General features: G+C 48.0%; 2 protein-coding genes across 2 annotated transcripts; one reads left to right on the forward strand and one right to left on the reverse strand.

Annotated features, from left to right (window-relative positions):
- Nucleotides 1–23393: 23393 nt before the first annotated feature.
- On the forward strand, nt 23394–24359 carry LOC146755339 (olfactory receptor 14C36-like). The gene has a single exon (XM_085525683.1). It carries the CDS (start codon nt 23394–23396, stop codon nt 24357–24359), a length of 966 nt encoding a protein of 321 aa, XP_085381809.1.
- An 11392-nt stretch (nt 24360–35751) lies between these two features.
- On the reverse strand, nt 35752–42720 carry LOC146755340 (uncharacterized). The gene is made up of 3 exons (XM_085525684.1): nt 42679–42720; nt 38838–38942; nt 35752–37732 (listed from the first exon to the last, which is right to left on the reverse strand). The coding sequence occupies exons 1-3, from the start codon at nt 42718–42720 to the stop codon at nt 36317–36319; spliced, it is 1563 nt and encodes a 520-aa protein (XP_085381810.1). The 3' UTR covers nt 35752–36316.
- Nucleotides 42721–71900: the final 29180 nt, after the last annotated feature.

Raw genomic sequence — 71900 nt, forward strand, 5'->3', positions numbered from 1 at the left:
GAGCCTGCCAGACACAGCAGTCACCTGCCTGGATTGTGACCCAGCGCCTTTGCAGTGCTGCCCATCCCAAGCACAGCCCGAGTGCCCCAGCAGCAGCACCACCATGCAGGAGCAGGTCAGCATCAGTGAGGTGAAGCTGAGCATCTTAGATGGGGACTTAGAGTCAGGCTGCCAGTCCCAGGCACCAGGCAGCAGCACCAGCTCTGAGCCACTCTCATCTTGACAAGAGGAGTCCCATCTTCACCCTTGACCTCTCAAGCCCTCCTGTCTTTTATTGAATAAGGTCAATCTCATGCTCAATCATCGCCTTGACTGCATTCCGAGTCTTCATTCACAGGGATTGGGATGAATGCAACAAACAGCAAGGCAGCTCAGCTTGCAATGTGGGGTTCGTGCAGGCAGAGCTCTGGGTTCCCATTTTGCCTGGCTTTGGGATGTCTGCAGCAAGATCTCTACCATTTTGTATGGGAGCAAATAATCTCTAGCATCCAGGTTGCTGCTCATGATAATCCCAGTCTTCCTGGCTGTCGCTTTGTGATACCTTTCAAAGCCTTTTGATACTCTTTGATGCCTTGGCTGCTCCCTAACACCTCTGTCCTCCTGCCATGTTGACTCACGTCTCCCACTTTTAAGCTGACTTTGCAGATCATCTCCAGCCCTGTCATCATCACGCTGCAGCAGGAGGTGCTCACCTGGCCCAATGTCTGGCAGTCCTGCTTGTTCTGCAGATGAGCAGCTGCCTCCTCATCTCTTCAGCTACAGTAGTTTTTCTCAGGGCAGTTAGATGCAGTCATGCTCCTCTGGATTTGGTGTGTTAAATCCATGCTGCATGGCAGCAGTCAGTGCAATACAAAGGTGTTCTGTGTGCCACAGCATTTCTCCAGGGGCTGCCAAAGGTAGAAGCACAACACAGCACCATCCTTCTGACAGTAATGTCTGTGAGTTTTAGACATGTGAGCACTGCATCATCCCCAGCGTGTCAGTGCTTTTCCACACCAACCTGACTCTCACACTCTGCACTGAATGTAACTATGCTCTTGTGGAGACAAATGCTTTCTGTCACATCCTCCATCCCTGCAACCATTTGCCGGTAGGCAGCTCTTGCAGAAGAATCAAGCAGCAGAACCTTTTGCTCACCCTACAGCATGCAAATGCTATGAAAGCAGAAATAACCTGGCATGCTCTGGGTCTGCAAGGCTGCACAGATGGGAGAGGTAGATTGTGTTTTTGCAGTGGAAGTTTCCAGTATTTTCAGTACATAGTGTAGGCCCTAACTAAATGTATAACCCTCTTGTAAAACAGCTGTATAAGTAGTTTTTCCACCAAGAAAGTTGCTGAACAGAGTTAAGTTCAGACTGGGGGCATTCTGACATGGGGAGAATTGAGACAAGCACAAGATAAATACGCAGGGTGGGTAGAGCCCAGCAAAGGACAGAATGAATGTACTGACTTTTGGAAACATTGCCCTTCTCTCTCCACAGAAAAGTACAAAGCAGACCTAAAAACAAGAGGTTGGTAATTGACCTTATATGGAAATGAATCCTAGCAACAGTCTTGAGGAGTCTGTGAGCCTGTGATGCTCAACCAATGAGAGCCATGAGAGCATCACCTGCATTGGGTTTAGGGCATAGAACAGAATTGATTTCACTGACTGGTGTGCAGTTTCTCCCTTGCCAACAGGGGATGTGCGCGCAGTATTGCAATAATGAATAAGCACTGCTGCTATCGCTGCCATCTTTGCCTAACTAGAAATCTTTGACTTTGAGAGTTTCTCACACAAGGGGAGAGGGTAAGAAAGTAAAGAGGCACAGAAAACTAAGGAAACTGCTCTTCTTTATCTTATCTATAAAAATTCATGCGATGCTGTTTTGCATTTTTTTTTAATTTTATTTTTAATTTTTTGCCAATATCAGTTAGATTGTTTTAAAATATCCACACACCAAAATCTGACTACCAAGCAAATTTAATGAAAATGAAATGAAGGTGAGTTAGCGGAAAGCACAAGGCCATATTATATTAGGCTCTAGCAAATTTACAGGCAGTCACTGCACGAAGAGGTAGATCTGAGTTGCACATTATATGATTTCCACAAAGATTAAGGAAATCTGAAGCTTTCAATATATTTTTTTTATTCTTTTTTCATTTCATTTTTAAACACCTGACCCAGACCCCAACCCTCACAGGAGCTGTAAAGATAACAGCATTAACCCGCAATGTAACTCTAATCCTAACCCTTACCCTGATTCTAAAATCGTCTCTAACTCCAAATGTAACAACAAAAATGATGCTAGAAGTTGTTTTAACGATAACCTCTGAAATCTGAGTTACTGGTTCTACCACCTGTAGTGTAGAATAGGTAGCCAATAAATGCTTTTCAACTGTGATGTATCTTTATTCTGCTCCATGCCAAACCTGTGACCAAAACCTCATAGGGGTTCACAAAGAACTCTGGCTCTGCCAGAGCCCCCATCCAGACCCTTCTTGAGTTACATTCACATCTAGTTTGGCTGAAAAGGTTGGACTGAAAATACTCAGTGCTTGGGCCTGTTTAACAGATATTTTTTCCTGATTATGCTGTCCATTGATCTTTTTAAACTGAACTCCTGCTCTAATCTGGTCTTTAAACATTTGTTGTCTCAAGACCCTAATGGGTCCAGACTGGATTACCTTAGGGGCTGGACACCTAAGTCATGGCAGCAGATGGTTCTCTGACCTTTCCACCACCATTCAGAGCCTGCATCTGGCCGTAGGCACTCTTGTCTCCCCATCAATTGGGCAGCCTGTTGTATTACAGCACCTGAGGGCCACTGGGGGGTTCAGTATGGATAACATAGACCCATCCTGATGTAAAGGTGATGGCTGTAGGATGAGATCCCTCGTTCCTGATGAAAAATTTATTGACTGGGCTCTCAAAATCATCTTCATAGATTGCCTCTTTCATGCCTAATTCTCTAATATAATTTTGTTAGTCCTCCATAGAGGACCACAGGCTCATATTTAATGGTATGTCATTCTTATTTGGCCATGTTATATGACACACAGCCATAAATCATTCACTGATCAAATGGCTATCCTCATTATGTTGGACAGAGCATACAGTCTTTGCCTGAGGGTAGGGTGAGTAGTAATGGATGTCAGTTTTGAAATTTCCAGTCCATTCACCACAGTGCTTTCTGCCTCCATGTCCCATAACCAGAGCAGCTATGCTGGCATGCTCTCTTGGTTTCTGTCTAAACCACTGTACTATATCCATCAGTTCAGCTGCTGTATAATGGGCAGCAGGGTTTGGGGGGTTGGACACTGGTCAGGGCACTCCCACCAACATATCCTGCATTTTTTTTTTCATTTTTGGGTTACAATCAGTCAGATCTCAAATAGATCTAGTCCAAATGGAACCTCAAAATCTGACCTTTTAGTGCCTTCATTTACAGAGTCCATTTTATACAGATTCCCTGTACAGGGTCCCCATGGTCTTCCAGAGAGATGTTACTGATCTTCCATAGGAGAATGATTGAATTAGGTTTTTTCCCCATCAAAACTGCCACCTGTCTTTCCAGTTTTTCAACACTGTCATTCAATAGCTGATTTGCATCAGCCTGAGCCTCTTCAGTTATGTTCAGACAGTTCAAGGCCATCAGCAGTGGCCATGCCACCATGAATGCAGCTAACTGTCATTCTCAAGTTGTAAGTATGTCTTTGCTAAGACCATGGAAATACTCAGTCAGGTGGGCCAGGGACTCATGGACCCTCCCTCCGTCCCACACAGGGCCCCATTTTTCAGTGACAGAAGCAATGCTGCATTTTGAGGATCCTAGGAATCCCAGGACATGCCCTGACAAAAGGTCATTCAAAGGGGTAGTCTTTCCCCATCCAAACCACCCCATTGATATTCACAGAATCACAGAATTGTAGGGGTTGGAAGGGACCTCCAGAGACCATTGAGTCCAACCCCCCTGCCAAAGCAGGTTCCCTACACCACGTCGCACAGCTCAGCATCCAGGCAGGTCTTGAATATCTCCAGAGAAGGAGATTCCACAACCACCCTGGGCAGCCTGTTCCAGTGCTCTGTCACTCTCACCATAAAGAAGTTATTGCACACATTAGTGCAGAACTTCTTATGGTCCAGTTTCTGTCTGTTTCCCCTTGTCCCGTCTCCACACACTGCTGAAAAGAGTCTGGCCTCACCTCTTTGCCCCCCACACCTCAAATATTTATAGACCTGGATCAGGTCCCCTCTCAGCCTTCTTTTTTCAAGGCTAAACAGACCCAGTTCCCTCAGTCTCTCCTCATAGGGGAGATGCTCCAGGCCCTTCACCATCTTTGTGACCCTCCGCTGGACTCTTTCTAAGAGATCCCTGTCTTTTTTGCACTGGGCAGCCCAGAACTGGACACAATATTCCAGATGAGGCCTCACCAGGGCAGAGTAGAGGGGGAGGATCACCTCCTTCAACCTGCTGGACACGCTCTTTTTAATGCACCCCAGGATGCCATTGGCTTTTTTGGCTTACAAGGGCACACTGCTGGCTCATGGTCAATCTGTCGTCCACCAAGACGCCCAGGTCCCTCTCAGCAGAGCTCCTCTCCAGCAGCTCTTCCCCCAGCCTGTACTGGTGCATGTAATTATTTCTACCCAGGTGCAAGACTCTACACTTGCTTTTGTTAAACCTCATCTGGTTTCTTACTGCCCAGCTCTCCAGCCTGTCCAGGTCTCACTGAATGGCATCACAGCCTTCAGGTGTGTCAGCCAATCCTCCCAACTTCGTGTCATCAGCAAACTTGCTGCGGGTGGTCATTGATGAAGATGTTGAAGAAGACCGGACCCAGCACAGACCCCTGGGGGACACCGCTAGTTACAGCCCTGCAGCCAGACACTGCACCGCCAACGACAACCCTCTGCACTCTGCCAGTCAGCCAATTCTCGACCCACTTCACTGTCCACTCATCTATCCCATACTTCCTCAACTTTGCTATAAGTATGTCATGGGAGACTGTATCAGTTATAGAGGTTATAGAGTTCAATTCCTGTAGTCAATTTGGCGGCCCAGGTGGGACCAGCTCTGTTCGCTGCAGGACCAGCTGAGAGGGAGACACTTTTGGCGCACCCTGAGATTTCTCTGAAGGACTCCCTTCCTCACGTGATCACTGCAGGGACAGACAAGGACCACCCATAGGTGGACCAGGTATGTGTATGGTAAGTGGAGCCCATATGTCTTGAGGAGACATCCTACACAGTTTACAGCCATACATGCTGCTCCCAGGGAGGTGAGCTCATGGCTTTGGTTGCCAGCTGGGGTAGGAAGACTCCTTGGGTGAGTTCCTATGAAAGGGAACTGTATGTCATATGAATGGAAACAAGAGCAAGTACTCTCTCCCAGGTGGTTGGCAATAGGAGGGACCTATGTTGGTGTCTCCTATGGGTATGGGATATAGTGGATTGCCTGTCAAATGGTAGCCTGGGTTCTCCAAGGTGTAATCACGGGGCTTATAGGTTGTATGTTCAATATTATCATCTGCTTTAAGTGTTTGGTAGCGTGTGTCAAGCCGACTCTGGGAAAAACATTAACGTTTGCAACTGGTCGACCAGAGTATGAGTGTTATTAAGATTCCAGCTGGAAAACGTTGTCAGCATTGTGTAGTATGAATTAACCATGGTTTTTGATCTAAATGTCAGAGTGAGTGTGGTGTGAGTGAGACACAGAACAGCTGCAGGGTGAGTGCCGAGTCCCGACCTGTGTTTCCTTCCTCCTGTGAGGGAAATGGCCGGACACGGACAAAGTGAAAGACTGTGTTGTCTGTCCACTCATAAGTACTTCCTGCTTGTATGTAAGAAGACGGGAGTTTGTACTCTGTAGATTAATAAGATGGTCCTGAGGAGAGGTGTACATTCCACCACCAATGAGTGTCAACCCATTTATGTAATACTATGTACTGCTTGTGAGGAAGTGTGTGAGGGAGGTGGTTCAATCAGTGCTGGTTCTGTGGCACAGTGTTTATAACTGAAGAATACAGACTGTATTAAGGGAGTTTATGTGAACTGAAGAACCGTACTGTTTGACAAACTGTTTTGATGGTATAAGAAAGTGTAATTGTTAATTATATATGAAAGTGTACTTGAGGGAATGTGGAAGTGTATCTGAGCATACAAATAGAGGAAGCATTTACAGAGGAAAAAGGGTTAAAGTGAGTTTACCTGCACTGACATGAGAGCCACGCCCCGCCGGACCGCTGCCCTGTGAGTTGAGCAGAGAATAGTGGAGACACAGTCCCTGTGTATCAGGTAGTGTTATTCTGCTTACCAAATGAATGAGTTCACTACAGAAGAGGCAAATCTTCCCCTCTGCTCCATCTGTGGCATACTCTGGAGTTCAAGACATTGCAAAGCTATGGCACATCTACTTTCTTTCAATGATGACACCTTAGCGTGCTCTGGGCTCTCATTTCAATTGCATCTAAAGAAGTCTAGGGTCATACCAGCTGACAGGAAGCTGGCAAATGTTGTCTCGTTGTAAGGAAGAGCAAGAAAGATGACATGGGCAATTATGGACCTGTCAGTCCAGAGCCTGGTAAAATTATGGAGAAAATGATGGTGGGAGTTATGGAAAAACAGCTGAAGGACAATTCTGTCATTGGTCACAGCCAACACAAGTTTGTGAGGCGAAGGTCCTGTTTAATTTAAGCTCATTCTGTGACACAGTTATCCGTTTAGTTGACCAAGGGAAGCCAGTTGATGTAATACTTGAGGATTTCAGTGGAGATTTTGATACTGTTTCTCACAACAACCTTCTGGACAGAATGTTCTGCATATGGCTAGACAGAAACACAATGTGGTGGGTGAGCAGTTGGCCAGTAGGTCAGTCCCAAAGGATTATAGTCCGTGGGTTCCATCAGGCTGGTAGATGGTCACTGTCGGGGTCCCCAGGGTTCCATTTGCGGGCACTTTCCTTTCATGTTTATGCAGATGACTTGCATGCAGGACTAGAAGATGTTCTGAGCAAGTTTGCTAGTGAGACCAGATGAGGAGGTGCTGTTGCCTCCACTGAGGGTGGAGAGGACTTGCAGAGAGATGTGGACAAGTCAGAGAATTGGGTACCAGTTGGTACTAAGCACCAAGTGCATAAAGTATAACAAGAACAAGTGCCTGATTGTGCACCTGGGTATGGGCAACCCTGGACATAAACACTGTCTGTATATTGGACACATGAGAGACGTCTGACTGAAAAGGATTGGGGGTCCTGCTCAACATAAAATTTTAAGTGATTCAGCAGTGTGCCCAGCCAGCCAAGAAGGCCAACAGTCCCCTAAAGTGCATCAAGCAATTTATTGCCAGCTGGGTGAGGGAAAGGATCATCCCTCTCTGCTCTGCACTGCTACAGCCTCACTAGCAGCACTAGGTGCACTTCTGGGCACCGCAGAACATAAAGGACATCAAAGTATGGGAGAGTGTGCACAGGAGGGCACTGGAACTGAGAGATCTGAAGTTCAGAGTTTCACTGGGATTGACTGCTTGTTCAGACTGGGCCCTTCTCACACCCCACATCCTGTGATGAGACACAGGGCACATGTGGGATATGAACTTTAACAGCATCCTTGCACCACATGCAAATGCTTTTCCCAGTGCTTCAGTGTTCCACCACCCATTGCTTTAAACATAGTTTTCAACACCCCATTGTATCTTTTAATTTTACCAGAAGCTGGTGCATGGTAGGGGATATGATAAATCCACTCAATGCCATGAACTTTGGCCCAAGTATTTATTAAGGGAATTTTTGAAATGTGTCCCATTATGAGACTCAGTTCTTTCTGAGGTGTCATGTCTCTATAGGACTTGTTTCTAACAACCCAATATTGTGTTTCTGGCAGTAGCATGGGGTACTGCGTATGTTTCAAGCCACCCAGTGGTTGCTTCCACCATGGTAAGCACAAAACGCTTATCATTATGAGATCCTGGCAAGGTGACATCATTCACCTGTCACTCCTCCCCATATTTATACTTTTGCCTTGGCCTTCCCCCCAGAGAGGCTTCATATTCTTGGCTTGTTTAATTATGGCACATGATTCACAGTCATGAATAACCAGTGCAATAGCATCCATAGTTAAGTCCACCCCTCAGTCTCTAGCCCAATTATATGTTGTGTCCATTCCTTGATCGCCTGAGGTCTCATGGAACCATCAAGCTTGAAATAATTCACTCTTGTTCTGCCAGTCCAAGTCTATTTGAGCCACCTCAATTCTGGCAGCTCGATCTACCTGATGGTTGTTTTGTTGTTCTGCAATAGCCCGACTCTTGGGCAAGTGTGCATCCACATGACACACCTTTACAATTATATCTTTTTTTTGAGCAGTTATGTTTTTCTACAGTTCAGCAGCCCAAATAGGTTTACACCTCCGTTGCCAGTTATTTTGTTCCCACTGCTGTAACAACCCCCATAAGGCATTTGCCACCATCCATGAGTCAGTATAAAGATAAAGCATTGGCCACCTCTCCCGTTCAGCCACATCTAAGGCCAGCTGGACAGCTTTTACCTCTGCAAACTGACTTGATTCTCCTTTACCTTCAGTGGCCTCTGCGACCTGTTGTGTGGGGCTCCAAACAGCAGCTTTCCATCTCCAATGCTTCCCTACAATATGAAATGATCCATCAGTGAAAAGAGCATATTTCTTTTCATTTTCTGGTAGTTCGATGTATGGTGGGGCCGCTTTAGCACATGACACCTCTTCTCCTGGTGATGTTCCAAACTTTTTATCTTCAGGCCAGTTCATGATCACTTCTAAAATTCCTGGACGATTGAGGTTCCCCATCCGCACTTGTTGTCTAATCAGTGCAATCCACTTGCTCCAGGTGGCATCGGTAGCATGATGGGTGGAGGGAACCTCCCCTTTCAACATCCGGTTCATCATTGACAGTCGAGGTGCCAGAAAGAGCTGCATTTCAGTACCAGCTACTTCAGAAGCAGCCCGAGCCCCCTTATATGTGGCTAAGATCTCCTTCTCAGTTGGAGTGTAGCACTCTTCAGACCCCTTGTACGCTCAGCTCCAAAATCCCAGGGGTCAGCCTTGGGTCCCTCCTGAGGCTCTTTGCCACAAACTCCAAGTGGGACCTTTCTCCCCAGCAGCAGTATAGAGGATGTTCTTTACATCCTGTCCAGTCCGTACTGGCCCCAGGTCCACGGCACAGGCTATCTCCTGTTTAATCTGTTCAAAAGCCTGCTGCTGCTCTGGGCCCTATGCAAAATCATTCTTCTTCTGCATCACCTGATAAAGGGGGCTTACAATGAGGCTGTAGTTTGGAATGTGCATCCTCCAAAAGCCCACTGCACCCAGGAACGATTGTGTCTCTTTCTTGCTAGTTGGTGGAGACATGGCAGTGATTTTGTCGATTATTGTTGGGATGTGATGACATCCATCCTGCCACTTTATACCTAAGAACTGAATTTCCTGGGCAGGCCCTTTTACTTTGCTTCACTTAATAGCAAAACTGGCTCATAGAAGAATTTGAATTATTTGCTCTCCAGCACAGCAGCACTCAGTGGGGGTGTGACCTCATTCAGGCCACGGTAGTCTACTGTCAGCCTCCATTCTCCACTGGCTTTACGCACTGGCCGTATGGGACTGTTAAAAGGTGAGTGAGTTTTACTGATCACTCCCTGATTCTCCAACTGGCGAATCAAATCATGAATGGGGAGCAAGGAATCCCTGTTGGTGCGATACTGCCGTCTGTGCACTGTCTTTGTAGCAATCGGTACCTGCTGCTCTTTTATTTTTACTCGTAGCAGCCTCACAACAGACGGGTCCTCTGACAGGCCAGGTAAAACTGACAGCTGCTTAATGTTGTCCATATCTACAGCAGCGATTCCAAAGGCCCAGTGATACCCCTTAGTATCCTTGAAATGCCCTCTTCTGAGGTAATCAATACCAAGTATGAACGGAAACCCTGGGCCACTCACATAGGATGTTTTTTCCAGTCTTTACCAGTGAGGCTTATTTCAGCCTCCAGCACAGTCAATTCTTGAGAGATATCCAGAAATATGGATTGATTCTGTCCCTTCATGACTGGAGGGCATTAGGGTGCACTGTGCACCGGTATCCACCAGTGCCTTATATTTCTGTGGTTCTGATGTGCCAGGCCATCAAATCCACACAGTCCAATAAACTCTATTATCCCTTCCACTCCCTTGACTGAGGGCAGGACCCCTCTATTGGTTACCTGTGATAACTGGAGCAGCCGTACTGGTGGTTGGACTGTTTTGTAGTTCCCTCACCCGTGCTCATAGTACAGGAGTAGGCTGGTCATGCCACTTCCTCATGTCTTCTCTGTGGTCACGTAGGTAACGCCACAAGGAAACACGCAGTGCAATTTACTGTTGTTCCTTGCTCGATCTGGAAAGCGCTTGTATCTAATAGCTGAGATTTTTAATGATACACATGAAGGCTTTATGATCGTTAATTTCTTTACGATCTCTCGCCTTCAACTGAAGCAGCAGCTAGGCCAATTACCAAGTGACACCAAGGAGATGAAGTGGCAAAATGGCGATTTATTGAAACAGACACATCCTTATATAACCTACGCCTTTTTGTCTACACCCAGTGTATTACACTAAGATTCTTCCAGAATATGGGGAAGGGCCTGTCACATCACAACAAGCTACCGTCCCAGCTGTCCCAACAGCGAAGCAACCAGGTAACAAGAGATTCATTCTGGTGCCGTGTGAACTCCTTTCTTACGCCTTCGATTTCAGTCATCTTCAGGGGTCGACAAACAGTAATAGAGATTTCCTCCTCATCATTCTCTTCTTCATGCCACTTTTCCTTTTGCCTTTCTCGGTACTGATCCAGACCTGTCACCTGGATCTTCTGTTGCCTCCTCCTCCACTTCTTTTTTCCGTTCTAGACGTGAGGACATCCATTTCCATTTCTTGCCGTCCACAGAGGCAACTGATATTGTTACTGGTGCCTCCTGTGACTGATCAAAATTGACTTGGGGATTTCCCTTTTTGGCTTGAACCTCAGCTCGGAAGCTCTCTCTTTTCAGAACAGTGTTCTATAGAGCACGGTAAGCACAAGCCAAGCCCCAAATAAGTTGTACCCCCTTAGATCTATCTAGGCTGCACCATCCCTGACTCAAATACTGGCTTAGTTTCTCGGGATCCCACAGGTGTTCAAGAGTTAAATCCCATGACATTGCGGGCCCCCATGTGTTGGCGAACCTGAAGGCAAAAGTCAGCGTTCTAGGACAAACAACCACACACCAATATATTTCCATATAGCTGTGTCCATCTATTGCCTGAAAAGCCGTACTTTTATAGCAAACAAACAAGGGTGTTCAAAAATCACACGTACTAATTGGAAGAAAGCTTCTGCAATAAGAACCTTAAAACCCCGCTTCAAAGCCACGAGCCTTTCATTCTTTTGCTAGAGGTGTCCTTGGTTCTCATGCTGTTTATCCTGCTCCGCAGCTGCTGCTCTGTAAAGTGCTTATCTTGATCCATGGCTGCTGCTCTGTAAAATTCTTCTTGTATTACAACAGAATGGCAGTTCCCTGGGGTCTCCAACACACCTCCAGCCAGCTGGCAAATGCTGCTGAGGACCTTCAGGAAAGAAATGCCCTGGGTAATGACAATGTCCACTGGACAACTGTGAGCCCCACAATGGGTCTGGTACCTGTGTGCCATCTTCTGAACACCAGTAGCACGGTGTAGATGCAAGGCCCAGCCAGGCAAAATCAAAACATGCTTCTGGAAGGGGATGCTTTCTGAAGAGTCTTTACACTAATGAGAGGACGACAAACATTCACTCAGCTAACTCCAAATCTCTGTGCCTTTGCAGTCCTAGGGTCTTGTTTGGTTCACAGAGACATGGTGGGTAGATTCTCAGCTCTGTACTGTAGCAAATGGGGTACAGATTCTGCATGACGGATGGGCAAGGAAGAAGAAGAAAGGCTGCTGCCATCCATGAGAGGGCACTGAGCTCTGCCTGGGGATGGCAGAGGAGCCAGCTGAGAACTGATGGAAAGGGCTCAGAAAGGAGAGCAGCAGATTCTGTTTGCTTCCTGATCAGGAAGAAAAGAAGAGGGGACAGGCAGGAATCTGAGTTACAGCTGGGATGGAATTGTTTTCTTCAGACTGTCTGCTGTGGTGCAGTGTTTTGGTTCTTGGAGAAAACCATTGATAACACTCTGATGTTTACAGCTGCTGCTAAGCAGTGTTGTACAGAGCCAAGGCCATGGTCAGTGGAGGGCACATGGAACTGGGAGGGAACAGAGTGAGGACAGCTGACTGATAGTGGCCAAAGGGACGTTCTCTATCAGCTGACAGCAAGCAGAAATTGTATTGAAAGGGGTGGGAGTTCATCTCAGTCTCTTCACTGCCCAGGGCCCAGCTGAGCATCAGTCTGGTGGTGCTGAGCAAGTGCTTATGCATCAGTTGTTACATACGATTCCATATCAACGGATATATAGTGATAACTATTACTCCTCTCCTTTATCTCTCTTAGTAAACTGCTTTGTTACAACCCAGAAGTTGTACTTTTTTTCCCAGTTCTCATCCCCATCCCACTGGGAATTGGGCAGTGCACAAAGCACTGTGTGCTGCTGAGCCACATGTTGGGTTCAACAACCACTGTCATTTCGGTGCCTGATGTGAGGCTCCAAGGGTTGAGATAACAGCACATCTGTCCAGAGCGAGATAACTCAGGGCTCTGTGGGAGCTGGAGAAGTGCAGGCCATGGTGCTGATATGTGTGGATGTGCTCCCTATGTGTGGAGCGTGTTGAGTCTTCTCATGAAGCTTCACTGCACAGCTCCTTACTTGGTGCTTGGATGCTGGATTAGGGTATTTATTTTGCTATGCTGTTTGACCTCAGTTTGTACCATGTTAAAATTGGCAGCTGACAAAGTGAAGTTTTGTGCACGTTCAGCTCTGTGGTCATCTTTGGGTTTTGGAAGTAACATTGTCCATATGATTAGGAATTACACAATTTACATTGTCGCCTCTGTGAGTCCGGGGGTGTACTGGATATTGTGTTGAGGGACATGGTTTAGTGGGAGCTATAGATAATAGGTGAACGGTTGGAATGGATGATCTTTTAGGCTTTTTCCAACCTTGTTGATTCTATGAATCTATAATTGAGGTTAAACAATTATTCAGGAATATCACTGAGAGATCTGCCCCAAGGTGAGAAGGCTCTGCATGGCAGGGGGTGTGGGACAGTCTGGGCAGCTGCCTGGAGCGGTGGGCACCCCCAGGGCTTTGGAACTTCATCTCCGAGCAACTGCAGGATCCTGAGAAACTGGTAGAATATTGGGGGCAGGTCTGCTGTGGCACTGGTAATCCCGACTGCAGTGTGCCAGATCCAGAGAGCTGGAAATGCTGACAGTGCTGCAGCCTCTGCAACTCCTGGCACAGACCATTCAGCAGCTCCAAGGTTTTGCTACACGTCCTGCAGTTGCTCCAAGCTCTGGGACAGATCCCGCTGTCACTCCATCCCTCATAATGAGCTCTGCAGTTACTCGTGCTACGGGTCCTGTAGCTGTTCCAAGTATGGTAATAAGAAAATGCTACAAATTCCTCCCAAGGGAGGAAGTACAGCCCTGCGGTGGCTCCAACCCCTCCAATGAGCCCAGTGGCTGCTCCAACTTAGTCACAGGTCCTGTGGTGGTTCCAGCTCTGGCAATGAACTCTGAGGTCACTTCAACTACTGCAACAGCCCAACAGCCACTTCAGCTCCTACAGTGAACCCTGTGGCTGTTAAAAACCCTGCAACTAGTCCTGGACTTGCAAACAGATGCGCATAGGGATTAGTTCATATATGTTTGCAACTGCATATGTTGTATATGTGTGAAAATACACTAAATATATTATATATGTATAAATACATTTGTCATAATTATTATCCTTTTCTTTTTCTCTTTGTCTCAACCCATAAACCTTAAACCACAGCACTGCCCCGAGACGCTTACGGATCTCCTTGGGACTATTCATTCTGATCTGGTCACACACTGAAGAGCATCAGAAGATCTCAAGGTTTTCTCAGGGAGCAGCTCCTGAGGTATATTCCTTACACCAGCTTTGGAAGAGGCCTCCCTCCAGTTCTCTGGTCCTGCACTAAAGGGGCCCTCTTGTTATGGCAGTGCCAGCAAGGAGACCAGCTCTGACAGACCTGTTCATATTGCTGGCTACTGACTGCAGCCCCAGAGTGCTGCTGTAGAGACAACAGGATGGTCATGAGACACACAAGACCTTCAGGACTGCACAAATGAGAGGAGTTGAGAGCACTGTGGTGGTGTAAAGAGATCAGAAATGAAAAGAGCACGTTGAGCTGCTGTCCGTGGCTGTATCTACCTAAATCCAGACAAAGTAGGAAAAAAGAAAATCTAAGTAAAAGTTTATTTTGAAACATTTTTAGGTATCTTTTAAAGTATTTGGGGAATCTGGATACATGTTTACATGAGCTCCTAAAGTGACAAAATGGAAATTAGTTTGGAAAGAGTTGTAATACAATTTTATTTTTAAGTTCAATAATATATATATAGTTTTTTTGCACGTTGCTATATCTCACATAATCAAACAATCAAAGATGCATAAAACATAAAGAACCATCATTGGGAATCCTATGATGAAGCTGTACATTTTATGGAAGCAGGAATAGTGCGTATTGCAAGATCTTCCTGAGAGCGTGCTTGATCTCCCTGTTCCTCATGCTGTAGATAACAGGGTTCAGTGTTGGAGGAATCACTGTGTACAGAAGTGCCATTGTCAGATCCAGGAGTGGGGAGGAAATGGAGGGGGGCTTCAGGTTGGCAAAAATGCCAGTGCTGACAAATAGGGAGACCATGGCCAGGTGAGGGAGACATGTGGAGAAGCCTTTGTGACGTCCCTGCTCAGAAGGCATCCTCAGCACAGCCACAAAGATCTGCACATAGGACACAACTATGAAAACAAAGCAACCAAAGCCTAAACTCACACCAAAACAGATAAACACAACTTCCCTGAGGTAGGATGCTGAGCAGGAGAGCTTGAGGATCTGTGGGATTTCACAGAATAACTGGTTGACAACATTGCCTTTGCAGAGAGGCAGTGAAAACGTACTGGCAGTGTGCAGCAGGGAATTGAGAACCCCAGAGCCACAGGCAGCTGCTACCATGGTGGCAAAAGCTCTGCTGTCCATCAAGGTCCCGTAGTGGAGGGGCTTGCAGATGGCAACGTAGCGGTCATAGGACATGATGGTGAGAAGGGAATACTCTGCTGAGATGAAGACAAAGAAAAAGAGCTGTGCAGCACATCCCGTGTAGGAGATGGCCCTGGTGTCCGAGAGGGCGTTGGCCATGGCTTTGGGGAGAGTGGTGGAGATGCAGCCCAGGTCAAGGAGGGCCAGGCTGAGGAGGAAGAAGTACATGGGGGTGTGCAGGCGGCGGTCGCAGGCTACAGCTGTGCTGATGAGGCCGTTGCCCAGGAGGGCAGCCAGGTAGATGCCCAGGAAGAGCCAGAAGTGCAGGAGCTGCAGCTGCCGCGTGTCTGCCAACGGCAGCAGGAGGAACTCGCTGATGGAGCTGCTGTTGGGCATCTGCTGCTTCTGGGCTTGAAGTCCTGTTCAGAGTGCAGAAGATAATGACAAGTCCAGACCATTCTCAGAGACACTCCTCCTGCTATACTATGAAATGTTTTTATTCTCTTACAACAGTGTACATTTAGCACCATTACTTGCATTTAATTTCATGTAGATCAGCATTCCTTAAGCAGAAGCAGCATATGGAGCTCTAACCTTCCTCTTATTTTCTTATCCCTTCTCCCTGGATATTTTCATCTGTTTCCTGTCTCATATCTTTACCCCAAGTGCTTTTAGTGTCCGCCTACCCCAGCATCTGTGACTTTCAGTTTCAGTTAGAAAATGCTGCCTGTTTGTAGGATAAGTGAATTATTCATGTCTACTGAAAATGTTGTTAATTACAACTGGTTCCATCTTCTGAGAAAGGGGGGACTGAATGCACATCACGTCTGTCTGTTCAGGCCACAAGCAATTTATTGAAGAAAAATTCACAGATCTCTGATAACTCCTTTTAGATTTCTGTTTCCAATCCTTTTTTCCTCAGAACAGGAAATGGAAAACTCCTGCCGTGGCACTCCTCTTGCAAAGTACCTTAAAAAACAATCAGTTGTGCAGTGGAGCTCTGATCCCCCCGCCCCAGGCACCAGCTGTGGCAGCACAAGCCCTGATGGGGGCTCCTTCCCCCCACCCGTCTCCCCGCAGCGCCCTGGGCAGCTCCCCGGGCAGGCTGAGTGCTGAGCCTGGCAGGCGGCAGAGTCCCATACCCGGCACACAGCCCCTGGGGCACAGCAGGGACCCTGCTCTGCAGGACAGCCCTGGGCACCCGCCTGCAGCCCCGGCTGCACAGCCTGCAGCCGCGCTGGGACACGCAGCCCTCAGAGCTTTGCTCTGATGCTGCAGCACGGTAGCCCTCAGCTGGAGCAGAAGGCTTTTAACACAGTAAAGAAACATGCAGTGCCTGCAGCCAGATCTGCTACAGGATGTCCCCGATTTGGTGATCCCTCCAGGAAAATCAGCTGCATTGCCTACTGCAAGACACTTACCATTCTGTTGATCTGTTATCAGTGCTCCTGCAGTCCATTCACAGCTGGTTCACACTGTACAAACACTGTAAGCTCTCTCTCCCTTTCTTCTATCCTCATGTGAATTGCTGCTCAAGCCCCAGCCCTGCTGTGCTGTGCACAAGAGCTGCTCCTGGGCACAGCATTCTCTCTACAACACTTCCCACTTTTATAAGCTCCCTGTGTCCCAGAAGCCCAGCCCAACTCAGTAACAGATTATGTCATTTTTTATCCTTCCCACTCATCTCCCCTGAGGTGTCCCGGGGTCCTCACGGCCAACAGCACCTGAAAGACAACAGCATCATGACAGTACATTAAAATCTGTTGAATTAAACACCAGATTTCAAGTGGTCAGTGACTAATTCCAGACATGTTCTGAGTCATCCCAGAGAGTGTTTGCTCAAAGAGGGCACTCATACAAGGACGGGATATCATAGAATAATAGAATCACCAAAGTTAGAAAAGACCTAAATGATCATCCAGTCCGGCTGGTCACCTATCAGCCCCCACTAAACCATGTCCCTCAACACAACATCCAATCATTCCTTGAACGCCTCTAGGGTCACTGAATCCACCACCCCCCTGGGCAGTCCATTCCAGGTCCCAAATTTCAGGACGTGGCATTTGGTCTTGGTGAAGCTCATCCCATTCGCTTCAGCCCAGCTCTCCAGCCTGTCCAGATCCCTCAGTGGGGCCTTGCTAACTTCAGGCACATCCACACTCCCAGCCAATTTGGTGTAGTTTGCAAACCTACATAGGATGCACTCAATGCCCTTATGCAGGTCATCAGTAAAGATACTGAAGAGGACAGGCCCCAGCACAGACCCCTTGGGAACACCAGGTAGGCACACAGGTGGGCATCCAGGCAGGTCTTGAATATATCCAGAGAAGGAGACTCCCCAACCTCATGGGCAGTATGTTCCAGGTCTCCATCACCCTCACTGTAAAGATGTTCTTGCACACATTTGTGCAGAACTTCCTATGCTCCAGTTTCTGTTCCATTTCCCCTTGTCTTGTCTCCACACACTGCTGAAAAAAGCCTGGTCTCTCCACTTTGACCCCACACCTCAGATATGAGCACTGACATGAGAGCAAGCCCCTGCACCTTTCCCCTGCAAGCAGAGCATAGCAGAGCAGAGACACAGTCCCCATGTATCACGCAGTGTTACTCTGCTTACCAACAGAAGAGGCCAGTCTTTCTCTATGCTCCATCTGTGGCATACTCCAGAGTTCAAGGCACTGCAAAGATATGTCACATATACGTTCTTGCAATGATGACACCTTAGTATGCTCTGGGCTCTCATTTCAATTGCATCTAAATAAGTCCAGGGTCTTACAAGTTGACGGGAAGCTGGCAAATGTTGTCTCACTGTAAGGAAGAGCAAGAAAAATGACACGGGAAATTATGGACCTGTGAGTCTCACTCCAGTGCCTGGTAAAAATATGGAGAAAATGAAGGTGGGAGTTATGGACAAACAGCTGAAGGACGATTCTGTCATTGGTAGAAGTCAACACAAGTTCCCGAGAGGAAGGTCATGTTTAACTTCAGGTCCTTTTATGACATGGTTATCCATTTAGATGACCAAGGGAAGTTGTTATCCTTGAGGATTTCAGTAGAACTTTTGATCCTATTTCTCACAGCACCCTTCTGGACAGAATGTCCTGCATATGGCTAGACAGGAACACAAAATGGTGGGTGAGCAGTTGGCCAATAGGTCAAGCCCAAAGGACTATTGTCATTGGGCTCCATCAGGCTGGTAGATGGTCACTATCAGGGGTCCCCAGGGCTCCAATTTAGGGCCGCTTCTCTTTCATGTTTTTGTGGATGACTTGCATGCAGGATGAGAAGATGTTCTAAGCAAGTCTGCTGATAAGACCAGATGAGGAGGTGCTGTTGCCTCCACTTAGGGTGGAGAGGACTTGCAGAGAGATGTGGACAAGTCTGGGCAACTGGGCACCAAGTAGTACTAAGCACCACATACATAAAGTATAACATGAACAAGTGCCTGATTGTGCACCTGGGTAGGGGCAACCCTGGGCATAAACACTGACTGGATATGGGACAATGGAGAGAAATCTGACTGAAAAGGATTGGGGGTCCTGGTCAGCATCAAATTGAATGTGAGTCAGCAGTGTGCCCAGACAGCCAGGAAAGCCAGCTGTCCCCTGGAGCACATCAGGCAATTTATTGACATCTGGGTGAGGGAAAGGATTGTCCCTGTCTGCTCTGTGCTGCTGCAGCCTCACTTGGAGCACTGGGTGCACTTCTGGGTACCACAGAGCAGAAAGGACATCAAACTATGGGAGGGCGTGCAAAGGAGGGCACTGGAACTGAGAGATCTGAAGTTCAGAGTTTCATTGGGATTGACTGCTTGTTCAGACTGGCCCTTCTCACATCCCACATCATGAGATAAGACAAAGGGCATACGTGGGATATGAACTTCACAGCATCTTTGCACCCCATGTAGAGCCTGGGATCTTCTGTCCCCATGTCTTTCATTTAACATTATACACACTTCCAACTCACTGCCCCAGGAAGGGTCATGAGCCAACATGAGGAGCAGGATCTCCCTGCCAAGATTCTAGGGGTCAGGAATCGTAAGGCAAAGGAAGGTTTTCTTAGCATCAGAGCTACCATGCCAGTGCCTTGAGTGCCTGTAGTCATGGCTTCCAAATATCTGCTCTAACAAGTCCCTTGGAAGCTTGCTTGTTAATGGCCCTCAGTGGGCCCATTCATACTCCAAGAAACTTCACTGTTACTTCTGACTATGTCTTGCTGAGTACTCTGTGCAAACTTCTCTCTACACTGGAGGTTGACAGGCTCAGCAGCGAATGTGCCCTGGGGCCCATTATAACCTAAAGAATCTCCTGTGCCTTCTGCCTTCCTGTTCTCTTCTTCAGGTTTTCAGAACTTGTTCAGCAAAATGGAGAGATATCTAGAGAGAGCTTAAAGAGGAAGAATCTAGCAGACATTTATTTTCTATTTATTTATAGTTGGGTTAAAACAAGACATTAAAACAGCACTGTGCAACTGATCGTGATCCAGGATGTCCCAATGACTTCTATTCTGTTACTTTGTTGACAAAGCTCCTCAGCATCCCCACCCCATTTCTACTCACATTGGACCTATGGGACTTGCATCACTTTTTCTCACATCACTCTTCTCCTCTGCCGACACCTGCTCAGCGTTAATCCTCCTTTGCACCAACTCCCAGTGGCTTTCCTCAGAGAACCAGCTGCACATGGAAAAGGAAAAATTTCCCCCCCCCTTTTTTTTTGACCAGCAATCTGAAGGAAAGGTGATGCAATTTAATGAACAGTAAAACTCAGTGATCAACTGCATGGCATGTCCAAGGTGTGTCTATTGAGTTTTATATTTTACAGGGAATATTTGTTCAAGAAAATATTTAGACGCAGATAGGATTGGATAGATAGAATCACAGTGAAGGATTTGACAACAGAGTCCATCAGCATTTTGAGGAATGGAGCAAATTCCAATAATGTCCCTGTAAGTAAGAAATCAGACAGATAATTGGGAGGTATCTGACTGAACAAAGAGCAGAGGATGGGGAAATCTGGAGGGCATTGGCAGGAGCGTGTGTCCAAATGAACTGTTGAAAACATGCCCTTAACTAAGGCCATTTATTTAGGAGAGCTGGAGACACCTGGAAAGTGAGGGACATCAACAAGGCAGCAGGGAAGAGCAGCGGCGGATGCCAGGCTTTAGTCACAGGGCAATGGCACCGCTGTCTGTGTCTCTGTACCTGAAGGCATCTGAATTATAGGGAAAAAAAAAAAAAAAAGACACAAAATCCCTACAAATTCTCATATTTACAACTAAAAATAGAACAAGATTCATGACGATTTCTCATCTTGAGAAGGGTTAACACATTTTCACTGATTTCTATCTTTGTCTTCCATTCTTTGTTTCAGTTTTATTGACATCTATGATCATCTTTTAAACTTACAGCCTCAAAATAAATAAATAAATAAACAAATGAATAACAAGAGATCCATTTGTCTTTTGCACGTGGTCTGATGCCACTTTGACCTTCATAATTCCCACCAGACCTTCCATGCTGGAGAGTATGAGATCCAGCAGAGCACCTCTCCTCTTTGGTTCCTCCATGGCTTGGTCAAGAAGCTGCCATCTGTGCTCTCCAAGGATCTGCTGGATGGCACATGCCCTGCTGTGCTGTCCCTGCAGCACATACTGGAGTGAAAAAGGCTCCCAAACGGGACAATGGCCTGACAACATGAGACTCCCATCTGTCTGCAGAGGGCACCTTCCACTTGCTCTCCCTGATCAGGAAGACAGGAACAGGCACTGTTGGTCTCCTCCATTGGCCATTTCCATTAGCTCTGGCCTGGCTGCTCAGCCACCCCCAGGCAGAGCTCAGTGCACTCTCTTTTCCTTGTCTCCTCACCAATCCATCACTAAGAATGTATACCCCAGTGCTACCCCTGTATGCCCCTTGTGCTACAGTGCAGTTGTAGAAGCCATTCAACTGTACCACTGTGGTCCAAACAAGAGCTCAGGCATGTAACTCTACAAAGATTTCTAGCTCCTCAAGTTTTGTTGTTCTCATTAGTGCAATAATACAGAAGTAAACATACTCATTGGAAAGCATCACTGGACAGAGCCTGACTGGATAGCTCATCTATGGTATTAGAAGAATATGAAGAAGGTGGCACACAGACATTAGATCCATTGTGGGTCTTGGAGTTGACACAGCAGCACAGACACACCATGGGCATGGCTTTCCTGAAGGCCCTGTGCTGCATTTACAGCTGCATGTGAGTGTGTGGGAGAGCCCAGAGACACTAGAAGCCATTCACTTGAGAGCCCACCGAAAACTGAGGTTATGTCTGTTGAAGAATAAAGATGTATGTTATCTTTGTGTTGCCTTGAGCTCCAGAATATGCCGCAGATGGAGAACAGAGAAAGATCTGGTTCTTCTTTTGTGAGCTCATCCATTTAGTCAGCTGTGTAACTCTGCATTCTCAGTGGAGTTGGAGACAAAGGCACCATGAAGTGCTATAAACACTGGGGTCTGTTGTCATTTAGGATGGTCGATAGGGGTCTGTTTCCTCTCTGCCCCGCAGCTGATGTTCAGGAAAGAGGTATCTGTCCCAGGAATTTCCCACACAGTTTATAAGCACTGGAACACATCCAGGAGCAGCCCAGGCACCTTGGGCATCACCCAGTGTCTGTGTGTGAGCAACTGCCTCCCTGCTGAAGGACCGAGGACTCAGAGCAGGAGCTCACATGCAGGCAACTCCTTGTGTACATCGGAGCTGAACCTGAGTAATCCCAATGATACTGTGTGTCCATGGGGAGCTGAATCCCATTTCAGCCCCAGGGTTTCCCATTAGGGATGAGACTCCTGCACTGCCTCAGTTAAATCATGGCCCTGCACAGGGGAAGTCCACCTCTCTCTGTCCTTGCCTGTATGCCTATTTTGTTTCATCACAGGATCTCAGGTATCAGGTCTGGAATCAGTCACTGACCACTGTACATTTGGTGTTTAATTCATCAGATTTCAATGTACAATCATGATGCTGTTGTTTTCCAGGATCTGATGGCAAAGAGGACACAGGGACATCTCAGGGGAGACGAGTGGGAAGGATAAAGTATGACATCCTCTGCTGCTGAGCTGGGCCGGGCTCCTGGGACACATGGAGCTCATACAAGTGGGCAGTGCTGCAGACAGACAGTTGTGCCCAGGAGCAGCTCTTGTGCACAGCACAGCCTGCAGGTGACAGAAGGAGAGGAGAGAAAGGGGAGAGAGCTTACAGGATGTGTATGGTGTGAGCAGGCTGTGAGCACACAGCAGGAACATTGCTCACAGACCATGAAAAGGTAAGTCTCACTGCTGACCATGAAGCTGCTTTTCATAGAGGGTTAACCAAACCAGGGACATCCCATAGAAGATCTGGCTGCAGGCACTGCATGTTTCTTTACTGTGGAAAAAGCCTTCTGCTCCACCCGAGGGCTTCCATGCTGCAGTGTCAGAGCACAGCCCTGAGTGTCTGCACTCAGCCTGCCCGGGGAGCTGCCCAGGGCGCTGCGGGGAGACGTGTGGTGTGGGGGGAAGGAGCCCCCCGGCAGGGCTTGTGCTGCCACAGCTGCTGCCTGGGGCAGGGAATCACAGCTCCACTGCACAATAGCATGTTTGTGAAGGCCCTTTGCAAGAGGAGAGCCAAGGAAGGGATTTTCCATATCTTGATCTGAGGGAAGGCAGAAAGGACTGGAGGTGGAAATCTAATAGAGGCTGTAAAATTTAAAACACAGCTATGTTACTCCCAAATATTTCTTTAATCAATTGCTTGTTTTGTGAACAGCCACACAGGTTGTGCTTTCAGCCTCTCGTTTCTAAAAGGAAAGAATCAGTTCATGTTTTTCTTGTTTTCTGCAGACTTCAATAGTGCACTTATCCTGCAAACAGGCATATTTGACTAAAACATATTGAAGTGCAAAGAGGCTGGGGTTGGGGGCACTAAGAACAGTTGGAGTGAAGATATGAGACATGTAAACAGTTACCAAGAGGAAAATATTCAGGAGTCTGGAATATGATTATGAAATGAGAAAAAGTAAGAGCTCCTTAATCTTCTATTTCTTCAGGGATGGTGAAGCACATGAATATAAATTCAAGTTATGGAGTTAAATGAAAATTACCCAAAGGTAAATGAAAACATTTCAGAGTACAGCGGGAGGAGTGTGTCTGAGAATGGTCTGGACTTGTCATTATCTTCTGCACTCTGAGCAGGACTCAAAGCCCAACAACAGCAGATGCCCAACAGCAGCTCCATCAGTGAGTTCCTCCTGCTGCCGTTGGCAGACACGCGGCAGCTGCAGCTCCTGCACTTCTGGCTCTTCCTGGGCATCTACCTGGCTGCCCTCCTGGGCAACGGCCTCATCAGCACAGCCATAGCCTGCGACCGCTGCCTGCACACCCCCATGTACTTCTTCCTCCTCAGCCTGGCCCTCCTCGACCTGGGCTGCATCTCCACCACTCTCCCCAAAGCCTTGGCCAACGCCCTCTGGAACACCAGGGCCATCTCCAACGCAGGATGTGCTGCACAGCTCTTTTTCTTCTCCTTCTTCATCTCAGCAGAGTATTCCCTTCTCACCATCATGTCCTATGACCGCTACATTGCCATCTGCAAGCCCCTGCACTATGGGACCTTGATGGACAGCAGAGCTTTTGCTACCATGGTAGCAGCTGCCTGGGGCACTGGGGTTCTCTTTTCCCTGCTGCACACTGCCAGTACGTTTTCACTGCCTCTCTGCCAAGGGAATTTTGTCATCCAGTTTTTCTGTGAAATCCCCCAGATCCTCAAGCTCTCCTGCTCAGAATCAATTCTCAGGGAAGTTGTGTTTCTCTTTTTTGGTGCCAGTTTAGTCTTTGGGTGCTTTGTTTTCATAGTGGTGTCATATGTGCAGATCTTCGTGGCTGTGCTGAGGATGCCCTCTGAGCAGGGAAGGCACAAAGCCTTCTCCACGTGCCTCCCTCACCTGGCTGTGGTCTCCCTACTTACCATCACTGGGTTTTATGCCTACCTGAAGCCACCCTCTGTCTCCTCTCAATCCATGGACCTGATGGTGGCAGTTCTGTACTCAGCTGTGCCACCAGCAGTAAACCCCCTCATCTACAGCATGAGGAACAGGGAGGTCAAGGATGCTGTGAGGAAAGTGATTACCAGATGTTTTTCAAATGCAGTGAATTGCCTGTTATTTGGAATTTATGACTTGTAATGCAGCTTTTTACAGAATCACTCTCTCTCTCATTGTTTGTTTGTTTCATGCCACTTAGTATGTGTAATTTATTCTGCTTATTATGATGTTTTTAAATACTGTAACGTTTTTCACTAAAACTTCATTATTAAAACCAATTCTTATTCAGCGTTTACCTTTGTATTGTAGCCCAGATACACTGTGCATAATGAACCAGGCTCTCTGTGAACCTTAAAAGAATAAAGGATGTGCAGTTACTCTGTCTGTCCTCCTTCTTGTGAGACATTTCTGGAGCTGTTGGGGTCGGATGTTCTCAGAAGCCCACAATCCAGCAGGAAGCACACGGCTGTTCATCAAATTGTGTGTTGACTTCAGCCTGCAACAGTTTCCAGCTGGTCCCTTGCCCAGTGTTCCCCATAACGCTGACAATGGAGTTTCAAAATATTCTTTTCTTATCTGATCTGACATCCTGTTTACCCAAGCCCCTCTGCAATAGTTGAGCCTTAGATTGTCCCCTTGTTCAAACTCTATCCCCCTTTTCTTAGACTTTGCAAATACTTTTGCTAGATTGCTACATTCCGGGAAAGGGAAGATTTCAAATAACTTCCGCTCTCCACTTTCTGTCTTAGCTTGTGCTTTTTCTATTCTTCACAGCTATTCCCACTGGTTTTACACTGCCGTAATGCACACCTCATTTCAACGTACATTAAAACAAGTAAGATGACTGCAGTAATACAAAGCAACAAAGAGCTGCTTCAGCCATGCAAACTGTGGTAGCCAAGCAGTAAGTTTTTCAATTTGGTAAATCCAAATAAAGTATCATCTATTGATACTTGATGAAATAGTTTAGTATGTTCCCATATTGCCTTTAGACCAGATTCTCTCTTTTGTTGTTTTAAGAGATGTAGTTAATCCAGTCCACATTGTTGTTAATTGTCACCCACCAGAACAGTGATTCAAACCCTGCAGCAATTGGATTTCTTGCCTTAAATTTATCACAGAAACCTCTGAGCATTCCCATCAAATCTATATCTATATACAGCATTATCAAATGAGAACCCTAAGCTCCTTTTGTTCCTTCTGGGGGTGTGTGACATCCCCTTCGTGAATGCCAGGGTGAATGGTAGAGCTCGTTGAGCAAGCACACAGGTACCTCCCCAGTACGATGGGAGAGTGGACTGTAAGATCTTCCCACAGGCCGCAACAGCACCAGAGATCTGCTCTACAGATTCCCAATCTCAAATAGTTTCCTGCTGAATCTTCCATGACATTCAAGGTCTCACTGCATAGGGAGAAATTCCCTGTAGTCCTGGTAGCTCTTTCACCCTGTCTTGAGAGGCAAACTGTATGGTTACCCGTGGCCATGGGGAATGCAGGAGGGGTTTTGGCATCCACCTCAGGCATTGGAGAGAGCAGTAAAGATAGCGATTTACAGGCTCTGTTTCCCTAAGCGGCTTTCTCCTGATACAGGAGACAAATGGTGGCAGATGAGCAGAAGGTGGATTGCCAAATGGTTTAAGACCCCATCACTTGTGCACGGAACCCACTCTATATTGTACTGGTCAGGACAACAGGGGGAGATGTCTGGGGGAGATGAGCTGTGCAAAAGGAGGTGAGCTTGAACATAGAGCTGCATCTCCCATGGGAATGGTTCCATGGCAGGCTGGGAGCAGGGTGTGGTGGGCGGCACATTGCTGAGTGGCTGCTGACAGAGTACTGCACTGAGGTGGGGGCACCTGATGTCTCCTTTCTTGACAGGAAGAACTAAAAACTCATTGGGGAATGCATTCTGTCCATCTGGCGTAATAGGAAAGTGCAGCATTGTCACATCCACAGGCAGCAGGACACCAGCATCCACAGTTTCTTTCTGACTGACAGCTGAGAATTTGACAGCCTCTACGACCTCATCACCCACCACCGGGAGACGCTGCTGTCATACAACAAACTTGAGATGAGGCTGACAGAGCTGGTGCCTCAGTCCAACCCTTGCAGCAACACAGTCTGGGTGCCATGGGATGGCACAAGAGGGACCATGCCAATTCCACTGATAATTTTGTAAGCAGTGTATACGGATATGGTACCAATGGATATAAGTTCTCCACTGTTCTGTTGATAGTCCTTGAATCTTGTAGTATCTAGTAGTTCCTGTACAGTTTTCTAACCAGGAGGATGGCTGCGTTGTATTTTTGATTAAACACTCCATCAAAAACCTGAGTTTCTGAAAATGATCAGTTATTGGCTGGATTGCTTTCCTGTCTTTGAACAGGCTTGTCCCATCTGGATCACCAAGCTGACTTCTGGAATCAAACTCTATAACCCAGGGTTAGGTTATAAAGCAGAGATGTGTTTATTCAGAGCAGGGTGCAAAGGGGAATCACTCTTCCTGTCTTGCACACTAGCATGCAGAATTGTTACATAATTCAAAGTCAATCTCATACATATTCAACAAATCTATATGAACTCATCTACATATTCATAGGAAGGAGCTACAAGTTTCGGCTACATGTCCTGCAGATGCTCCAAGCTCTGAACAGTTCCCACTGTCACTCCACCCCTCATAATGAGCTCTGCAGTCACTCCTGCTACAGGTTTTGTAGCTGTTCCAAGTATTGTGATAAGGAAATGAAACAAATTTTTCCCAGGGAAGGTGCACTGTGCCAGGAAGTACAGCCCTGCGGTCGCTCCAACCCCTCCAATGAGTCCAGTGGCTGCTCCAACTTCAGCCACAGGTCCCGTGTTGACTCCAGCTCTGGCAATGAGCTCTGCAGTTGCTCCAACCCCTGTAACAGCCCGACAGCTGCTTCAGTTCCTACAGTAAACCCTGTGGCTTTTAAAACCCCTGCAACAATTCCTGGACTTGCAAGCAGATATGCAACATATTAGTATCTGTGCATATATGTTAGCAACTGCATATGTTGTATATTGTTGCAGAACAATGGGAGAAAAGCAAACGACCACACCTGTCATTGACATATGATCAGCTAATCCCGTTTATTCCTTGGCTGCATGTACCTTTATAATATGGATAATTAGCTCATACATATTGCAAAAGTGGAGCTCATCATTGGTTCCCAATTACATACCATCCCCAAGTATCTTAACAGCTTGTTGTTATCAACTGAAACCTACTCCCTTGCTGAGTTCCCAGAACCATGGCTAGTTTCTCACCATCCCAGGGCATCCTGTTGTTCTTGCTGTCCTTGCAGGTGTTATGGCTGCTTGCTTAGCTGCACCGTGTTTACGACCCTTCTCAGCTAACTAGCTGTAAAAAACACTCTCTACATTTCCCCCGTTTTCTTTTAGGCTGAAAAAGGGTTTGTTTTAACGACCGATTAATCATATTTAACAAGCAGTTCAGTTCATTTGTTCAATCAGTGTCATGGTTTAATAATTTTGTAATTTTGCTATCAGTATTCCACATCATAACATCATATAAAGCATGAATAACTTTACTGAATCTGCAACTTACAGAAGAAGACTACATCTCCCAGAGAGCAACACGATAGGTCACGGGACCTGGACTCTATATTAACTGTCGCAGACTAGACTGACGTCTTTCGAGTTCTGGCGTTCAGGGGAGTGTGTGGGAGCCTTCAGCCGTTCGCCTAGATTCACAGTAGGCCTCTCGGTTACGGGACTCATTCTCTCTCCTATTTTGCTTGATTCGTTAGCTCAATTTTCAATTTTCAATTATATTGTATTATATTGTGTTATCCGGTATTTCGATATAGCATTTAGTAAATAAGTGTGCCTCCTTAGATCGTTGCCGCTGTTTTCTTTTCCTAATTAACTTTTTCCTTTCGGCCTGGGGTCCCTCCGGGGCCCACGGCCCCTGTCACAGACGCAGGTGGATTTTTTCGTTCAAACCGTGACAGATTTTGGTGGAGAATGCGGGCATATTGAGTTGCTGTTTTTCTGTGTTTTCTTCTGTTGCTCTTTTAGCTTTTAACAGAGCTACAAGTTTTTTTCCCTGTTAAGGAGTTATCTTAGGTTTGCGATTCTGCACCTGCGAGCTTGACCTTGAAAAGTCCAGGCGGACTGCCAATACTCCGGTATATTTTATAAACATTGTTGAGCTTTGTTTTCTTTTACTTTTTTCTCTCTATTGAAGAAAAAAAAGGAAAAAAAAAAATGTTTTCTCTACTAAATTTGTTTTACCAGGAACTGTGTGGCATTGGTTCCTTTTTTGAGATGTTCCGAACATATTGGGTCATGTTTAAGCTAGCCACTTTTTCTTATGGAGCTATACAATTGTATAATGGATTGAAAGCATGGTTAGCAATGCTCACTTCGTATCTGTATACAGCTCCAGAGGGAGCAACTAATGCAACTAATTATACAGAAATGGTGATTTTTAAGCGTGCTCCTCTTTCTTTCTATGAATCCTTTATGCAGTTTTTGAATGATCAGTGGGCCACACTCTTAATCTCCCTGATCTTATTGTTGATTATTGTAATAATCTCACTCAGTATCTGGATTTATAACATCCGGAGGAAGTCTTACCTAGAACCAGAGAATACTGAGTGGCAGGGAGTGTGGAGAGGCTTTGAAGAGATTCTCAAACGACAGACATCTTCAGTGTTATGGAGCTTCACTCCTGAACACTTGAAGAATCCTGAGAGTTTGATTGCATATTTGAGGCAGGAATGTCGTGGCTCAGGCAGATCTCAGGAGGCACAAATGATTTTGGGCCTAGCTAATGCTTATCGGGCCTTATTCAATACCATTCCTGAGAGGGAAGTTTTTGAAGCTGAGAGAGAGAGTCTCAGGGCCGAGAAGGAGAGTCTTAGAGCTGAGGCAGAAAAACTTTGGACTGAGAAGGTAGAGAGAGAAAAAGCTTTTGAAGCTGAGAGAAAGATCTCCTGTACCAATGAGACTCAATCTGGTACGAGAAAGAGAATCTTAGAGCTGACGCAGAAAAACTTTGGGATGAGAAGGTAGAGAGAGAAAAAGCTATTGAAGCTGAGAGAAAAGATCTCCTATATCAAAGAGGCACCTTGTGGTATGAGGGAGAGGCTCTCCGAAATGAGAAAAGCTCCCTGCAATCCCAACTCAACACTCTCCAGTCCGAGCACAGCGCCCTCTGGTCCGAGCACGACACTCTCCAGTCCGAGCACAGCGCCCTCCGGTCCGAGTACAACACTCTCCAGACTGAGCGCGATGCCCTCCGGACTGAGCACAATGCCCTCCAGACTGAGCACAACACTCTCCAGTCCAAGTATGACGCCCTCCAGTCTGAGAGCGGCACCCTCCAGGCCAAGCACGATGCCTTCCAACCCAACTGCGACACCCTCCAGGCCGAGCACAACACTCTTCAGTCCGAGCATAATGCCGTCCAGTCCAAGCACAACACTCTCCAGACTGACCACAATGCCCTCCGGACCGAGCTCAACACTCTCCAGACTGAGCACACTGCCCTCCAGGCCGAGCATAACGTCCTCCGGTTCGGGTACAACACTCTCCAGTCCAACTACAACAGCCTCCAGACTGAGCTTGGTGCCGTCCAGTTTGAGCGGAACGCTCTCCGAGACCAGCTATGTGCCCTCCGGGGTGAGCTGAATGTATGTAACCAACTACCAGGGGCACATGTAGTCCAATTTGACCAGCCATTGGGGGCACATGTAGTCCAATTTGACCAGCCATTGGGGGCACATGTAGTCCAATTTGGCCAGCCACTGGGGGCACATGTAGTCCAATTGGACCAACTATCAGGGACACCAGATACAATGTTGGTTGCCCCTGTAAGAGGGCGGAAGACAAAATGAGTTTCAACTCAGTTAGAGAAAATGCAGGAGTTGGAAGAGCGGAGGGAGTTAGGAGAGCAGGACTCAGGAGAGCAGGGGACTCAGGAGAGCAGGGGGACTCAGAAGACCAGAGGAAGTTGGAGGAGCAGAGGATGTTAGAGGGGTACAAGAAGATGTTAGAGGAGCAGAAGAAGTTAGAGGAGCAGAGGAAGTTTGGAGAGAGGAAAAAGAAGGAGGGTTACCTGGAGGAAATAACACAAGCGTCAGGGTCAGGGTCAGAGTCAGAAGAGGAGCCAAAAGCCAGATTTTCTTTACGAGAATTTCTTGAGTCCAAACTTAGAGATGGGGCAGCCTCATCAACACAGTTGCCACCATCAACACCTGGGACTCTTGATAGAGCAAAAGGTGAGCAAAGTATTACGACCATTATTGATCGATCTTCTAAACTGAGTGAAATTCGAGATCTAAGGAAGGATTTTACACGTCAGCCAAAAAAAAATATGGTCACTTGGTTAATTTGCTGCTGGGACAATGGTGCCAATAGTGCGTGGCTCGATGGCAGTGAAGCTCGCCAACTCGGTAGCATTTCCAGGGACTCACGTGTGGACAGAGGTATTGGCACATGCCAAAATCGGTCCTACACCCTCTGGAAGCGGATGTTGATAGCGGTAAGAGATAGATTCCCCTTTAAACGGGACTTGGAGCCTGAGAAAAGGAAATGGACTGATATAGAGAAAGGTATCCAATTTTTGAGAGAAAATGCTCTGGTGGAAATGATATACAGCCCCCAGTTCAATCGTAACGATCCAAACCAATTACATGATCCTGAAGCAGTCCGCGTTCCACGACAAATGTGGCGTGACTTTACAAAAGCAGCTCCAGAAAAGCATGCCAGTGCACTTGCATTAGTATATGGCAAAGGGGACAGGAAACCCTTTGTGAATGAACTAATTGGCAGACTTCAGGAACTTGAATTATTTATAAGCGCTACAGAAGTTAATCTGTATACTTCAGCCATTGTCAAAATAGTGGAAAGATTAAACAAAATGGAGCTGCTTTTGTCGTGGAACGCGGACTGCTTCAGGATCATGTAATTGGTTTGGAGCTGTGGTATATGGAGCCTGCTTTGGCAGAGGGGTTGGACTCGGTGATCTCTAGAGGTCCCTTCTAGCCCCTACAATTCTGTGATTCTGTGATTCCAGGAGGGATGTGAAGCCGACCACTTCATGGCCCTGCAATTGCCAGCCCGAGCCAGGCACTGTATTGAGCAGCTACTGAAAGAGGCAGAAACACTTATCAAATATTTGTTTCACTTTTATTTACAACAAAGAGAAGCTAAATGCATCCAAAATACATTTCAATATGAAATCAAAAAGGCGGGATACTGGTAATGATTAAAGACACAGCTTCCTTAGTTCCCCTCTGGAGTCCATGAAAGGGAAAGCATGGCCAGGCCTGAAAAACGCACCACGCAGTGTGTGTCCTTTGGTGCACCTGTGAGGACGCAATCCAGGCGATTCTGCTGTCCTTTGTGCCTTCCTGCTCAAGCCCTTATCGCTTCTTTTTGCTTTCCTTCTTGGCTTTCTTGCTCAGCTGAGCAGCACTTGCCTTGGGTTTCTTCATTGTCTCCCAAGTCTGATACTCAAAACCCTCCGAGTCCTGCAAGAATCAATTGGGAAACAGTCAGGGAGCTTTCAAACAACTGAAAGGGAAGAGAAACAAGAGAGGATGGGTGGGTGTCAATAAGGGAAAAGCTTAACAGGCAAGAATAAACCTATCCATGAGCTCCAGCACACACGCGTGACCACTGCCTTGATACTAACAGGAACGTTATTCTAGCCATTAAAGTTACTCATGTTCACGTACCTGGTTGTAGACGTGTTCGTGGCCTTGCTGCTGCTGTGCTCTACAACGCCAGCCACAGAAATAAAGAGTGCAGAAAGCTGATCTGTTGAAGACAGAGGAGTGAGCTGTGCTTAACCAACACTGCTTCAGTGCACGCTTACAGTAAGGCACACCTACCTTACAGCGGCCATGCAGGAAGCTCCAGACACAGGTCCAGACTGTTTCCATGAAGCATTTCCCAATTGCATTTCACAGCCACTCACGCTCTGCTCCTCGACAATCTGCAACAGAAAAGTCAAAAGATGCAAATCCCATCCCTTGGAGATGTCAGCAGACCATTGCACTCATGGAGCAGCACTCATGGCATTGGGTGAGAAAGCAGACGTGTGCTTACCGAGTGAGCGCTGTTTGCTGCCAGCAGCTGGTAGGACCCCACCTAACTCTAAGTACGAACAGAAACCTATACCTAACTCTAAAACAGGAGCAATCATCTACTCCGAACACTAACACGAACAATAACCTACTCCTAACTAGAAAACACTAACAATAACCTAATCCTAACACTACAACTAAACTTAACATGAAAAACACCAATAAAAACAGGGTTTAGATGGAACCGGGGGCCTGCAGAGGTCTCAGAGGAGGAGATGATGTTAAATGAAGCCGCCCGGCTAATGCTGGGGGTGGGGGCCGCTCAGACAGTACGGAGCCCAGCGCCTGGACCAGCGATGCTGCAGCTGAGGTGGTACTGCTGCAGGGCCTGGCACGGTGGTGTGGTGCCAGGCCAGCTGTGCATCGGGCGGATCCACCTCCATGGGCTCATCCTCAGGTGGATCCACCTCCATGGGTTCATCTGGAGGTGGATCCACCTCCATGGATTCATCTGGAGGTGGATCCACCTCCATGGGCTCCACGGAGGTGGTCACGCGCCTGGTCCAGGCGCTATGGCAATGGGCTCGCTTGCCTGTCTGCCGCCTGATGGTCCTGGCGGGCCCCCTCCTCCTCCTCCTCGACCCTGCAGTGCCCGGAACCATCTTCCCAGCTAAATGTTGGGTTTCCTCCAGCCTCGCTCTCTTAGGTCCCCACATGGCTGTTAATGGCCGGAGCAATAAGAGGCGAGTGCATTGCGTGGGGCAGCAGTGACCAAGGTAACAGCTGTGGCCAGGGTTCTAACATGGCCCAACAGGGTTCTAACTGCTGGCACTGCTGGCACTGGCATTCCACATGGCATGAGGAGGGGGCTGGAGGACAGGGCACGGCACGGGAGCCAGAAGGCACTGCCCGTGCCCAGCGGGCAGCCCTTCTCTCCGGCAGCAAGAGGCTACAGACGAGCTGGCCCTGAGCAAAGGGCCCTCGGCCTCCTTCATCCTCCCCCTTCTTCCACAAGGGAATCTCTTGGCGCTGCCATACACAGCATGCAGCACCACGTTGATCTGATGGGGCTCCTGCGCTCAGCGCCAACAACAGCAGGCTCCAAAGGGCACCTGACTACGCCTGCCTGCTGGGACACACCAGCTCTGCTCTCCGTGTTCCAATCCAGAGCCTCTCCTTGTAACACCTCCGACTCCATTTGCATCCACTCTCTCTGATTACGTTCCACATCCGCACACCGTGATGGAACACACACGGGGCCACGCTGCCTCACCGACCCTCAGTGGGGACCCACAGCCGTACAGCACCATCAGCACAGCAGAACCGGGCCGTGCTCCTGATGCTGCCGCTTGTCCAACCTCCCTCTCGCTGCCCCCATTCTGCTCAGGCAGCCGGTCCCAGCAACAAACACCAGCACAGAACTGCAGCCCCGACTCGTCCCGCTCACTGACAGCCAGAGCAAGGACATGTTACACACCTTCCTTCAGCTCCACGCACTCGCTGGCACCGCACGCATCGCCTCTGCGTGCCGCAGCACCGCCAGCTCCTCCCCCGACATCCCTCCATGCCCCGCACCGCGGCCCGACCCCGTTGGCAGCGCACAGCCCGCTCCTCCCGGCCCCGATCACCTTCCCATGCCGCCATGGACCGGAACTGCTCCCGCCGGCACCAAGCGCTTCCTGCCCCTCCATCCCCCGCTCCTCCTTTCCCTTCACTTTCCATCTGCACTCAGGACGCAGATCTCAATGGAGGTGGCTGCAGAACATCATCAGTGCAGGCAATCAATGGCTTGTGCTGCGCTTCACTGCCTTGTGCTCCTCACTGACTGCTCTGCTGTGCCCTTTCCTAACCCCGCAGGATCATTTGCTTCTGTCTTTAGTGAAAGGGCTCTCCCTCAGGAATCCCAGACCCTGGAGGTTAATGAGAGAGTCCGGGGAATGGGAGATTTCTCCTTAGTCGGGGAGGAGGTGGTCCGTGAGTGCCTAGGAAACATTAAGGTCGATAAATCCATGGGACCTGATGGGGTGCATCTGTGGGTGCTGAGAGAGCTGGCAGAGATCTTTGCTGAGCTGCTCTCTGTAATCTATCAGAGATCTTGGAGAACTGGGGAGGTGCCTGAAGACTGGAGGATGGCCAATGTCACTTCAGTCTTTAAAAAGGGCAAGAAGGAAGACCCGGGTAATTATAGGCCGGTCAGCCTCACCTCTGTCCCAGGGAAGGTGATGGAACAGCTTGTTCTAGATGCCATCTCCAGACAACTGGGTGATATGGAGGCTATCAGGAGTACTCAGCATGGGTTCACCAAGGGGAGGTCGTGCTCGACCAACCTGGTCGCCTTTTATGAAGATGTCACTAGCTGGGTGGACAGGGGGAGAGCGGTAGATGTAGTCTACCTTGATTTCAGTAAGGCTTTTGATACTGTCCCCCATGACATCCTTATAAAGCTGAGGAAGTATGGGATAGATGAGTGGACGGTGAAGTGGGTTGAGAATTGGCTGACTGGCAGAGTGCAGAGGGTTGTCATTGCCGGTGCGGTGTCTGGCTGGAGGCATGTAACTAGCAGCGTCCCCCTGGGGTCTGTACTGGGTCTGGTCTTGTTAAACATCATCAGCGACCTTGATGAGGGGATAGTGACCACCCTCAGCAAGTTTGCTGATGACACGAAGTTGGGAGGATTGGCTGACACGCCTGAAAGCTGTGCTGCCATTCAGCGAGACCTGGACAGGCTGGAGAGCTGGGCAGTAAGAAACCAGATGAGGTTTAGCAAAAGCAAGTGTAGAGTCTTGCACCTGGGTAGAAATAATTGCATGCACCAGTACAGGCTGGGGGAAGAGCTGCTGGAGAGGAGCTATGCATAGAGGGACATGGGCGTCCTGGTGGACGACAGATTGGCCATGAGCCAGCAGTGTGCCCTTGTAGCCAAGAAGGCCAATGGCATCCTGGGGTGTATTAAAAAGAGCATGTCCAGCAGGTCGAAGGAGGTGATCCTCCCCCTCTACTCTGCCCTGGTGAGGCCTCATCTGGAATATTGTGTCCAGTTCTGGGCTCCCCAGTACAAAAAAGACAGGGATCTCTTGGAAAGAGCCCAGTGGAGGGCCACTAAGATGGTGAAGGGCCTGGAGCATCTCCCCTATTAAGAAAGGAAATGCCTTGTCCAGAAGCAAGCAGTGGGCTGGAGAGGGCACCAAAACGAAACCCTGCTTGCACCTTTCCCTCTCCTCATTCCACATGCTGACATTTATTTTAAGAGCAAAAACAAGACTACGGTGAATAAAGCTCCAGAACAACTCAGCTACTTTATTCACCCCCTTCTCTTTCCACTACAGAAGATTCTCAGAAAACCGCCAAGAGCCACGTTACTGCTCTCCCGACTCTTCTCTGGGATGCATGAGTGTGCTCAGAAATGACTGAGAGCAACACATGCACACAGACACACAGCAGATCCCTACACAACCACTTCTCCACTAGGAAACCGCATCAAAAAGCAGCTGGTGGGAAGAGTAGAAGTGGAAAGCGGGCATGGTGAGAGAAGTGCTTTGGGCAGCAAGGAAAGGCCATCTGAAGCTCCTGGGTTAAGTCCCTTCTGCAGAGGGTGTCGGTGATGCCGTCTCCTTTGCAAACTGTTCCTGCATGGGGAGAAGCATTGGTCTCCCTCATCCCTGGGCTCTCCAGCATCCTGAGAGTCTCTCCTGCTGGGGGTTTTCCCATGAGAAATGAGGCACCAGCCCTGAGAGAAACTCTTCCTGCAGGAGATGCACTCCTAGTAGCTACCTGTCCTGTGGACTGCAATGTTTAATGAGGACTGAGCTTTGCATGAAGTTCTTCTGGGAGTGTGAGGAGCTCTCTGCTCGGCACAAAGCCCTTCTCACACTCAAGGCTTCCTGCCATTTCAGCTCACTGGTGCAGACATTCTGGTAACACAGCAGATGGGATTCTCTGAGGGAGAGAAAAGACAAGTTCCCAGGCATCTCCCTGCATGCAGGCCTGGCCAAAATGTTCTAAAATGTCCAACAGAAGCTATGGTCTCTCTCCTGTGTGCATATGCTGGTGCAGCTTCAATTCAGAACTCCCTTTGAAGCTCTTACCACACTCAGGACACTCACAGGGTCTCTTTTTCCTGTGGATGCTCTGATGCAGCGTCAGCTCAGAACGCCTTTTAAAGCTCTTCCCACACTCAGGACACTTATAGGGTCGCTCTCCTGTGTGCATGCACTGGTGCATCTTCAATTCAGAACGCCTTTTGAAGCTCTTCCCACACTCAGGACACTTATAGGGTTTCTCTCCTGTGTGGACACGCTGGTGCATCTTCAGTTCAGAGCTGCTTCTGAAGCTCTTTCCACACTCAGAGCACTTGCAGGGTTTCTCTCCTGTGTGGATGCGCTGGTGGAGCTTCAAATCAGAACTGCTTATGAAGCTCTTCCCACACTCAGAGCACTTATATGGTCTCTCTCCTGTGTGGACACGCTGGTGCACCTTCAGTTTAGAGCTGCTTCTGAAGCTCTTCCCACACTCAGGACACTTATAGGGTTTCTCTCCTGTGTGGATGCGCTGGTGGAGCTTCAATTCAGAACTCCCTTTGAAGCTCTTACCGCACTCAGGACACTCATAGGGTCTCTCTCCTGTGTGGACACGCTGGTGCACCTTCAGTTCAGAGCTGCTTTTGAAGCTCTTCCCACACTCAGGACACTTATAGGGTTTCTCTCCTGTATGGATGCGCTGGTGGAGCTTCAAATTAGAACTGCTTATGAAGCTCTTTCCACACTCAGAGCACTTATATGGTCTCTCTCCTGTGTGGACACGCTGGTGCACCTTCAGTTCATAGCTGCTTTTGAAGTTCTTCCCACACTCATTGCACTTGCAGGGTCTCTCTCCTGTGTGAATGTGATGGTGGACGGTGAGGCTGGAACTCTTTTTGAAGCTCTTCCCACAATCAGTGCACTTAAATGGTCTCTCTCCTGTGTGGATGCGATGGTGGATGGTGAGGTTGGAACTGTTTTTGAAGCTCTTCCCACACTCAAGGCACTTATATGGTCGCTCTCCTGTGTGGACACGTTGGTGTATTTTGAGTTTAGAACTATCCTTAAAGCTCTTCCCACACTCAGGGCACTTACATGGTTGCTCTCCTGTGTGGACACGTTGGTGTATTTTGAGTTTAGAAATACCTTTCAAGCTCTTCCCACACTCAAGGCACTTGTACAGTCTCTCTCTTCTGTGGATACACTGGTGGGAAGTGAGGCTCCCATAGTCCGTAAAAGTCTTTCCACAGTCAGAGCACTCAAAGGCTCTCTCTCCTGTGTACATGCACTGCTGGCCAGTGGGGTGGAGTCTCCATTTCATGCTCTCTGCAGAATCACAGAACTCGTAATGCCTCTTTGCTGAGTGCGTGCACTGGTGGCTAGTGATGCTGGAATCCAGTTTAAAGCTTTTCTCACACTCAGTGCGTGGATTCTGCTTTTTCATCTGGCACACATCCTTGCTCCTGGTTTCCTCAGGCTGCTTTGGACCTATGCTGAAGTCCACTGGGTTCCTCAGTGTCATTCCCAGATGCTTTCCCAGGGGCTTCTTGATGTGCTCACCCTGACCTTGCTGCAGGACTTCCTGGACATCCCTTCTGATTTCTTCCTCAGAGATGTGATTCCACTGCATTTCCGCTAGACAATTTCTCTGCGGAACCTCCTTTGTATTTCTGATCCCATCAGCTGCTGGATGACAGAGGAAATGCAGCAATAGCACACGGTGCCCAAAATAAAACACAGGCAGAGAAGGCTCTTACAGCCCCAACATTCCCCTTCCCTCCACCACCTCACCTGGGCTGAGGTCTCCTGGCATGGCCTCAGGGCTATGCACATCTGGGATCCAGGGGTCTTCCCCTCTTTCAAGCAGGGAGATCACCACGGGCTTGGGGGCTGGAAGTGGAGCTTCAGGGAGAGAAACAGGGAACAAGAGAGCATTTCCCTCATGCTGGCACAGTGCCTGTTCAACAGTTCCACTCTGTGCCCCTCCCCAAGGAGAAACCGCCATTTAGGTCTAAATGACACTGTGCCTACAGCTTCCCTTGGAGCAAAGAATGTTTTGACATCTCTGAACATTGTGAAGGGATATTTTTTCTTTCAAATTAACTTTACAACAGCTTATTTGTTTTCTTACAGTCTACCAGTGGTCAAGGCATCAAAATGTTGATGGCAATTGCATGGAAAATCCTCAATTCCATAGCAGTAACCAGGGATTCATCTGTGAGCTGGAGCTGGTGGCACCAAGCAACACACAACACAAGGGCTGGTTTTCTCCCTCCTGGCTGATGCCTGCTTGCCAGCACTGACTCTGTGGCTTTGATCAGAGTGCCGTGCATACTAATCCCTTCTGAAACTCATGCTTTTCAGTATCTCCTTTCTTGCTGGCACTGTGGTGTAAGTCAATATGTAGCTGCATGGTGTTTATTCAAGGCCCGGCTTGCAGAGGCTCATTCTGCACAGCCAAAGGTGCCCTAATGAGGAGGAAAGGCAGACAAGTTCTCACCCAGCGAGGCCACACACTAGTATGTCTCCAACATCACGTCCCGGTAGAGCTCTCGTTGCACAGGGTCCAGCAGCGCCCACTCCTCCCTGCTGAAATACACGGCCACCTCCTCAAAGCTCACGGGCTCCTGCAAGCAAAGAGGCTCCTTGCTGGGAACAGCCGAGGCCCAGGCAAGCAGCTCGCACAGGACAGAACCTCACACCCCAGCTGCTTTTCTGTCCCCAGCACACACACGCTGGCTGAGGGCACCTCCCTCTACCCCTGCTTTCACATCCCTGGCCCCTTGGCCTCTCCTGCCTGCTTCCCCAACCCCTACCTCAACTGGATGTGCTGCGGCCATTTGCTGCTCTCCTGCAGGCTGGGATGATCACGGCTGGAAGGCAGAAGTTGAACTGGAGCCTGCAGAGAGAAGAGAAATGGCAGGGGAGCTGTGAGGGAATGCAGCAGTCCCAGTCCCAGCTCAGCCCTTCTGCAGGGCACTGCCTGGCCTTGCAGAGGAAGACAATGAGCTGCAGCACAGGAAACAATCTGGCTCAAAGAGATGAACCGTCACAAAGCTGTCTTAGACTGGGAGGCTGAAACAACTGGTAGCTGACACTTAGTTCAACAGCTGAGACTGAGAGGGGACTTAAGACAAAGCACGGCAAGGAGGCAGTCATCTTACCCCAAAAGAGGGAGCAGCCCAAGTGCCCCTCCAGCTCTGCTGCACAGCAGCAGGCTGCACCACAGGACCTGCCCTCGAGCAGGGCTGTTTCTGCAGCTCACACCTGCACAGAGATCCCTTGCAGTTTGACATCAAGACTCCTTCTCAATACAGATCTTCTGTAAGACACCCGTGGTTACTTTGGAGCTTTCATGTATTCTCTAAGGTTCTGTCTTAGAGGGACTGTGCACATATGATTCCTTCCACACAAAGCCTTGACCAAGCTTGGGACTAGGAGAGGATCCAGCCACATCCTAGCTCCTTACCTCTGTGGTCTGAAGACATGAGAAAAAAAGGGGAACTACTCTGAGCCTCGTGACTCAATGGGAGGGCCTCCTGTAGGTGTGTGCGTAACCCTACCCTCCATGCAGAAAATAACCAAGTGTATCCAGCCACCTCCGATCCTGTTGTGTCACTGTTAAATCACTACAGCATATCCCTATTATATCAACCAATATAGTCCTGCTTCTCCCTTAGGAGTGTATGCTGTGTTTGGATCCACTTGTGACCAATGGGCAAAGTCTGCAGGATGGCAAGAAGGGAAACAAACCGATGACAAGAGACATGAAGCACATCCCAAATTCTTCTGTGAATGTTCTCGTGGCAACTGCTGTAGTTGAGCGGCAAGCAGAGGTCACTGGGGCAGTAATAGGATGCAAAATGGGAAAGGTGTTATCAGCATCGTGTCGGGTTTGGAAGTGACATATGAAGCAAAGGAGAACTGCACCAGTCCTCCCAGATCAAAAGCGACTGATATAGCACAATATTTCTGCTGCACTACGCGGTGCAAGTTGTGCAGGTAATGCTTATTCACACAATAAACGAAGACCTCCCCGAGTCGCCTACAATCCTTTAGGCCACACATCCTCCACCTGTAGGGTTTGGCTCCAAACAGATGCAAAACTGCACCCATAGCACTAATTAAAGGCACTGCCTCTACACAGTTAAGGCCAACAGAGGCAGCAGAATGACGGCTTATTGCCTGCCCTAGCTGCAGTTAAGGAAACTGAAGAGTGATACAGGAGGAATGGGAAAGGGGAGTTTTATTGGAGGTCTGTGTGGTGAAGGAAGTTGAGGACATACAACAAGGACAGCCTGTGCCAACTGGGGGATCTTTTGATTGACTGCAAGCACGCCTAAAGGGGACGGCTACCCAGGAAAGAGATGCAGAAATACTGTTAGAAAATGGTGTGGCCATCCAACCATCCAGCAGGAGGTGCAGAAAAGCACCTGGTTCATGGAAGAACACCGTGAATGCAGCCCCCAACACACAATCACAGCAAGCCTCAGCACAGATGGCAGCTGCCAGCAGAGCAGCCTGCTGGAGCACCACCTCCACAGATCCATGAGGGAACACCTGGTGGCAAATGGATTAAATCCTCTGGCAGATGTCCGTACATCCTCTCAGGAGTGGAAGTAGCCCTGGGCTTGCTGAAATCAACCAAGCCCTCAGAAAAGGGTTGGGAAAAGTACTCTGTAAAGGTGACTGATGTAGTTCTCAAAACCACCTACTGCTGATGTTACCTAAAAGTGGTGATGGCTCACATTCCTCGGGTAAGGAAGTGCAAAATGGCGAGGAGTCAACTGGATGGTTCACACTTCTCAAATAAATAGGATGGCTTACTTAAACACAACAATAAATCAACAAAACATCCAACCACATGGAGATTATTTTTCCATCTCCTGAGAAGAGAGAGTATCTGACAGCACTGCAGCCAAACCAGCCTGTGACGGTCACAGCCACCACCAGCCGATGCAGTCAGCCCACAGGCTGCCAGCTTCTCATCGTCTGTTCCAGAGCCCAGTGCCGGAGCTGCTGCAGATGCTGAACGTGCTCAGGGCCCGCAGCTGTGTGCTCAAGGCATCTGCAGCTGCCGGGACAGACTCAACAAAAGCCTTGCCAGGGGTTTGCACAACCCCAGCTGAGCCATCAGGCAAGCGCTCAGCAAACAAAAGGTAACGCCATTTCAAGGGTCGCCAGAGGCACGTGTTGCCCGCAGGGTCCCCAAAGAGAAGCTGGGGGCTGCCGGGGAGGAGGAGCAGGGCGAGTGCAAATTTCCACTTGGAGGCTTCACATTAAGACACTCCAAAGGAGGCATCGGGGGGTTTAAAGCTTCCATCAATCCACGCGTGCAGAGCTGCAGAGCGAGGCCGTCTCATGTCTCCCGTGGCCCAGAGGAAGAACTGCAGCCCCAGCTGCGCTGTGTTACAGAGATCCAACCGGGCAGCAGAGCACGCTGACCTCCTCTGCTCCCTTCCTCACTGTCCCAGCTCCCAGCCCGTTCCCGTGCCCCTCGGAGCCCAGCCCGGGCTGCATGAACTGCTGCCCTGGTTGCAGCCCGTCTGGGCCAGCAAACCTGCTGCGCTGAGCGGGAGCTGGAGCCGGGACCAGGGTCCCGCCTGGGGTACGGCAGTGCGGGTTCCGCCCCGTCCGGGGCCGCTCCCCGCTCCTCTCCCGGTGCTGCTGGCAGGGGGCAGGAAGCGTGCGCTCCTCTGCACGAGCCACGAAGGGCACCTACCTTGGGTGCGGATCAGGCTGCTCCCAGCTCTGGTGCAGGTAGCCGGGCTCCTCGGAGTCGCGTAGAGCAGAGGACGCCGAGTGCCCTCAGCCCGGAGCTGGCCGCAGGACGGCCTTGGTGCACCTCCTGCCACCGCGGTGCTGCCCGGATGGCTTCCAGACAAGCTCTCGCCTCTTCCGCAACAGGCTCAGGAAGGCAGGAATTCCCACAGCGAGCACGCCCCGAGCCAGCTGCCAGGCGCTCGGCAGTTTCACAGCTCGTTCTCATGGCACATCTGCACCCGGGGGAGGGGGGAAGGGGGGAAGGGGGGAAGGGGGGAAGGGATGGGTGTTTGTGTTGTGCTAATGAAGCATCGCTTTCTGCCGGCTCTCTTTGCTTCCTTCGCCGGGGACATTCGCACACCCCTGTGCTCAGGCATCTCTACCTTGCTGTCCTGGCGTTCCTTTCACTCCTCTCCCCCACGAGTATGTCCCAGCAAGAGGCAATCTCCGGTACAGCACCAGAGGACATTCTGTGTTGAACAGAACTCTTGCAATGGAACCGAGCTGTGGGTAGGAGCTTTACCCAGAAGCTGCTGTAAGAATACGACTTTCCCCAGATCCTTGTCTAAGGGTCCTAATAAGTCTTCTGTGCAGCAATACCTTGTGGTTCTGTGTGGGTTTGTGGTCCGTATGGCTGGCCATACCTACCCTTGAGTTGCACCGGGCAATGTACTTGGGGGTGACCTCACTGGAAGGAAAGCAGTGTGCAAACTGCAATGGGAAATTGCATTTAGGAAAGCAGGATATTGAGGTTCGTTTTCTGGTGGATATGGGTGCTTCTTACTACCCATAGATGGTTTTGTAACAGTAGTAGATGCTACTGCCCAACGAGAAATGTTTCCTTTTTTGGATTAATTAAACATAAGCTAAGAAAACAAGCAGGAATACAGAAATTCTTGTACCTGATGGGTTACTCTGGCAAGAAATTGAATAAAACTGGAGCTAAGAGTGCAACGATATTGACTGATTAAAAACTGTAACTCTGGCTTTAACACAAACTGGGCAAAACAATGTTGTACCCCCAGGAGTTACAGCAATCTCAAATATGACACACTTGGTGGTGTGGGCATCAGGGCCAAAAATGAAGCCCTAAATAGAAGTTAAAAGCAAGAGTTTGCCTAGTCAGGGTAAAGCGGTGCCCTTTGAGGGTATGGGACTGTAGGAGGATAAAAGAAATAATAGGTAACTTTTTGGAGTTTGGATTCCTATTTTGATAGCAAGTGCTGTAGTTTGGTACAAGACTTGAGGGCAAGTACTAGAATAGTTGAATGGATACACTCAGTGGTGGCAAATCCATGCACTTTATTAACCAAGTTAAGGAACAAAAAGATGGAGTTTACCTTCTGGATTTGAGGGATGTCTCTTCTGCCTGGTTTGGCCAAAGGAAGCCCAAGGTTATTTGCCTTTGAATAGGAAAGCCCTGATATAGGGAGAAGAGTCTCAGTTAACCTGGACAGTGTTACCCAGGGTTGTGAGAACAGCTTAATGATTGTCAACTCATGAGCCTGAGATCTGGGATCCTCTATTCTAGGGTGGAACTTTACTGCAGCACGTGGCTGCCACAGCAACAAAAGGACTGTGTGCAATAGACTGAGAGTTTGCTGAGTTTCTTGGTTTACAGAAAGCACAAATAACTCAACAGCAAGTGACATATTTGGGAAATAAGATTACAGCTGGACTTTGAACCTTTAGGACTGCCAGGAAAGAAGTAGTCTGCCAAACCCCTGAGCTGCAAATTGCCAAGGAAGTGAGTAAGGGATGGCCAGGGTGCGTGAGGGCGGTGGCTGCACTGGTGCTTGTGGGAATACAAGAAAAGCTGTTCAGAGCAGAAGCTATGGAGCAAGATCAACAGCATGAGAACAAAGGACACCTCTGCTAGGAGAATGTCATGGTTTTGTAATTTTGTAATTTTGCTATCAGTATTCCACATCATAACATCATGTAAAGTATGGATACTTCTATTGAATGTGCAGTCCACTGAAGAAGAACTACATATCCCAGAGAACAACAGGGTTAATGATAAGTCACGGGACCAGGACGCTGTATAATCTCGTTCCCAGGCTGGAGTGCCCTCCTTCTTCTCTCGGACTTCTCAGAGAGTGGGAAGCGTTCCAGCCGTGTCACCTAGAGTTCACAGTAGGCCTCTCGGTTTTTGGGGACTCTCTCTGTTTCATTCGATTTGTTAGCCTCAATTATATTATATTGTGTTATCTTGTATTTCGATATCATATTTAGTAAAATAAGTTTTTCCTCCTTAGATTGCCGCTGTTTTTATCCCATTCCCCTTTTCCCCCTCCTTTCCGGGACCCGGGGGGGGGGCCCACAGGGTGGCTTCCCCTGTCACGGGCATAGGTAAATCTAAGTAACCCGTGACAGGCGGCTATGGGGCACTTATGGGGATGCTATGGGGCACTTATGGGGTAGCTATGGGACACTTATGGGGCACTTATGGGGCTGCTATGGGGCACTTATGGGGCAGCTATGGAGCACTTATGGGGCAACTATGGGGGAGCTATGGGGCACTTATGGGGAAGCTATGGGGCACTTATGAGGCAACTATGGGGCAATTATGGGGCAGCTATGAAGCATTTATAGGGCAGCTATGGGGCACTTATGGGGCTGCTATGGGGCAGTAATGGGGCACTTATGAGGCTGCTATGGGGCACTTATGAGGCTGCTATGGGGCAGTAATGGGGCACCTATAGGGCACATATGGGGCACTTATAGGGCTGGTATGGGGCAGCTATGTGGCACTTATGAGGCTGCTATAGGGCAGCCATGGGGCACTTATGGGGCAGCTATGGGGCATCTATGGGGCACTTAATGGGCTGCTATGGGGCACTTATTGGGCAGCTATGGGGCACTTATGTGGCTGCTATGTGGCAGCTTAGGGACAGCTATGGGGCAGTTAATGGGCTGCTATGGGGCACTTATTGGGCTGCTAAGGGGGAATTATGGGGCACTTATGGGGCATTTATGGGGCACTTATGGGGCATTTATGGGGCTGCTATGTGGCAGCTATGGGGCAGTTATTGGGCTGCTATGGGGTACTTATGGGGCTGCTATGGGGCACTTATGAGGCACATATGGGGCACTTTTGAGGCACATATGGGGCAGATATGGGTCTGCTATGGGGCAGCTATGGGGCCGGTATAGGGCACTTATAGGGCACTTATGGGGCTGCTATGGGGCACTTATGGGGCAGTTATGGAGCTTTTATGGGGCACTTATGGGGAAGCTGTGGGGCTCTTTTGGTTCCGTTATGGGGCAGCTATGGGGCATCTATGGGGCAGCTATGAGGCACTTATAGGGCACTTATGGGCACATATGGGGAACTTATGGAGCAGCTATGGGGCACTTATGGGGCTGCTATTAAGCAGCAATGGGGCAGTTATGGGTCACATATTGGGCAAGTATGGGGCAGCTATGGGGCACTTATGAAGCAGCTATGGGGCACTTATGGGGCACTTATTGGGCTGCTGTGGGGCAGCTATGGGGCACTTATGGGCCAGCTATGGGGCAGGTATGAAGCACTTATGGGGCAATTATCACTGAATCACAGAATTATCAAGGTTGGAAAAGACCTAGAAGATCATCTAGTCCAACCATTACCAATACTTCCTGGCTAAATCATATTCCTCAGCACCACATCGAAGCATTTCTTGAACACTCCCATGGTCGGTGACTCCACCACCTCCCTGGGCAGTGCATTCCAATGCCTGACTACCCTTTCCGAAAAGTAATACTTCCTAATGTCCAGCCTAAATCTCCCCTGACACAGCTTAAAACCATTCCCTCTAGTTCTATCACTGATTACACGAGAGAAGAGGCCAACCCCCAGCTCACTACAACCTCCCTTCAGGAAGTTATAGAGAGCTATAAGGTCTCCCCTGAGCCTCCTCTTCTCCAGGCTGAACAATCCTAGCTCCCTCAGCTGCTCCTCATAAGGCCTGTGCTCCAGATCCCTCACCAGCTTCGTAGCCCTCCTCTGAACACGTTCCAGGGCCGCAAAGTCTTTCTTGCACTCTCGGCTGAATCTCATCCGGACCCATGGACTTGTGGCAGTCCAGTTGGAGTAGTAATTCCCTGACCACTTCTTCAAGAATCACAGGGGGTTCAGTCTGCTCCCCAGCCGAGACTACCGGGTCAGAGCGTGGGGAGCCCTGGGGATGACCGAGACGACTTTTAAAGACAGACGTAAAGAAGGCATTCAGAACATCTGCCTTTTCCTTATCGTCTGTAATCACATTCCCAGCCTCGTCCAGTAAAGAATGGAGATTCCCCTTTGTCCTCCTCTTACAGCTGATGTACTTGTAAAAGGGTTTCTTGTTTGTTTCTACCCCAGCGGCCAGCTTAGATTCAAGCTGGGCTTTTGCCTCTCTGACTTTCCCTCTACACAACTTACCAGCCTCTTTGTAGTCATTCTGAGCTGCTCTTCCCTCCTTCCACAGGCGGTAGATTCTCTTCTTCTTCTGCAACCTTAAGAACAGTTCCCTATTCATCCACGCCAGTCTTCTTCCCCACCGGCTCATTTTGCGGCTCAGGGGGACTGCCTGCTCCTGCGCCCTTAAGACTTCCTTCTTGAATAGCAACCAGCTCTCTTGGACCCCTTTGTTTGCTAAGACTGAATGCCAGGGGACTGACCCTACTAGTCTCTTGAACAATTCAAAGTCCGCACTCCGGAAGTCCAAGGTAGCAGTTTTTACTATTCCCCCTCCAAGTTTCACCATGAATTGAGAAATTTATCATTTCATGGTCACTCTGTCCAAGGCAGCCCCCAGCCTCCAGATCTCCCACCAGACATTCCCTGTTTGCAAACAGCAGGTCTAGCGGGGCATTTCCTCTTGTGGGTTCTCTGACCAGCTGCATCAGGAAGGCATCCTCTATGCACTCCAGAAACCTCCTAGAGTGCTTCTTCTGTGCCGTGCTATACTCCCAGCATATGACAGGGAAGATGAAGTCCCCAATAAGGACAAGGGCTGACAACCGTGCAGCTCGTGCCAGCTGCTTGTAGAATACCTCATCTGTCTCTTCATCCTGGTTTGGCGGTCTATAACAGACGCCCACCAGGATGTCTGCCTTGTCAGCCCTTCCTCTGATCTTTACCCATAGGGATTCAATGTTATCATCCCCAGTAACAATCTCGGTAGCATAAAAGAATTCCCTAACGTAGAGAGCCACACCACCACCCCTCCTTCCTTGCCTATCCTTCCTGAAGAGTTTGTAGCCATCCATTGCAGTGCTCCAGTCATGGGAGCAATCCCACCATGTTTCTGTTATGAAGTTCAGAGTTTCATTGGAACTGATTGCTTGTTCAGACTGGGCCCTTCTCTCAACCCACATCCTGCGATGATACACAGGGCCCATATGGGACATGAACTTCACACCGTCCTTGCACCCCATGCACAGCCTGGGATCTTCTGTCCCCATGTCTTTCATTAAACATCATACAGACCTCCATCCCACTGCCCCAGGAAGGGCCCTGAGCCAACATGAGAGACAGGATCTCCCTGCCAAAGGTCTGGGAATCAGGGCTTGTCCTGTTTGCTTCTTAAGACAAAGAAGGATTTTCTTAGCATCAGAGCCACCGTGCCAGTGCCTTTGCCTGACTGGAGTCATGGCTTCCAATTATCTGCTCTAATTAGTGCCTTGGGAAGCTTACTTGGTAATGGCCCTCAGTGGGCCCATTAGTACTCCAAGAATCTTCACTGTTACTTTTGACTTTGTCTTGCTGAGTTCTTTGTGCAAACTTCTCTCTGCACTGGAGGTTGATGGACTCAGCACCAAATGTGCCCTGTGGCCCATTATTAACTAAAGAGCCTCTTGTGCCTTGTGCCTTCCTGTTATCTTCTTCAGGTTTTCAGAACTTGTTCAGCAAAATGGAGACAGCTTAAAGAGCAAGAATCCAAAATGCAGTTATTGTCTATTTGTTTATAGTTTGTTTTATACAGGAAGTAAAAGAAGCACTTTGCAACTGATGTCAATCCAGGATGTCCCCAGTGAGTTCTATTCTGTTTCTGTGTGGAGAAAGTTCCTCCTCAATCTCCCCACCTCGCTTCTACTCTCATTGGCCCCATGGGACTTGCATCACTTTTCCTCACATCACTCTTCTCTTCTGCCATCACCCGCTCAGTGTTAAACCTCCTTTGTACCAACTCCCACTGGCTTTCCACAGAGAACCAGCTGCATATGGAAGAAGAAAGAATTATCTTTATTTATGGCCAACAAAGAGAAGGAAAGGTGATGTAATTGAATGAACAGTAAAACACAGTGATCAACTGTATGCCGTGTCCAAGCTGCTTCTATTGAGGTTTATCTTTCATAGGGAATATTTGCACAAGAAATGAGTTAGACACAGATAGGATGGGATAGACGTATCCCGGTATCACGGTAAAGGAGCTGACAACAGACTTTTGAGGAATGGAGCAAATTCCAGTAATCTCCCTGGGATAGATCAGCCAGGGAGTTGGAAGGTTTCAACACTGAACAGGACTCGTGAGTATTTCTCACTTTGAAACGGGTTAACACATTCTTCTTGATTTCTATCTTTGTCTTCAACTCTTCTTTTCACTTTTACTAACATTAATGAACAACTTACAGAATTCATGCTTTCTTTGAAGCATGAAAAATTAAAAGAGAGAAAGTGAAAGAAAAATAGAAATAGAAAAAGAAAAAGGAAAATGAAAAGGAAAAAAAAAAGGATATGGAAAGGGAAAGGGAAAAGGTAAAGGAAAGAAAAAGAAGAAAACGACATAGAAAAAGAAAAAGTAAGAGAAAAAGAAAAGATAAGAAGGGATAGGTAGAATCACGGTGAAGGAGTTGACAACACAGGCCATCAGACTTTGGCGAGATGGAGCAAATTTGAGTCATCCCCCTAAAAGTCAGAAATCAGACAGATAATTGGGAGTTATCTGTCTGAACAAAGAGCAAGGGGTGGGGAAATCTGGCAGGCTGTGGCAGGAGCATGTGTCTAAATGGCCTGCTGTAAACATGCCCTTAACGACGGCCATTTATTTAGGAGAGCTGGAGGCACCTGTAGCATGAGGGACATCAAAAAGACAGCAGGGAAGAGCAGCAGCGGGAGCCGGGCTATAGTCTCAGGGCATTGGCACTGGCACCGCTGTCTGTGTCCCTGAACCTGAAGGCATTTGTGTCCAGCAAACACAGTTCTGGAAAACATCGTAGTTTCAGAAAAAGAAAAAAAAAAAAAAAAAAAAAAGACATCAAATCACCTCAAAGATTCATATTTACAACATATAATGGAACAAGGCTCATGAGGTTTTCTCATGTTGAGAATGGTTAACAAATTTTCATTGATTTCAATCTTTGTCTTTAATTCTTTGTCTCAATTTTATTGACATTAATGAATATGTCTTAAGCTTACGGACTCAAAATAAATAAATAAATAAATAAATAAATAAATAAATAAAATGAGATCCATTTGCTTCTTGTACATGGCCTGATGCCCCTTCGACCTTCAGAGATCCCACCAGACTTTTGTTGACGGAGAGTATGAGATCCAGCAGAGAGAACCTCTCCACTTTGGTTCCTCCATGGCTTGGTCAAGAATCTCCCATCTGTGCTCTGCACAAATCTTCTGGATGGCACATGCCCTGCTGTGCTGTCCCTGCAGCAGATACTGGAGTGAAAAAGGCTCCCAAAAGGGCCAATGGCCTGACAACATGAGACTCCCATATGTCTGCAGAGGGCACCTTCCACTTGCTCTCCATGAAAAGAAGACAGGAACAGACACTGATGGTCTCCTCTGTTGGCCATTTCCCTTAGCTCTGACCTGTCTGCTCTTCCATCCTCAGGCAGATCTCAGTGCACTCTCACAGAGGGCAGTCGCCCTTCCTTGACTCCTCACCCAACCTTTGTTAAGACTCTGTATTTCCCCTTGTGCTAAAGTGAAGTAGTGGAAGCCATGTAACTGTGTCCCTGTGGTCCACACAGGAGCTCAGGCCTGCAGATCATCTATGGTATCAGTGTGCAGAAGGTGAAACACAGACATTAGACGGATCGTGGGTCTTGGATTCGACGTAGCAACACGGACACTCCTAGGGCATGGCTTTGCTGAAGACCCTGTGCTGCTCTTGCAGATGCGTGTGAATACACCAGACAGCCGGTGCTATCCCCTCTCTGGCCCTCAGCTGATGCCCAGGAAGGAGGTGTCTATCTCAGGGACTTCCCACACGGTTTACAAGCACTTGCAAACATCAGGAGCAGCCCAGGCACCTTGGGCATCACCCAGTGTCTGTGTGTGAGCAGCTGCCTCCCAGCTGAAGGACCGAGGACTCAGAGCAGGAGCTCACATGCAGGCAACTCCTTGTGCTCTTCTGAACTGAATCAGAGGAATCCCAGCTCCTGTGGTTCTGTGGGGAGCTGAATCTCATTTCAGCTCCAGGATTTCTGTCATAGGATGAGATTCCTGCACTGCCTCAGCTGGATCACTGTCCTGCACAGGGAAAGTCCAAACCTCCCTGTCCTTGCCTGGGTGCCCTTTGTGCTTCATCAAACGAACTCTAGTAGCACTCGCTATATGTCTCCATCAGTCACTGACCACTGGACATGTGGTGGTTAATTGAGCGGATTTCAAAACACAGTCATGATGCTGTTGTCTTTCAGGAGATGTTGACCTTGAGGACCCAGGGAAATGTGAGGGGAGATGAGTGGGAAGAATAAAAATGAGATGATCTGCTGTTGAGCTGGGCCATGCTCCTGGGTCACAGGGAGCTCATAAAAGTGGATGGTGCTGTAGAGAGACAGCTATGCCCAGGAGCGTCTCTTGTGCACAGAGAGACACCCATTTGCTGTGTGGATAAAGAGAGGCCAGAGTGGGTGGGAACTAGTTCCCGCCCACACAACACAGAAGGTGTGAAAAGCTGTTCTGAGCACCTAGTTTGGAGTAGTCAGTGTTTGAGGGCTGCCTGGGCTACCCACTCAATAAGGCAGCAGTGGGAGTGGAGGCTGCATCCTGTGTGAGCACGGGTCAGTACTCTTGTCTTTTCTCAGGTAACTTGCTCTTCTGTTGACAGGACCTGATGCTAACACTTCAAACATGGTCCTTACCAGGAAACGGTCTTCCCGTGAAAAGACTGTGGCAACCCAAACAGAGGGTCTGCTCCAAGATGCGGCAGTTCAGGTCTCTGGCTGCCAGGAGTGCCTCAACCTGCTGCTGCCAGGAGAGGATGGGAAGGATGCAACTTGTGTGCGGTGTGAGCAGCTAGATGAGCTGCTCAGCCTTGTGGTGGAGCTTAGGGAGGAGGTAGTTAGACTGCGGACAATCAGAGAATCTGAACAGGAGAGGCTGAGGTCCATTAAGGACTGTGAAATTGAAATTGATGGGTGGTGCCAGGCTCCTGGGACACAGGGAGCTCATAAAAGTGGATGGTGCTGTAGAGAGACAGCTGTGCCCAGGAGCGTCTCTTGTGCACAGCACAGCCTGCAGGTGACAGAAGGAGAGGAGAGAAATTGGAGTGAGCTTACAAGATATGTACTGTGTGAGTGGGCTGCGAGCTCTCTGCAGGAGCATTGCTCACAGACCACGACACGGTAAGTCTCATTCAGTAGGTAATGTAGCTGCTTTTAATTGAGGGTTAACTAAATCTGGGACATCCCGTAGCAGATTGGCTGCAGGTAATGCATGTTCGTTACAGTGGAAAAAAGACTTATGCTTCACCTGAGGGCTTCTGTGCTGCAGCATAAGAGCTGGGGGGGAGAGCTGCGTGTCCCAGCACGGCTGCAGGCTGTGCAGCCGGGGCTGGAGGCGGGTGCCCAGGGTTGTCCTGCAGAGCAGGGTCCCTGCTGTGCCCCAGGGGCTGTGTGCCGGGTATGGGACTCTGCCGCCTGCCAGGCTCAGCACTCAGCCTGCCCGGGGAGCTGCCCAGGGCGCTGCGGGGAGACGTGTGGGGGGAAGGAGCCCCCTGGCAGGGCTTGTGCTGCCACAGCTGCTGCCTGGGGCAGGGGGATCACAGCTACACTGCACAACAGTATGATTCTGAGGTTGCTTTGCCGGAGGAGAGCCAAAGCAGAGGGTTTCCATTTCCTGTTCTGGGGGAACGTAGAAAGGATTGGAGGCAGAAATGTAAAAGGGGCTGTCACAGCTCTGAGAATTTTTCTTCACTCAATTGATTGTTTTCAGAACAGTCACACATGATGTGCTCTCAGTCTCCCATTTCCTGAAGGATGGAACCAACAGAAAATATCCTCATTTTCAGTAGACATGAATAATTCACTTAAAATGCAAACAGGCAGTCTTTTAGAATTCACACTGAATGGCACAGAGGTTGTTTTTGGGGCTCTAAGGGCACCTGGGGAAAAGATATGAGACATGAAACAGATTAAAATATCCAGGGAGAAGGGATAAGAAAATGTCACGGTTTGAACTAAAAATCCACCTGCGTCCGTGACAGGGGGCCGTGGGCCCTGGAGGGGCCCTAGGCCGAAAGGAAAAAGTTAATTAGGAAAACAGTGGCAACGATCTAAGGAGGCACACTTATTTACTAAATACTATATCGAAATACCGGATAACACAATATAATACAATATAATTGAAAATTGAGCTAACGAATCAAGCAAAATAGGAGAGAGAATGAGTCCCGTAACCGAGAGGCCTACTGTGAAATCTAGGCGAACGGCTGAAGGCTCCCACACACTCCCCTGAACGCCAGAACTCGAAAGACGTCAGTCTGTTCTGCGACAGATTTAATATAGAGTCCAGGTCCCGTGACCTATCGTGTTGTTCCCTGGGAGATGTAGTCTTCTTCTGTAAGTTGCAGATTCAGTAAAATTATTCATGCTTTATATGATGTTATGATGTGGAATACTGATAGCAAAATTACAAAATTATTAAACCATGACATTCCACCCCTTATTCTACATCATTACATTATGTTTATACATACATACTCATATGTATAATTGTGAATAATCAGCAACCTTATTTTCCTCAACAATTTATATTTATTCCATATAAATACCTAAGTTGAGAACAAAACTCTATAACCTAAGCTACTATTTATTAATTTTGAGAAAATGGCAAAACTGCCAGAAAAAGGAAAACACGTCAGCGGTGGAGGAGAAAGGCAGCGTTAGTAGGGCGTCCCCCACATCAAGGTGCACTCATCCTTTCCCAGCCACCACAGCAGTTTTCCTTTTGACTTATACTTCTTTCCATGTGTGCTCTACACATGCATGGCCAGTGCACGATATAGAGTCCAGATGGAAAACTTGCTTACAAAATGCCCAATTAAGGTATATAAGAAGAAATGTTTCCTTAACATTAATCCACTCTATCTTAAGTCCTGTACCTAATTGAACTATCTTGCACCTAATTGAAATATTTTCTGAGACTCTACCTATATATTTACAGGAAAATCATTGGCTGCACTCCCCCAACATCAAATTCCCTTGTGGTACACATTGGACATTCCCATTTTTGTCCATCACCCACCACGTGCACCAGGTCCCTGAGCAAAGACAGTACCCCGGAGAGGTTTGCCCTTTCCAGACGCTGGAAGGACCCAAACTGTCTTTCCCAACACGCTCTTTATGTGTACTACAGGAACCTTATCTCCCTCCACGGTACGTAGGGAGCTGGATTGGTTAGGACCACTACGATTACTAGATCCTCGAGTGTTGACCAACCAGGTGGCTTCTGCTAAATGGTTCTCCCAATTTTTATACGTTCCGCCACCCATTGCTTTCAACATAGTTTTCAACAACCCATTGAATCGTTCAATCTTACCAGAAGCTGGTGCATGATAGGGAATATGGTAAATCCACTCAATGCCATGATTTTTGGCCCAAGTGGTTACAAGGGAATTTTTAAAATGGGTCCCATTATCTGATTCAATTCTTTCTGGAGTGCCATGCCGCCACAGGATTTGCTTTTCCAACCCTAATATGGTGTTTCGGGCGGTAGCATGGGGTACTGCGTATGTTTCGAGCCACCCAGTGGTTGCCTCCACCATGGTGAGTACATAACGCTTACCATTGCGAGATCGTGGCAAGGTGATATAATCAACCTGCCATGCCTCTCCATATTTATACTTTTGCCATCGCCCTTCCCCCCAAAAAGGTTTCATCCTCTTGGCTTGTTTAATTATGGCGCATGTTTCACAATCATGAATAACCTGAGCAATAGCGTCCATAGTTAAGTCCACCCCTCGGTCTCTGGCCCACTTATATGTTGCATCCCTTCCTTGATGACCTGAAGTCTCATGGGCCCACCGAGCTAGGAATAATTCACCCTTGTTCTGCCAGTCCAAGTCTATTTGAGCCACCTCAATTTTGGCAGCTCGATCAACCTGATGGTTATTTTTATGTTCTTCAGTAGCCTTACTTTTAGGCACATGAGCATCTACATGGCGCACCTTTACAACAATGTTCCTTATTCGGGCAGCAATGTCTTTCCACAGTTCAGCAGCCCAAACAGGTTTACCCTTTCGTTGCCAATTATCATCCTCCCACTGTTGCAACCACCCCCATAAGGCATTTGCCACCATCCATGAATCAGTATAAAGATGAAGCATTGGCCACCTCTCCCGTTCAGCCACATCTAAAGCCAGCTGAACAGCCTTTACCTCTGCAAATTGACTTGATTCTCCTTTACCTTCAGTGGCCTCTGCAACTTGTCGTGTGGGGCTCCATACAGCAGCTTTCCATCTGCGATGCTTCCCTACAATACGACATGATCCGTCTGTGAATAGGGCAAATTTCTTTTCGTTTTCTGGTAGCTCATTGTATGGTGGTGCCTCTTTAGCACGTGATACCTCTTCTGTAGGTGGTGTTTCAATTTTTTTACTCTCAGGCCAGTCCATGATCACTTCTAGAATTCCAGGACGGCTGAGTTTTCCCATTCCAGCTCGTTGAGTAATTAATGAAATCCACTTACTCCAAGTGGCATCAGTAGCATGATGGGTGGAGGGAACCTGTCCTTTAAACATCCAGTTTATTACTGGCAAGCGAGGTGCTAGAAGAAGCTGAACCTCTGTCCCAACTACTTCAGAAGCAGCCCGAACCCCCTCATACACGGCTAAGATCTCCTTCTCAGTCGGAGTGTAGCGCTCCTCAGACCCTTTATATGCTCGACTTCAAAATCCTAGGGGTCAGCCTCGGGTCTCTCCTGAGGCTCTTTGCCACAAACTCCAGGTGGGACCTTTCTCTCCAGCAGCAGTGTAGAGGATGTTCTTTACATCCTGTCCCGTCCGTACCGGCCCCAAGGCCACGGCACGGGCTATCTCTTGTTTTATCTGCTCAAAAGCCTGCTGCTGCTCAGGACCCCATGAGAAATTATTCTTCTTCCGTGTTACCTGATAGAGAGGGCTCACTATGTGGCTGTAGTTTGGGACATGCATTCTCCAAAAGCCCACTACTCCCAGAAAAGATTGGGTCTCTGTTTTATTTGTGGGCGGAGACATAGCAGTGATTTTGTCAATCACATCTGCTGGGATGTGACGAGGTCCATCTTGCCATTTTATACCTAAGAACTGGATTTCCTGGGCAGGCCCCTTTACCTTGCTGCGCTTAATGGCAAAACCAGCTTGCAAAAGAATTTGGATTATCTGTTTCCCTTTCTTGGAAACCTCTGCTGCTGTATGGCCCCACACTACAATGTCATCAATATACTGCAAGTGTTCAGGAGCATTACCCTGTTCCAAAACAGCTTGGATCAATCCATGGCAAATTGTTGGGCTGTGCTTCCACCCCTGAGGTAAACGGTTCCAAGTATACTGAATACCTCTCCAGGTAAAAGCAAACTGTGGCCTACATTTTGCAGCCAATGGGATGGAAAAGAAGGCATTAGCAATATCAATGGTGGCATACCACCTAGCTTCTTTTGACTCCAGTTCATACTGGAGTTCTAGCATGTCTGGTACAGCAGCACTTAATGGAGGTGTAACTTCATTCAGGCCACGGTAATCTACCGTCAGCCTCCATTCCCCACTGGTTTTACGCACTGGCCATATGGGGCTGTTAAAAGGCGAGTGCGTTTTGCTAATCACTCCCTGATTTTCTAATTGGCGAATTAGCTTGTGAATGGGGAGCAATGAGTCCCTATTGGTGCGGTACTGCCGTCTGTGAACCACTCTGGTGACAATTGGTACCTCTTGGTCTTTTACCTGGAGCAACCCCACAGCAGAAGGATCATCTGACAGACCAGGTAAAGCTGACAGCTGCTTAACGCCGTTTGTGTTAACAGCAGCTATCCCAAAGGCCCATCGATACCCCTTGGGATCCTTAAAATATCCCATCCTAAGGTAATCGATTCCCAGTATACATGGAGCCTCTGGACCAGTCACAATAGGGTGTCTCTGCCAGTTTTTACCAGTGAGGCTTATTTCGGCCTCCAACATAGTCAATTCTTGGGAACCCCCAGTCACTCCATGGATATATATTGGTTGTGTCCCTTGGTGACTTGAGGGCATTAGGGTGCATTGTGCACCAGTGTCCACCAAGGCTTTATATTTCTGTGGTTGTGATGTGCCAGGCCACTTAATCCACACAGTCCAGTATACTCTATTGTCCCTTTCCCCCCCCTGGCTGGGGGCAGGGCCCCTCTATTGTTTACCTCGTTGACTTGCAGCAACTGGAACTCTCCCCTTCTTGGAAGAGTTCACCTTGGTAGTTGTTTCACCTTGTAATTCTTTCACTCGTGCCTGAAGTGCAGAAGTGGATGAATTACACCACTTCTTCATGTCCTCCCCATGACTACAGAGGAAAAGCAACAAGGCAAGACGTGTAGTCTCATCGTTGATTCGAGGTGACTTATCATCGTCATTTGCTTGAATACGAGGACGTCTCTTTTTAATGGTTGAGATTTTCGATGATACAGGTCGAGAGGAACTCATGTTGTTTAGCTTCCTCAATAGGCGATTGTGGAAATCCTGATTTCCATCATCTTGTACCACCGTGGATTCATCTACATCAGGCACATTAGCCAATTTGTCAATAATATCATTTTGTGTTCCCTCCACTTCGTTTAACCTTTCCACAATTTTGACAATGGCTGAAGTATACAGATTAACTTCTGTGGCGCTTATAAATAATTCAAGTTCCTGAAGTCTGCCAATTAGTTCATTCACAAAGGGTTTCCTGTCCCCTTTGCCATATACTAATGCAAGTGCACTGGCATGCTTTTCAGGAGCTGCTTTTGTAAAGTCACGCCACATTTGTCGTGGAACGCGAACTGCTTCAGGATCATGTAATTGGTCTGGATCATTACGATTGAACTCGCGGCTGTATAGCATTTCCACCAGAGCATTTTCTCTCAAAAATTGGATACCTTTCTCAATATCAGTCCATTTCTTTCTCTCAGGCTCCAAGTCCTGTTTAAAGGGGAATCTATCTCTTACCGCTATCAACATCCGCTTCCAGAGGGTGTAGGACCGATTTTGGCATGTGCCAATACCTCTGTCCACACGTGAGTCCCTGGAAATGCTACCCAGTTGGCGAGCTTCACTGCCATCGAGCCATGCACTGTTGGCACCATTGTCCCAGCAGCGAAGTAACCAAGTGACCATATTTTCTTTTGGCTGACGTGTGTAATCCTTTCTTAGATCTCGAATTTCACTCAGTTTAAAAGATCGATCAATAATGGTCGTAATACTTTGCTCACCTTTTGCTCTATCAAGAGTCCCAGGTGTTGATGGTGGCAACTGTGTTGATGAGGATGCCCCATCTATAAGTTTGGACTTGAGAAATTCTCGTAAAGAAAAACTAGCTTTTGGCTCCTCTTCTGACTCTGACCCTGACGCTTGTGTTATTTCCTCCAGGTAACCCTCCTTCTTTTTCCTCTCTCCTAACTTTCTCTGCTCCTCTAACTTCTTCTGCTCCTCTAACATCTTCTGCTCCTCTATCATCTTCTTATACCCCTCTAACATCCTCTGCTCCTCCAACTTCTTCTGGTCTTCTGACTCCCCCTTCTCCCCTGAGTCTCCTGAGTCCTGCTCTCCTAACTCCCTCCGCTCTTCTAACTCCTTCTGCATTTTCTCTAACTGAGTTGAAACTTGTTTTGTCTTTCACCCTCTTACAGGGGCAACCAACATTGTATCTGGTGTCCCAGATGGTTGGTCCAATTGGACTACCTGTGCCCCCGGTGGCTGGTCAGATTGAACTACATGCGCCCCCAGTGGCTGGCCAAATTGGACTACATGTGCCCCCAATGGCTGGTCAAATTGGACTACATGTGCCCCTGGTAGTTGGTTAAATACATTCAACTCACCCTGGAGGGCACATAGCTGGTCTCGGAGAGCGTTCCGCTCAAACTGGACGGCACCAAGCTCAGTCTGGAGGCTGTTGTAGTTGGACTGGAGAGTATTGTACCCGAACCGGAGGACGTTATGCTCGGCCTGGAGGGCAGTGTGCTCAGTCTGGAGAGTGTTGAGCTTGGTCTGGAGGGCATTGTGCTCGGTCTGAAGAGCGTTATGCTCGGACTGGAGGGCATTATGCTCGGACTGAAGAGTGTTGTGCTCGGTCTGGAGGGTGTCACAATTGGGTTGAAGGGCATCGTGCTTAGGCTGGAGGGTGCCGCACTCAGACTGGAGGGCGTCATACTTGGACTGGAGAGTATTGTACCCGGACCGGAGAGCGTTGTGCTCAGTCTGGAGAGTATTGTGCTCCGTCCGGAGGGCATTGTATTCAGTTTGAAGAGCGTTATGCTCGGACCGGAGGGCGTAATGCACAGACTGATAAGTGTTGTGCTCGGACTGGAGGGTGTCGCAGTTGGGTTGGAAGGCATCGTACTTGGCCTGGAGGATGCTGCACTCAGACTGGACGGCGTCATACTTGGACTGGAGAGTGTTGTGCTCGGTCTGGAGGGCATTGTGCTCAGTCCGGAGGGCATCGCGCTCAGTCTGGAGAGTGTTGTACTCGGACTGGAGGGCGCCGTGCTCGGACTGGAGAGTGTCGTGCTCGGACCGGAGGGTGCTGTGCTCGTACTGGAGAGTGTCGTGCTCGGACCGGAGGGCATCGCTCAGTCTGGAGAGTGTCATGCTCGGACCGGAGGGCGCCGTGCTCTGACTGGAGAGTGTTGAGTTGGGATTGCAGGGAGCTTTTCTCATCCCAAAGTTTTTCTGCGTCAGCTCTAAAATTCTCTTTCTCGTACCAGATTGAGTCTCGTTGGTACAGGAGATCTTTTCTCTCAGCTTCAAAAACTTTTTCTCTCTCTACCTTCTCATCCCAAAGTTTTTCTGCGTCAGCTCTAAGATTCTCTTTCTCGTACCAGATTGAGTCTCGTTGGTACAGGAGATCTTTTCTCTCAGCTTCAAAAGCTTTTTCTCTCTCTACCTTCTCAGTCCAAAGTTTTTCTGCCTCAGCTCTAAGACTCTCCTTCTCGGCCCTGAGACTCTCTCTCTCAGCTTCAAAAACTTCCCTCTCAGGAATGGTATTGAATAAGGCCCGATAAGCATTAGCTAGGCCCAAAATCATTTGTGCCTCCTGAGATCTGCCTGAGCCACAACATTCCTGCCTCAAATATGCAATCAAACTCTCAGGATTCTTCAAGTGTTCAGGAGTGAAGCTCCATAACACTGAAGATGTCTGTCCTTTGAGAATCTCTTCAAAGCCTCTCCACACTCCCTGCCACTCAGTATTCTCTGGTTCTAGGGAAGACTTCCTCCGGATGTTATAAATCCAAATACTGAGTGAGATTATTACAATAATCAACAGTAAGATCAGGGAGATTAAGAGTGTGGCCCACTGATCATTCAAAAACTGCATAAAGGATTCATAGAAAGAAAGAGGAGCACGCTTAAAAATCAACATTTCTGTATAATTAGTTGCATTAGTTGCTCCCTCTGGAGCTGTATACAGATACGAAGTGAGCATTGCTAACCATGCTTTCAATCCATTATACAATTGTATAGCTCCATAAGAAAAAGTGGCTAGCTTAAACATGACCCAATATGTTCGGAGCGTCTCAAAAAATGAACCAATGGCACACAGTCCCTGGTAAAACAAATTTAGTAGAGAAAATATTTTTTTTTTTTTTCCCTCCAATAGAGAGAAAATAGTAAAAGAAAACAAAGCTTAGCAGTGTTTATAAAATATACCGAAGTATTGGCAGTCCGCCTGGATTTTCAAGGTCAAGCTCGCAGGTGCAGAACCGCATACAAGAGATAGCTCCTTAACAGGGAAAAAAACTCGTAGCTCTGTTAAAAGCTAAAAGAGCAACAGAAGAAAACACAGAAAAACAGCAACTCAAGGTGCCCGCATTCTCCACCAAAATCTGTCACGGTTTGTACTAAAAATCCACCTGCGTCCATGACAGGGGGCCGTGGGCCCCGGAGTGGCCCTAGGCCGAAAGGAAAAAGTTAATTAGGAAAAGAAAACAGTGGCAACGATCTAAGGAGGCACACTTATTTACTAAATACTATATCGAAATACCGGATAACACAATATAATACAATATAATTGAAAATTGAGCTAACGAATCAAGCAAAATAGGAGAGAGAATGAGTCCCGTAACCGAGAGGCCTACTGTGAAATCTAGGCGAACGGCTGAAGGCTCCCACACACTCCCCTGAACGCCAGAACTCGAAAGACGTCAGTCTGTTCTGCGACAGAGTTAATATAGAGTCCAGGTCCCGTGACCTATCGTGTTGTTCCCTGGGAGATGTAGTCTTCTTCTGTAAGTTGCAGATTCAGTAAAATTATTCATGCCTTATATGATGTTATGATGTGGAATACTGATAGCAAAATTACAAAATTATTAAACCATGACAGAAAAGAAGTGGAAGGTTACAGCTCCATATGCTGCATCCGATTTAGGAATGCTGAACAACATGAAATTAAATGCAAGCAATGATACTAAATGTACACTGTTGTAGGAGAATGAAAATATTTTATGTTATAGCAGGAGGAGTGTCTCTGAGAATGGTCTGGACTTGTCGTTATCTTCTGCACTCTGAGCAGGACTCCAAGCCCAGGAACAAAAGCAGATGCCCAACGGCAGCTCCATCAGTGAGTTCCTCCTGCTGCCGTTGGCAGACACGCGGCAGCTGCAGCTCCTGCACTTCTGGCTCTTCCGGGGCATCTACCTGGCTGCCCTCCTGGGCAACGGCCTCATCAGCACAGCCATAGCCTGCGACCGGCTCCTGCACACCCCCATGTACTTCTTCCTCCTCAACCTGGCCCTCCTTGATCTGGGCTGCATCTCCACCACTCTCCCCAAAGCCATGGCCAACGCCCTCTGGGACACCAAGGACATCTCCTACACAGGATGTGCTGCACAGCTCTTTTTCTTTACCTTCTTCATCTCAGCAGAGTATTCCCTTCTCACCATCATGTCCTATGACTGCTACATTGCCATCTGCAAGCCCCTGCACTACGGGACCTTGATGGACAGCAGAGCTTGTGCCACCATGGCAGCAGCTGCCTGTGGCGCTGGGGTTCTCTATTCCCTGCTGCACACTGCCAGTACGTTTTCACTGCCTCTCTGGCAAGGAAACATTGTGAACCAGTTTTTCTGTGAAATCCCCCAGATCCTCAAGCTCTCCTGCTCAGAATCAAATCTCAGGGAAGTTGTTTTTCTCATTTTTGTTGTCAGTTTAGCCTTTGGCTGCTTTGTTTTCATAGTGGTGTCCTATGTGCAGATCTTCGTGGCTGTGCTGAGGATGCCCTCTGAGCAGGGACGGCACAAAGCCTTCTCCACGTGCCTCCCTCACCTGGCCGTGGTCTCCATGTTTCTAAGCACTGCCTTTTTTGCCCACCTGAAGCCTCAATCCATTTCCTCCCCACTCCTAGATCTGACAGTGGCACTTCTGTATGCAGTGGTTCCTCCAACACTGAACCCTGTTATCTACAGCATGAGGAACAGGGAGATCAAGCACGCTCTCAGGAAGGTGTTGCAATATGCACTATTCCAACTTCCATAAAACGCACAACTTCCTCATAGGATTCCCAGTGATGGTTCGTTATGTTTTATGCACCTTTGGTTGTTTGATTATGTGAGATATAGGAATGTGCAAAATAAAATAAAATAAAATAAAAATAAAAATGTTATTGAAGTTATAAATAAAAATGAATTTAAATTCTTTTCTACCTAATTTCCATTTTGTCACTTTAGGAGCTCAAGTAAACATGTAACCAGATTCCCTGAATACATTATAAGATACCTAAAAAGGTTTCAAAAAAGACATTTGCTTAGCTATTCTGTCTTCCTACATTGTCTGGATTTGGGACGTACAGCCGCAGACAGCAGCTCAACGTTTTCATTTCTGATCTCTTTACACCGCCACAGTGCTCTCAAGTCCTCTCATTTGTGCAGGCTGAATGTCTTCTTTTTCTCACAACAGTCCTGTTGTCTCTACAGCAGCACTCCAGGGCTGCAGTCAGTAGCCGGCAATACGAACGGCTGTGTCAGAGCTGGTTTCCTTGCTGGCACTGCCATAACAAGAGGGCACCTTCGGAGCAGGTCCAGAGAACTGGAGTCCTCTTCTAAATCTGGCTTAAGGAATATACCGCAGGAGCTGCTCCCTGAGAAGACTTCAAGATATTTTGGTGCATTTCACTGACTGGCAGGGATAGTTTCAGAAGTCCCAAGGAGATCTGTAAGGGACTCAAGGCAGTGCTGAGGATTAGAATCTGTGGTTTAAGGTCAAGATAAAAAGAAAACGATTATAAGTATGATAAATGCATGTATACATATCTTATATATATAGTATATTTTCAGATATATATAATATAGGCAGTTGCTAACATATGTGCATGTACTAATACATATACATATGATACATAGATGATAATAGTTTATATGCATATCTGTTTGCAAGTCCAGGACCTGTTGCAGGGGTTTTAACAGCCTCAAGTTTCACTGTAGGAACTGGAGAGGCTGTTTTCCTACTGCAGGAGTTTGAGTAACTGCAGAGGTCATTGCCAGAGCTGGAATCACTGCAGGACCTGGGATTAAAGTTTTAGCAGCCACTGTGCTCATTGGAGGAGTTGGAGTGACCACAGGGCTTTACCTCCTGGCACAGTGCACCTCCCTTGGGAAGCATTTGTTTCATTTTCTTATCAAAAACTTGGAACAGCTACAGGACCTGTAGCAGGAGTGACTGCAGAGCTCATTATGAGGGGATGAGTGACAGAGGGATCTGTCAGCAGATCCAGCTCTCTTCCCATTGATGATGGTGAAGAATGTTAAACACAGCTCAGTAGGTGTGGGCCAGGCCCTGGCACACTCCAGTTATTTGTGCCTGTTTGAGATCTCCAGGGTTTCATCAGACCTGCCCCCAATATTCTACCAGTTTCTCAGGATCCTGCGGTTGCCCAGAGATGAAGTTCCTAAGCCCTGGGGGTGCCCACCGCTCCAGGCAGCTGCCCAGACCGTCCCACACCCCCTGCCATGCAGAGCCTTCTCACCTTGAAACAGATCTCTCACTTATATTCCTGAATAATGTTTAACCTCAGTCCTAGAATTCTAGAATCACCAAGGTTGGAAAAGGCCTAAAAGATCATCCAGTCCAACTGTTCATCTATTACCAATAGCTCCCACTAAAACATGTCCCTCAATACAATATCCAGTCACTCCTTGAATACCCCTGGTCTCCCAGAGGAGACTATGTAAAATGTGTAATTCCTAATCATACCAACAATATTACTTCCAAAACCCAAAGATGACCACAGAGATGAATGTGCACAAAACTTCACTTTGTCAGCTGCCAATTTTATCATGATACAAACCAAGGTCAAAGAGCATAGCAAAATAAATACCCTAATCCAGAATGCAGAGTTGACAAATAATGCAGCAGGGAAAACAAGCAGCAAGCAAGGAGCTGTGCAATGCAGCTTCATGAGAAGACTCAGCAAGCTCCACACATAGGGAAACTATCAGCATCATGGCCTGCACTTCTCCAACTCCCACAAAGCCCTGTGTTAACTCGATCTGGACAAATGTGCTGTTATCTCAACCCTTGGAGCCTCACATCTGGCACCAAAATGACGGTGGTTGTTGAACCCAACATGTGGCTCAGCAGCACACAGTGCTTTGTGCACTGCCCCATTCCTAATGGGATGGGGAAGAGAACTGGGAATAAAAGTACAACTTGTGGGTTGTAACAAAGCAATTTACTAAGAGAGATAAAAGGAGAGGAGTTATAGTTATCACTATATATCCGTTGATATGGAATAGTATGTAACAGCGGATAAACAAGCACTTGCTCAGCACCACCAGACAGATGCCCAGTTGGGCCCTGGGAAGAGAAAAGACTGAGATGGACTCCCACCCCTTTCAATACAATTTCTGCTTGCTGTCCGGTGATAGAGAACATCCTTTCGGCCACTTTCAGTCTGCTGTCCTCACTCTGTTCCCTCCCAGCTCCATGTGCCCTCTACTGACCATGGCCTTGGCTCTGTACAACACTGCTTAGCAGCAGCTGTAAACATCAGAGTGTTATCAATGGTTTTCTCCTAGAACCAAAACACTGCACCATAGCGGAATGTCTGAAGAAAGCAATTCCATCCCAGCTGTAATTCACATACCTGCCTTTCCTCTTCCTCTTGTTCTTCCTGATCAGGAAGCAAGGAACAGAATCTGCCGCTCTCCTCTTTGTGCCTTTTCCATCAGTTCTCAGCTGGCTCCTCTGCCATCCCCAGGCAGAGCTCAGTGCACTCTCACAAAGGGCAGCAGCCTTTCCTCATCTTCCTTGCCCATCCATCATGAAGTGTCAGTGAATAGTAAAAAGGGACCCCATAGTAGATGAAAAGGGAATACTTTGCTACAGAAAGGCAAATCATTTATTTGTGCACTACTCGGTGCTGCTTTAAAAGCAGCCGTGGAGTTCCGAGATCAGCAGTTTGAGGCGGAAAACCAGACTATACAGTCGTTATAAGAAACAGTTAAAACAACCCAGGAACTCGTGAAAGCCTTGCAAAACCAAATTGGAAATCTAGAAGTACAATTGGAAAGAGAGAGACATAATTCGGCTTTGTTACAAATGGCTTTTAAGGAAATTTTACATATAAAGATACGGGTGACACTGATATTCATGTTGCACCACAAGAAAAACTGTATCCTCAGGAAGAACTGAAAGAAACAAAACAAAGTTTTGATAAGATTGAAACCCCAATAGCCCCTCTGCGCCCTCTAATAAAAACAGAAGATACCTTTGATAATGGAGAGGACCTGGATCCTCAAATGAATGTTAAAGAAATTCCCTTTTCTGCCACTGAATTAGCAAAACTGAAAAAGGATTTTAGCCACTCTCCAAAGGAATCAGAAACAGAATATGTATGGAGAGTCAGTCTAACTGGTGGAGAAAAAATAATGTCAACCGAAAAGGAGGCTGAGGGTTATTGGGGGCCAGGAGTATTTTTGACTACTGGTAATAACCGTGTTCCCTGGTCCCTAACACAAAGGGCTGCTTACTGGGCTGGTGGTCTCAACCCTTTAGAAAGGGGAGACCCTCTTGCCATTAATGGGACAGTTGACCAATTGGTTGAAAGTGTCCAAAAGTCCGCTTGCCTGCAAATGATGTATGACAGGAAATTGCAGCCATGGCACGAATCACCTATGATGATGCCTGTGCATCCTGAAAGGATGACTCCTTTAATTAGGGGGCTTCCAGAATCGCTGAAACCCATAGGCATACAACTACAGGGAAAAATACAAGCTATGCCTCAGGGAGAAAGAACCTGGCCAGCATTAGAAGGAACTGGCACCTCCGGCCATTTGCAGTCAGGGTACAATGTATGGACATGGGGGGAGGTTGCCCAAGAGTTGATTAATTATGAAAGGAAGTATGGGCCTGTGGCTTCTTCCAGTAAATCTGAGCCAGGGGAAGTAAGGCTCGCAGCAACCACCCTTGCTCCTAGGCCACCTAGCCCAAAGCTTAGTGGAACTGGAAGGGTCTCATTGCCAGTAAGAACAGGTAGGAGAAATATTGATCATAAACGTAATCGTCTCTGGACACTGGACTGGCAAAAGGGTGTTCCACGAGATTTGATGAATGGATTACCCACAGTCAGGCTAAAGAAATTAGTTAACTTGTGGCCAGAACAAAAGCCCAAGGAAAGTTGATACTTTCGCCCCCTCCCCCAGATGAGAGGGAGGTGGGGGGTGGAAAGCAGTGAAGGGTGGATGTGTTAGAAAGCTCGCAACAAAAGGAGAAGATAATTGTATTAACAAAGCCCCTGAAGGGCAAGTTGTCTTGCTTTATTTTACAGAAGATCCCCGTGGGACCTTCACGGAACAGAATGGCTTGTAGCTGATTTTAACCATTTGTGTTTTATGACAGAAAAATTGAAGATGTGATCATGCTAGAATACTGATATATCTCTTTATTACATATTTGGTTGCAATAGTATTATGTTTTTGTTTGCTGTAGTTGTGAGTTGTGATTGATATCAGTCTTTGGATCTGTTTAAACTTCACAATTGGGTTCAGAGTTTTTTTTTTCAGGTCATCCTGGCTTTCTTGTACTCTTTGCACAGTGGTAATCATTCCTTTTGACCCCTTATTTCACCTCTTTTGGTCAAACTTGATGGTGATTTGCATGTAACTCCATGGTGTTTCCAAATTCCTAATGAATTGGGAAATGAGCAATGGAACCCATCTAATATATGTTAGATGTAGTCACAAAAGTGAAATTTATGATAAAATCCTTTGCACTGATGCTTTTCAGTGTCTCATCAGTCCAGGAGTTCCATTCAAAACATGGTTGTTGGAAAGTGTCTGAGTTTTTGACAAGAAACATGTATGTTTCTGGGATTACTCCCTATGATTTAAATTCTGGGGTATCCTACACTATGTTGTGACTATAACAGTTCTTAAACTTGCCAGACTAGTATTTATATCTCTCAGCAATTGAACTGTTTTGGAAATGCTCAAGTGGAAAGTTCTTCTGACACAAAGATCCCTATTGTTTTACTTGTTTATTTATTGCTATTGGTCATTGTTAAATGTATGGTTGTTTTCAGTGTATGGCTGTTCCTTCTCACTTTCTGCCTTTTATTCATTATGTAATATTTGTCTCACCCCTCCTGAAGAATCACTGAGAGGTGCCTGTGTCAAATTAAATGATTCCACCTGTTGTCTAAAGATTGATAATGGTAAAGTTAAACCAATTGCTGAAGGTATACAGAAAACAGGACATGTTCCTGTCCAAACTTGGAAAAGTCCAGACCTTGACCTTTTTTCCTGGCTTCCAGGTGGTCTGTGTGTGAAACGCATCTTATTATATCTATTGTGTGTTGTTGCAACTTTCATGTTTGTTTTGTGTATGATATCATGTTTCATTGAACTTATCCAATGTGTTGTATTGTCCATGTATTTTGTAACCTCCTCAAGTGATGGAGAAGTTGAGCACATCAAGAGATCTTTTGTAATCATTGTATTACAATACAATTACAATAAACCTTCCTTTTCCCTCATGCTTGCTATCTTTTTCTCACCATCCTGGATCAGCAGTGGTCCATTTTTTAAGCAAACTTTGAGTCATGGGGTGGTGTAAGAGGTCATGCTTTTTACATTACTGTCTCAAAGTTTGCTGAAATGAACAAGTTCAGGCAAGTCCTGGCCAAGGTTCCAGGACTCCCTTTGTCTGAGACACACAGGAACCAAGGTTCGAGAAATCCCGTTGTTCAAGAGATGGACAAGTCTGGGAGCTATAAGAGAGATAAGATGCTGATTAATGGCCCAAAAGTGGTCTTTTTGTGTGGGCCTATCTCAAGGAAGATGGCCATCTCCGAGGAATTCACATGACTCTGACCCGAGCCTTCCAGAAATGTCACGAAGGCTGGGAAGAAGAAGGATAAAAAGGGCATGGACAAACCCCGAATTTGGGTTTTCTGATACCAGATGCCTCACTACGGAAACAAGGAGGTTTTCTGTCATCAGATGCCTCAGTACGTGAGCGCCTGCATGCTGAAGAAGATGCCTGCATGCTGAAGAACCTTTTAGGTAACTGACCTCAGATTCCTCCACCGTTGTCCTGCTGCTGCCTACTGTCTCTCCTGGGATTGCTGCTCGAGACTCTGCTCCGTGAGACCTCGCTGCCCGACACTCCGCTTCTTGAGACCACGGTACTGTGACCGCCTTCTGCGCTGCACCGATCTGCTGCTTGCGGCCTGCTACTCTGCTGCTGCTCTCCCCTACCAACGTAACAACGTACTACGGGTCGCTGCTGCATCCAGGAGGTGACTATTCCCCGCTTTAACGTAATTCTTGCTCTTTTCTACCTTTTTCTATCGCCTACTTTCCCGTCCCCATCACCCTAATTTTGGTATTCGTCGCTCTCCCTTCCCCATCCCCTCAGTTGTCTATCACCTCTAATAAACTGGTCGGATCAACATTTGAATGCTCTTCTTCTTAATCTCACGCCGGGCATAACATATCAAAAGAACCTTTGCCTCACTCCTAAATTGGAGCGAGACAGGCCTTTATATGGGACCACATTCATCCCAATGACAATGAGAAGGCCGGCAAGCAACAAGGTAAGTGCAACCCATAAGTGTGACCCCATAGGGGCCAATGGGGACCCCAGACCAATAAGTGGGAAGACAGACCCATAAGTGGGACTCAAAACCCCATGATTATGATTCTAGCCCCATAAGTGTGACCCCATAGGGGCCAATGGGGACCCCTGGCCCCATAAGTGAGGCTCCAGACACATAAGTGAGGCTCCAGCCCCATAATTGTGACCCACAAGTGAGGCTCCAGACCCGTAAGTGGGAACACAGACCCATAAGTGGGAACACAGACTCGTAAGCGGGTCCTCAGACCCATAAGTGTGACCCTAAAGACTTCAAGATGTCCCCACTCCCATAAGTGTGACCCATAAGTTAGGCTCCAGCCCCATAACTGCATTCCCAGCCCCATAAAAGTGACCCTATAGGGGCCAATGGGGACCCCAAGCCCCATAAGTGTGAACACAGCCCCATAACTGAGACCCATAAGTGAGGCTCCAGCCCCATATCTGTGACCCCAAACACTAATGACGTCCCCATAAACCCTAGTGGGGTCCCAATAAGTGTGAACCCAGCCCCATAAGTGGGTCCCTAGACCCATAAGTGGGTCACCAGACCCATAAGTGGGACCCCAAATCCCATAAGTGGGACCCCATGAGGGCCAATGGGGACCCCAGCCCTATAAGTGAGAACACAGACTCATAAGTGGGTCCCCAAACCCAATAACTGTAGACTTGGAGATGTCCCCAGCCCCATAAGTGAGTATCCAGCCCCATAAGTGGGTCTCCAGCCCAATAAGTGAGGCTCCAGACCCATAAGTGGGTCCTCAGACCCATAAGTGTGAACACAGACCCATAAGTGTGACCCCAAACCCCATTTACATGGGACCTCGTTCACCCCAATGACAATGGGAAGGCCGGCAAGCAACAAGGTGAGTGCGACCCATAAGTGGGACCTCATAGGGGTGAATGGGGACCCCAGCCCCAAAAGTAGGAACATAGACCCATAAGTGGGACCTAAAATCCCATAACTGACTTCCTAAGTTGGACTCCAGCCCCATAAGTGAGGCTCCATACCCATAAGTGTGACCCCATAGGGGACAATGGGGCCCCAGCCCCATAAGTGGGAATACGGAACCATAAGTGGGAACAAAGCCCCATAAGTGTGACCCCATAGGGGCCAATGGGGACTCCAGCCCCATAACTGCATCCCCAGCCCCATAACTGCATCTCCAGCCCCATAAGTGTGACCCATAAGTATGACCCCATAGGGGCCAATGGGGACCCCAGCCCCATAAGTGCCTCCCCAGCCCTGTAAGTGCCTCCCCAGCCCCATAAGCGTGACCCTAAAGACTTCGAGATGTCCCCAGCCCCATAAGCAGTTCCCCAGCCCCATAAGTGCGTCCCCAGCCCAATAACTGTAACCCCTGCCCCATAAGTGTGACCCATAACTATATCCCTGGCCCCATAAGTGGGAACACAGCCCCATAACTGAGTCCCCAGCCCCATAAGTGTGACCCCAGCCCCATAAGTGTGACCCATAAGAGAGGCTCCAGCCCCATAAGTGGGTCCTCAGACCCATAAGTGGGACCCAAGAACCATAATTGTGACCCCAGACCCATAAGTGTGACCCCAACCCTATAACTGTGTTCCTAAGTGACTCCCCAGCCCTATAACTGCATCTCCAGCCCCATAAGTGGGTCCCCAGCCCCATAACTGTGTCTTCAGCCCCATAAATATGACCCATATCTGCATTCCCATTCCCATAAGTGTGACCCATAACTGCATCTGCAGCTCCATAACTGAGTCCCCAGCCCCATAAGTGTGTCCCCAGCCCCATAAGTGAGACCCATAATCCCTATAAATATGATTCTAGCCACATAAGTTTGACCCATAAGTGCATCCCCAGCCCCATAAGTGCATCCTCAGCCCCATGAGTGTGACCCATATGTGTGACCCCATAGGGGCCAATGGGGACCCATAAGGGTGACCCCAGCCCCATAAGTTTGACCTGTAAATGCCTCCCCAGCCCCATAATGTGTCCCCAGTTTCATAAGTGTAGCCACATAGGGGCCACTGGGGACCCCAGCCCCATAAGTGTGACCCATAAATGCCTCCCCAGCCCCATAACTGCATCCCCAACCCGATAACTGCATCTCTAGCCCCATAAGTGTGACACCAGTGGGGACACTATGGGGGTCCCTGGTTGACATACCTGTACCCAGCCCCATAAGTGTGACCCATAAGTGGTTCCCCAGCCCCATAGGTTCATCTCCAGCCCCATAACTGCATCCCCAGACCCATAACTGCATCCCCGATCCCATAACTGCCTCTCCAGCCCCATAAGTGGGAACACAGACCCATATCAGAGTCCCCAGCCCCATAACTGCATCCCCTGCCCCATAAGTGGGTCTTCAGCATCCTCAAGGGGAAGAGAGCTGGATCTGCTGACAGTGCTGCAGCCTCTGCAACTCCTGGCACAGACCCTGCAGCAGCTCCAAGGTTTTGCTACACGTTCTGCAGTTACTCCACACTCTGGACAGATCCCGCTGTCACTCCATCCCTCATAATGAGCTCTGCAGTCACTCCTGCTACAGGTCCTGTAGCTGTTCCAAGTATAGTGACAAGAAAGTGAAACAAATTCCTCCCAGGTGAGGTGCACTGTGCCAGGAGGTTCAGCCCTGTGGTCACTCCAACCCCTCCAATGAGCCCAGTGGCTGCTCCAACATAGTCACATCTCCTGTGGTGGTCCCAGCTCTGGCAATGAGCTCTGAGGTCACTTCAACTCCTGCAACAGCCTGAAAGTCAGTACAGCTCCTACAGTGAACCCTACGGCTGCTAAAACCCCTGCAACTAGTCCTGGACTTGCAAACAGATAAACATAGGGCTTAATTCATATATGACTGCAACTGCATATGTTGTATATGTGTGAAAACATACTAAAGATATTATATATGTATAAATACATTTGTCATAATTATTATCTTTTTCTTTTTCTCTTTATCTCAACTCATAAAATTTAAACCACAGCACTGCCCCGAGTCTCTTACTGATCACCTTGGGACTATTCAATTTGATTGGGTCACGCACTGAAGAGCAGCAGAAGATCTCGAGGTTTTCTCAGGGAGCAGCTCCTGAGGTATATTCCTTACACCAGCTTTGGAAGAGGCCTCCCTCCAGTTCTCTGGTCCTGACCTGAATGGGCCCTCTTGTTATGGCAGTGCCAGCAAGGAGACCAGCTCTGACACAGCTGTTCATATTGCTGGCTACTGACTGCAGCCCTGGATTGCTGCTGTAGAGACAACAGGACGGTCGTGAGACACACAAGACCTTCAGGACTGCACAAATGAGAGGGCTTGAGAGCACTGTGGTGGTGTAAAGAGATGAGAAATGAAAAGAGCACGTTGAGCTGCTGTC

Source organism: Coturnix japonica, chromosome 33 (assembly GCF_054131305.1).
Source record: "Coturnix japonica strain WE chromosome 33, WE-NBRP24, whole genome shotgun sequence".
Taxonomy (NCBI): domain Eukaryota; kingdom Metazoa; phylum Chordata; class Aves; order Galliformes; family Phasianidae; genus Coturnix; species Coturnix japonica.

Coding starts and splice junctions, on each gene's coding strand:
- LOC146755339 (XM_085525683.1), top strand. CDS start 23,394: ATGCCCAACAGCAGCTCCATCAGTGAGTTCCTCCTGCTGCCGTTGGCA.
- LOC146755340 (XM_085525684.1), bottom strand. CDS start 42,720: ATGGCCAGCCATACGGACCACAAACCCACACAGAACCACAAG. Junction 38,943..42,678: donor AACCCACACAGAACCACAAG/GTATTGCTGCAC, acceptor CTTTGCTTGCAG/GAGCCCGTGAGCTTTGAGGA. Junction 37,733..38,837: donor GGGACGTGATGTTGGAGACA/TACTAGTGTGTG, acceptor CCACGCACTGAG/TGTGAGAAAAGCTTTAAACT.